This window comes from Natrix helvetica (genome assembly GCF_964273705.1).
Source record: "Natrix helvetica genome assembly, chromosome: 4".
Classification (NCBI taxonomy): domain Eukaryota; kingdom Metazoa; phylum Chordata; class Lepidosauria; order Squamata; family Natricidae; genus Natrix; species Natrix helvetica.
In genome coordinates this window covers 24,429,901-24,501,989 of record NC_138550.1, presented here as the reverse complement: position 1 = coordinate 24,501,989, position 72,089 = coordinate 24,429,901, and the positions used below count along the sequence as shown (strand labels likewise).

Sequence of the window (72,089 nt, the reverse complement as noted above, 5' to 3'; positions counted from 1 at the left end):
TTCAGAACTCCCTAAGCTAGGTATATCAGCACCCAGTGGCGTCTCAGATGTTGGCAATGCTGTTGGAGCCTCAGATGTGCACTTCTGCCTTGTGCCTTCTCTTTTCTTGGCTTCTGAGCCCAGTGCAATATGACTACTATATCAGGATTGGGGGGGGGGGGAAAGATGGCCATGAGATAATAGCTAAGTATATATTCTTTTTGGTTGCCATAAACTGCACTTCCCTGTAATTTGCTTGGTTGTGCACATAACTGCTTGATAAGTCAACTTTTTTTTCTGCATGTTGGATAGCTTGTATAGCAACCATGGCACATTGAGTGGATTTGAGAAGATCTCCTGACTTTCTTTACTATTTGCATGTTATATATCATGTCTGCCCGACAGGTGGCAGAACATTTCACGTCCGTACAGTCCTTACCAGCCACCTGTGGACACATCGTGGACACCCACAACCTGTAAGATGTCAAAGTCCTCTTTGAACACAATGGATGAACATTATCATTTTATATGAATCAGCCAACCATGCCGTATGCAAGAAATCATGGCCAAACAAACCATGGTTTAGAATGTATCAATCCATACATCTAGAAGCACGGTTTGGAGAAGCTTGGGGATTTCTACTAAGCAGTGCAGTTTTTTTTCACATGGTGCCTAAGAATAGATTGAGGCCATGGTCATAACAAAGTTAAGTGCCCACATGACACAGTAGGAGTAATAACACAAGGGCAGACAACTCACTACAATTTTTCCAGGATGGTCTTATTTGTTTAGGAAGGCCAGCAGATTCTCGCTAGGATTTCCGTGGAAGAAAAAAAGAATTGTATGGAAAATATGAATTAGTAGGGCTTATTCTCAAACAACAGCACAAGTATGTGCCAAGTGTATATGTTCACTCAGAGTTAATCATGGGAAGAATGTAGGGCTTAGGGATCAGCAACAAAAAATGTGTTTGCATAATATACTAGTCTAAAATACGGTTGGTTAATTTTGTAGGTCAGTATGTCAAGCATTCACATTTAGCATATGATTCACTGTGCTGTGGAAGCCCAAATCATTCAGTTAATTTGACAATCCATGGCTGTGTATTATGTAAGATCATAATAAAAGAGAAAGTTTCCAGAACTGGAGTGGATACATGCCAGTGGTGGATTTCAAATTTTTTTACAACCTCTTCTGTAGTGTGGCCTGTTTCGTGGAAGTGGCTTGCCAGCCATGTGACTGAGTGGGAGTGGCTTGGCATCATGTGACTGGGTGGGCATGGCCATCTTGTAAAATGTGGTGAAACTCACTTAACAATGCTCTTGCTTAGCAACCAAAATATTGGCTCAAAAACTCTGGCATTTGAAGCACGCAAGTCTTAAAGCTGTCAAGTTACAAGACCCTTGTACCCCTAATCCTTTAGGGAAAAAAACCCAGGGGTGTTCAAACTTGACAGGTTTAAGACTTGTGGACTTCAACTCCCAGAATTCCTCCGCCAGTCATGTTGGCTCAGGAACTCTGGAATTGAAGTGTGCAAGTCTTAAAGCTGTCAAGTTATAAGACCCTTGCACCCCTAACCCTTTAGAAAAAAAACCCCAGGGATGTTCAAACCTGACAGCTTTAAGACTTGTGGACTTCAACTCCCAGAATTCCTCCTCCAGTCATGTTGGCTCAGGAACTCTGGCATTGAAGTGTGCAAGTCTTAAAGCTGTCAAGTTATAAGACCCTTGCACGCCTAACCCTTTAGAAAAAAAACCCCAGGGCTGTTCAAACCTGACAGCTTTAAGACTTTAAGGTTTAGATAGGACTCTCAGAGGTGGGCAGGGCGATTGGTGAGCCAGCCAATCAGTGAGCGGCGGGTAGGGCAAGTATGGTGCAAATGGGCGGACGGAGGGAGCTGGAACCGGTTCTAAATGGCATGGTAGATTTGTGGAACCTCTTCTATAGAAGAGGTTAGAATTGGCAGGAACCCACCCCTGATACATGCACTTTTTTGAATGCTAAGTAGAGGTTCACCCAGGAGTCTCTCTCAACAACCAGCTAAGTAATAGAAGGAAGCTGTCTTTACAGTATTAGGAAACACTGTAGATCTGGCCGAGCACCTTTATGAGTTGATTTAACCCTGTATATAAAACAGCCTGCTTCAACCCAATTCCTTCCAAATATGCCTTATAACAACGTCTGTCATCTCCAGCTAATATGGTGAACATCATTGGTGGGTTGCTCCCGGTTCATCCCGGTTTCGCCGAACCGGTAGTAGTGGCGGCAGGAGGCCCCACCCACCTGCCCGGACACTTCTGCGCATGTAAGAAGCATTGCATGGGAGTGAGAACACACATGGGAGCAGGAGCACATGCGGAAGCACGCCCGAACCAGTAGTAAAAATATTTGCAACCCACCACCTGTCAACATCATGATGCACTGCGATCTTCTTGTGGCAGAAATAGAGATGTTGGGACGTCAGGTCAACATATGTATTATAGACTTGGGTGGAGCACCCAACACATTTTCTCCCGAGAGAGTTTTCTTTCTTATTTGTCCTGATTTTATAGCGAAGATAAATTATTGTTCATTATTTTTTGTAACTAAGCCTGAACTTGCTTTCCTTAATTCTTTTAATTACATATGCTGAATTAACATGCACTGTGTCAAGGCCTTATCCATTTGACCTTCTGCCCTCGAACCTGGTTTGTGTGCCTGACTAAGAGAAGAAATTGACAGATTAATCTGTTTTCTTTCAACTGATAGGATTTGGATGATGCCACTTGTTGCTACTGGTTCTGCTAAATTTTGGTATTGCTCACAGAACATGCGCATCCTGTTTCAGGACTACTCTACTTGCTCCTGAGCCATTGATCCGATTGGAATGACAACTAGATGTTGAAATGTTGACCACTGGAAGACTTACTACCGATACTAACCTCCTGGAGACATTTCCGTAATGAACAATATGTAGGAGATTATGTATAGGTGAGGACCTGAATATTCTAGTCCCATGGCATCTATTCCAGACTTGCAAACAGTTGAAGCAACACTCCTAAAAACTGAACACACATCTATTCCACCCAACATAAATTGCTTATTTTAGCACTAGTTTATTTTGTTGGTCCTGTGATATTTCATTTTTACCTGCACAGCTTACATTTTTATATCCCTCTGAGTTGCTAGTATAGTGTGCATAATTCAGAAACGATAATCTGTTCATATCAATTACTTTTTTTTATAGTGCACGAGTATTATTTGAAATATTATATTTGAATACATATGAAGTCTGATCACAGAAGACTTTGTTCATGAAACTTTATTTTATTTATTTATGACATGTTTTGGTTCTACCTTTATTATTATTTTTAAATAAGTCAAGGAAGTGAACATACATACTTCCTCCTACTTTCACCACAACAAGCCAGTGAAGTGGGTTGCATTGAGAGAATCATTGGCACACAGTCACCAGCTGGTTTTCATGCCTAAAATGGGATTAAGGTGGGATTTTATTGGGCACTATCCAATAAAATGAAATTCAATGGTGAAAAGAGTAAGGTTCTACATTTAGGCAAGAAAAACAAAATGCACAGGTACAGTATAGGTGATGCCTTGCTCAATAGTAGTAACTGTGAAAGGGATCTTGGAGTCCTAGTGAACAACCATTTAAATATGAGCCAACAGTGTGCGACAGCTGTCAAAAAAGCCAGCACAGTTCTAGGCTGCATCAACAGAGGGATAGAATCAAGATCACATGAAGTGTTAATGCCACTTTATAATGTCTTGGTAAGGCCACACTTGGAATACTGCATTCAGTTTTGGTTGCCACGATGTAGAAAAGATGTGAAGACTCTAGAAAGAGTGCAGAGAAGAGCAACAGAGATGATTAGAGGACTGGAGGCTAAAACATATGAAGAACGGTTGCAGGAACTGGGTATGTCTAGTTTAATAGAAAGAAGGACTAGGGGAGACATGATAGCAGTGTTCCACTATTTCAGGGGTTGCCACAAAGAAGGGGGAGTCAAACTATTTTCCAAGGCACCTGAGGGTAGAACAAGAAGCAATGGGTGGAAACTAATCAAGGAGAGAAGCAACTTAGAACTGAGGAGAAATTTCCTGACAGTTCAAACAATTAATCAATGGAACAACTTGCCTCCAGAAGTTGTGAATGCCCCAACACTGGAAGTCTTTAAGAAGATGTTGGATAGCCATTTGTCTGGAACGTTATAGGGTTCCCTGCCTAGGAAGGAGGTTGGACTAGAAGACACTTCCAACACTGCTATTGTATTGTATTGTATTGTATAGAACTCAAGAGTCTCCTGATTTTAGGCCAGCATCTTAACGACTAACCCCAACTGGCTAATCTATGATTCTCCAGTTTACTGGCCAGAAAATTCTGGGAGTCTAAACTGAAAAAATGTCCAAGGTTAAGAAACATTGGCTTAGAGCAGTGATGGCAAATCTTTTCGGCACCAAGTGCCCAAATCAAAATGCAAGCACACGCCTCTGAGTTCCCAAATGGGAATGTGCACCTGCACCGGAGCATCAGAAACCCAAAGACCAGATGGACAGCATGCATGCGCATGCTGGAAACCAGAAGAACAGCTGGAGATGGTGCACATGCCAAGAGAGAGTGCTGTCCATGCCACATCTGGCATGCATACCATAGGTTCGCCAACATGGGCTTAGAGTATGCTATTAAGGAAGAAAAAAATAATGTAAAGGTAATTGTCAGAAACAATTTCAATGTTTATAAATAATTTGACGAATGACCACTTGGGTATGGTGGGAGAGAATTTTAGAATTTAATATTGCTTTCACTGATTGTTTTTAGTATTTTTTTTTCTTCTTTTCAAAAGATTATGTGCATTTAAGTATGACATGGTTATAAATATTACAGCTTAGAGTTTTGCAGTAGTACTGTTTTTCAAGATGACACAAGAGTTTTAATTTTATATATTAAATTAATTTATCAATGAAATAATAAATGCTAATTTTATAACAATTTAAAATTCTCTGCATATTTATTGATATTTTATTTTCTATCCACAGTATCCTTTCTCATTTCCCTTTTTTTCTTAGTCATTTATTTCATTCCTTAAACGTTTTAAATGCTTGGTGTTTTGGTAAAGCCAGGGTCAAGGTTATTACTGACGCACGAAAGAGCAATATTGAGAAAGGAAAACAAAATGAAGTTTAGCTGCACTGTGGGACAGCTATATCAGTTAGAAATAGGTATTTTGTACATCAGAGGCTGTATCTGCAGAAGTGAAGAAAAACAACATTTTACAAAATATTTGTCACTTCTTTTTAATGCAGATGTTTAGGCAGGTGCTATTGTAGTTGTTGTGGAGGCCCCAAACATACCAGACTCCAACCTCTTTATAATCTCTATCTGACATAGGTATAAACAACCATGAAAACAATGCTCAAATTGTAGCTGTTAAGATTGAAGTTACAATAGAAGAGAATATGCATAGCTCAGGGTTGAACTGTGGCGTCTTTGGGGCATCGAGGACTACAAAGTTTGAACTTAGTTTGAAGTTATTGTTTAATGAAGTGTGGAAGTTCTATACTGTTTGGGGGGGGGGAGACCCAAATTCAAATTTTCCAAGAGGTGACAGCCACCAATCTCTTATTTTTCTTTACTTCTCAAAGAAAAGTGACTGTAATAACCCAGTTCTAATTTTATTGGTTAGGAATTCTTTTTGATATGATGATATTAGTGTTCTACTTCATCTTTCTGCATAATTTTGATGTCTACCTGCCTGCTGGCTGCCCAGAGTTGTTGAGAGTTGGGCATCATACAAGTTTAATTATAGATGAGAAAGTAAATCTAACAAACAGAATGGAGACTGCACCCCTTCCTCTTCTCCTTCCATGTAGACCATGGTAAAATTTTTGACCTCAAGCTCAAATCTTCATATCTTTGCCTAATCCTATTAGACAACCTATTAGATTAGGTTTTTCGGGTGCGTTTCAAGGTGTTGGTTACTATCTTCAAAGCGCTCCATGGCATGGGACCTAGTTACCTGCGGGACCGCATCTCACCTCATACATCCCTACGACCTATCCGCTCTCACAGGGAGGGACTCCTCCAGGTGCCATCCGCCAAGCAGTGCCAGCGGGTGACGCCTAGGAGTAGAGCCTTCTCTGTGATGGGCCCAACCCTCTGGAATGACCTCCCTCCCGATATTAGAATTACCAATGACCTCCGCTCCTTCCGACAGAAGCTCAAGACTCACCTGTTCCGACTAGCTGGCTTAGCTGATTGACAGTTCCATCTTCCACCTCCTGGCAAACATTTTATTGGGGAATTTTTAAGGGTATTTTAATATTTGTATTTTAACTAAGAATTGTACAGTATATTTTTTACCTCCTCCGTCTACGTCCAAGTCTATGTCTATGTCTATGTTCATGTCTATGTATTTGTATATGGTTTTAACATGACTGTACACCGCCCCGAGTCCTGCCTAGGAAACGGTGCGGTCTAGAAATAAAAGTTATTATTATTATTATTAGACCCAAATTGACCCTCCTACTCCCTGTTAGACTGGGTAATGGATAGGCACACACAGGCTTAACGGTAACAACAGCTCTTTATTAAGTACAACAAGTGAGAACAATCCAGCGAAGGTTGAGTCTGACAGCAACCCTTTTATAGGGAGCTGTCAGACCCTTCAACCAATAGGATTGAACCTCTGTTCCCACTGAAACAGAGGACCTTGGTGGAAACCACTGTACTTAGAACAAGTATCTAACACTCCCCACCAAGAAAGCCCCTCTAAATCTGAAAGATTAAGAATAGACAAAGAATAGAAACCTCCTCACCAGTAAATAGTGAAATCCAAGGGCAGCTCTTACAAAAGAATGGGAACCTAGAAAACCCCCAACATTCAGCCTGATGACCTCACCATTTCATATCCTTTAATAAGAAACTTCCCCAATTTTGATATTCTCTGGAAAGGCCCATTTTGCCTAATAATAGGCATTCCTGTTATTTACACACCCACACACCATCTTAGATATACCACCAAGGACCTGCCTAGTTCCCCCCAAACTGGCCAGCCAATCAGATCCCTAAGAATGTAGGGTAGCCCCCAGCTTCTTGCCTTTCATATGATAACTTGCTTTATATAGTTTAACGTGTCAGGCGTACAGTTTCTAATACCAATCACAAGGCATATGCACTTTTTCTTTTTGTAAAAAGAAGGATTCCTACTCCATTGGTAGGACAGAGTTTATTAGAAATAAGGTTCTTTTCTGGAAGCACTCAGCCCTTTAACTGTGTTTAACTATGTTTCTACAAACACAAAAACATGAATCTACAATTAAATTCAATACACACACATCCACACACAACAAACTACTGATAGTTTTAGCATCTAAAACTATAAAACATGTAATTAAAAAATCCAAGGGAATTGAAATATGCAAACCACAGGAAGATGGCATCTTTTAAAATTTCAGAATAGAGTAATTATATTCGGAAAATTAAAATACTCTAATGTGGGTACCACATAGAATTATCTGAAAAGAATCTTCCATGGGGATCTGGATATCACTAAGCAAGCCATCTTTCCTTCTTGTCGCTACTGTCCAAGTTTCTGATGTGGAAAATGCAGATGTAGATGACCAAAAGTATTCGTAGTAGCTCATTGTCCAAGATTCTTCTGAAGGATAAATTATATTGTTGGAAGTACTGTCCTTCTGGGTTCAGTTGGAAACATGGAGGCTGCTTTGAAATATGTTTTAATGGTGGAGAGGGCCACATGGTTTGAGGTCCTGGGGGGAAAAGGTGATCACATGCTTTCAGATGTTAGGTGAATAAGAGACTGAGATGCTGAAAGTCCCTGGTTTTATTCCCTCTCTAGCCTTTGATCTTGATCTTGTATTCTGATTGGTTGTCAGACTCCCATGGGGCCATGCAGGGGAAACTTTGTAGGCTGTGTTTTGAGTCCAAGTTTGGTTGAGCATTGCTTCTTCCCAGGTGTCCTGTGGTGAGATGAGTAATAGTATCATGCCTTAATCCCATCACCCCGGAGCTGAAGGGGGATCTTTGTTATGTAGAATGGACTGCCTCAGGTCTTTTAATCAGTGACGTGCGGTGAGGTTTATGGCTGGTGAGGCTGGTGACGTCATCAGGAAGGCGGGGAATGGGACCACGTATGCTGGAGGCTGAGGCTGCCTCGGCCTCCAGCACACGTGATCCCATTCCCCGCCTTCCTGAGCGTGCTCCGCCAGCTCGCGCATATCGCAGTCGCGAGGAGCGCACGAAATCCAGCAGAGGCAGGAAGGTTCTCGTCATTCCCCAGTCGCTTTTGTGGCTTCGTCATCCGGGAGCGCCGAGAACATTTCTGCCTCCGCAGCTCCCGGGCGCGGCCGGACGGAGGTAGCCAGAATGGCGCCGAGGCAGTCTGGCGGGTGAGCGACCGAGGATCAGGCTGCCTCGCTTGCTCTTTCGTCCGCCCGGACCACCTCGGCGCCACTCTGGCTACCTCCGTCCGGCCGTGCCCGGGAGTTGCGGAGGCAGAGGTGGTCCGGGCGGACGAAAGAGCAAGCGAGGCAGCCTGATCCTCGGTCGCTCGCCCGCCGAACTGCCTCGGCGCCATTCTGGCTACCTCTGTCCGGCCGCGCCCGGGAGCTGCGGAGGCAGAAATGTTGTTGGCGCTCCCGGATGACAAAGCCACGAAAGCGACTGGGGAACGACCCAGTCGCTTTCGTGGCTTCGTCATCCGGAAGCGCCGACATTTCTGCCTCCGCAGCTCCCGGGCGCGGACGGACGGATGTATATAATATTATAATATTATATATATATATATATATATATATAGATAGATAGATAGATAGATAGATAGATAGATAGATAGATAGATAGATAGATAGTATATAATATTATATACTATTATTTCAAGAAGAGAGGTGAGGCTCTGCCTCCCCTGCCTCCCCTGCCCGCACGTCCCTGATTTTAATGGCCCATTGGCAAAGGTGGGGGCTATTAAGAGTGAGTCTGTTTCCTGCCTAAAAACATGTTTCTTCATTTCTTATCCAGGAAAATATAATATTCTGCATTTTCAATATTTCCCAGGATATTTCATTTTTCTAGGAGAAGGGTGGGTTTTAACTTCCTACAATATTAAGTGAATATTTAAATGATAAATGATGAAATTGGTATATAGGTGAGACTGAAGCTCTGTGAAGTTCTTTCTGAAAGCTCTTCTACCAAAGCTTCGGCTGAATAGCAAATTCATACAGAAACAGTTTTGTAAGAATAAAATACCCTCCTTGAATCATAAATAAAATGAATCTTTTTGTTTATTTACAATATTTATATAGCTGCTTGTCTCACCAAGAAATTGTTCCTCTCTGATTAGTTGTTAATAACTGGTGGCAAGATTTTCTACCAATAAATAAGAAACAACCCAAAATGGGACACATGCCATAAAATAGGTTTGATGTGGTTAAAAATAAATTCTGCCAGCAAAATCCAGAAAATTTTGGTCTGTCCGTAGGCATGCCACTGTTGGACACTGGAGACATGGAAGCTGCTTGGAAAGATGGTTTTAATGGTGGACAGGACCACATGGCTTGAGTCCTGAACAGAAAAGGTGATCACATGCTTCAATGTTGGTGGAGAAAAAGAGAAGGGAGGCTGAGATGCTGAGTCCCTGATTTTATGCCCTCTCTGGCCTTTGATCTTGAGCTTGTCTTCTGATTGGTTGTCAGAGTCCCATGGGGCCATGCTGGGGCAACTCTCTAGGCTGCGTTTTGAATCCAGGTTTGGTTGAGTTCTCAGATGCCATGTGGTGAGTTGGGTAAAGGGTCAATATTATCATTCCTTAATCCCATCCCTCCTGGAGCTGAAGGGGAGAACTCTTTATTATGTAAAGGGACTGGCTTGGGTTTCTTAATGGCCCATTGACAAAGTGGGTGGAAGCAGGAAGCTACAGGGAGCTACTCTCAATTTATAAACTGCTTCTTCCTTTTCACATCCAGGGAAATATAATATTCTGCCTTTTCAATATTTCCTAGGATATTTCATTTTTCTGGGAGAGAGCTGGGTGATAACTTTCCACACCACAACCTTATCCATAACCTTATCCATTTTGCATTATTTTACCATTTGTGTTTATTTTCCCAAAATAAGTGGAATGGAAGGCTGCCTTTGCTAAAACGTTCTGCTGAATATGAATTCCTTAATATTTTAGCACAAAAATCTTCCAAACATCCTGATACTTACTTCAATTGATGTTTTAAAAAAAATCTTCCCCATCTCCCCCCCCCCCCCAAAAAAAAACCCTCCATTGGGGTTGGGTGGCTAATAAACTTATGATAATTGTAATTATAGTATGTGGGTGATAATTCCAAGTGAAATAATATTCCATGTAGATAGTGATACATATGGTATTCTTATAGGATTATTCTGCACAGGCAGTTGTAATGCATGCCATATACATTAACAGAGTTGGTGCTAAATAGCCATACTTAGCTGTGAAAGCCTTCACTGTGTTGAAAGAAATGTCCTTCTGGGTTCGGCTCCAAGTGGGGAAAAAGACACTGGAGACATGGAGACTGCTTGGAAAGATGGTTTTAATGGTGGATAGGACCAACATGACCTGAGTCCTGAACAGAAAAGGTGATCACATGTTTCAATGTTCGGGAGAAGAAGAGAAGGGAAGAGGGGCTTGATAGGCTTTTTATAACCTGTTCAGTCCCACCTCTCTGTTTCCTGTTCCTGTGTAAGAAATGTATTCTGATTGGTTGTCAGACTCACATGGGCCCATGCAGGGGCAACTCTCTAGGCTGAGTCCAGGTTTGGTTGAATTCTCAGAGTTCTCAGATGCCATGTGGTCAGTTGGGTGAAGGGTCAATATTATCATGCCTTAATCCCATCCCCCTGGAGCTGAAGGGGAGAACTCTTTATTATGTAAAGGGACTGGTTTGGCCTTCTTAATGGCCCATTGACAAAGTGGGTGGAGGCAGGAAGCTACAGGGAGCTATTCTCAATTTAAAACATGTTTCTTCCTTTTCACAACCAGGGAAATATAATATTCTGCCTTTTCAATATTTCCTATAGGATATTTCATTTTTCTGGGAGAGGGCTGGGTGATAACTTCCTACAACTGCATTCAGGAAACACTGCTTAGTAAGTGATGCAATCCAGACAGGATTGCCATGCCTGACTGCATTCAAGCAATATGAAAGTTTTTTTTAAAAAAACACCTAAATGAAGCTAAAAGAAGCTAAAAATAAATTTTCGAGGTCTGTAAGTGAAATCTGAGTACATCATCCATACAATTTAACCATGTTTACATTCTGAGTGTACAGCGGTTCTCGTTTGAAATACCGTAGTTCTTTGGACTGAAGCTTTGTCTCTGTGTACACTAACTACCAGGAAAAACGCATCAGCAGCATACAGAGAAAAACACAAAAACATGCAGCACCCAAAACATTTGTTACATCTTTCAAGTGCCACCTGAACCTTTGTTATATCAGATCCAGACATTGATAGAAATGTTTTGTGCTCTACAGAGCACCTGCCAAACGTTGAAATTCAACTTTTACATTAAAAGGAGTTTTGCACCTGTTTTAACATGTTATTGTTCCTTTAAAAAAAAAAGAATTTTATTGTTTTTTGAACATTTATAGGGAAAGGTAAAAAGGGTACAAAGAAAATTTTGGCAGTTCCCGTGCTAGTGGTAGAAATCCCCCCAAATCTCACAGTTTTTACAATGTTAAAAATAACGTATAAAAGATGAGCATAAGCAGAATCTTGTTTTACATTATATCATCCATATGTTCAATCATCTCTTTCTTTGTCACTTTCTAGTATATCAACAATTATCATAGTATTTCAAATACATTTATTTTTGTGACCTGAGCATTTTCGACATTGCTCCCTCTTCCCTGTCCCCAGGTGGAGCCACAGCCCCCCTCCTTCATATCTTGCATATTACTACCTTTTTCACCACCTCCCCTATTTTCGTCCTCTAGGAGGGAACTATGTTTTTTAATGAAGGCTTCAGCCTCCTCCACTGTATTAAGTCTAACATGTTATTGTTCCTGCTTTACCTGTGCATCTGGAAATATGTCCCATTGAACTTATTAAAGGGGATTTCCTCCGAACAGTGATTATTATAGATTATGGTATTAACTTGTTGCCCTTTATTAATTTGCCATTTTCCCCAGATTTTTACTTTTATTATGACTGCATACCCTTTGTCTGGATTTGTTTCCGTGATTCCAGATAACTACCTAAGTAATTTAGTAAACCCTAATTCAGTTAGACATAGGCCAGTGAAATGCACACTCACACTTACAGAAGAGCCGTGAAAAAGATTTTTTTTATTAATAAATTAGGAGGGCCCTCCAGTTTGGGTACATTAAATGCAGCACATCGGAATATATTTTAAAGAATTTTCCCTTGCCCCAACGAATGGACAAAACATTGAAGGTTTTAGGGGGGTCATAAGAAGTGGAGATGCACGGAATCCTGCCTTTGCCTCGGCGGGGATCATGGGAGTTGAAGTCCGAAACAATTGGAGAACTCCGGGCTAGGAGAAAACTTACGCCGTTTTTTCCCCCCACCCCTTCCAGCTGTTCTTTCTCACCACGGAGAAAGCCGGCCTCATCGGAGGCTCTCCAAATCACGCCGCCCGAGAATTCTGAGGGGAAAAGGCGCTCGGCTTTTGAAGTGGCTTCCGCCGCGCCTTCGGAGAGACAATTGCCAGCGCGTGCGAGGGAGGGAGGCCCAACGACATCCGGCCTTGCCCACAGCCACACCTTTAGGCGGGAATGGGTGGCGGCTGTCGCGCGTGTCGGAGCCCCACCCGGGATTTGTAGCCGCGTGGGCGCGCTCAGGGCCGACACACGGCCGTTGCGTGTGTGTGTGTGTGTGTGGGGGGTTTCCCCCGGCACGCGCGGCTCCTTCAGTTTTTTCCACGACCGCTCGACGCTTTTGTCTTTCCCCGCGACGGGGGGAAAAAAAAAGCCGGAGGTGGAGAAAGAGGGAGGACGGAACTGAGGGGTTGTTACGAGCAACCATCCCCTCTGCGCCCCCCCTTTTTTTTTAAATCTCTCGCCCTCTCTCCGCCCTCCTCAACCCCTAGGCAGCTTCTTTGTGTGTGTGCGTGTGTGCGCCTGTGTTATTATAGTTTCCCTTCCCTTCTTTCATTCACGACAGTCGACAGAGGGAGGAGTCACTATAAGTAGCAGCGGGAGCGGTTGTAAGCGTGTCCTCTCGTGAGCCTTTTTTTCCCCCCTTTCCACCCGGCGCTGCCAACCCGGCAGGTCCCGCTTCGCTTCCCAACTCCGGCTCCTCTCCAGCGTCCCTTTTCTTTTCCCCCTTCTCTTCTCTCCTTAAACCGGCTGTAGTAGAAACATCCCCGGCAGACGAGCTTAGGTGAGTAGCCGATGGCGCCCTGGCAAGGTCTCCCCCCACCCCGGCCCCCGCCTTGCTCTGCCCTTCCTTTCTCCTCTGCCATCTCCCTTGTAGGGATGGCTTTCAAGCCTGGCTGTGAGATGCCCTGAATGAGAGATCGCGGGTCGGGGAGCGGGAGGAGAGGAAGAGGGGGAAAGAAGAAGCCAGACCACGCTAAAGAGAAAGCCGCGACCACGCTGCGGGGCCCCCGCTCCGCTTTCTCCCGTGAGCCTTGGGGGTGGGCCGTAAATACAGATACTCTTCCAAGCCGTGGCTCCGAACAGTTTTTCCCCGAGCGGTTGGGACCGATCGACGTGTACTTCGGCGCCCAGCCACACGCCAGCTAGAGAGTCCATTTTGCGGGGAAGCGTGTTGCATGATGCAATGTTTATAGCTATGGGCGATGTGGAGGAGGGCGGAAGCATGCGCCCTGCCTTAGGTACATCGTGGCTGGCGAGCGGGGCTGGCAGATCGTCTTCCCGTTTTTCTCTCTCTTCCCGACCTTCCCAGGGCGCTTTCCAGGCGATCTCTTTCCAGGCTCAGATCCCAGGCGCTGAAGCGGCTAAGCTTACTGGGTTTAAGGGATGACAGAAGTCCTTCCTTAAATGGTCCTTTTTTGGGATCATGCATGGGGGGGGGGGGACGGTTCTTTATAGTGACTCATCACTTAAAATCCAACAACTGGACCCTTTCAGGCTTAATTTGACTCGGGTTGGTTTCGGGTTCGGGATATTCCCCCTGATGCAGCTGTAACCTACGAATTAAATAAAATGTTCTGCGTTTATTTCTGGTTAAAGAAGCTCGTGTTTGCCTTACTATTCTATGGAAAGAGTATAGGGAGGTTGCTCAGTGTATCTCGTTCATGGTTGTTTTATGAATCGGGGTTTTATTTTTTCTGCCTCCTTCCTCTTGTGATCTATGAATGGGACATGAGACAATTACTCTAAATCAGTATATATTTCCTAGGCAAATTACACACAAAGTTTCAAAACTGGTTTCCATATTGTGTCTCTTGTGTCCTGCCTCCTGCAGTAAAAATTTTGACTTTGAAAGGAATGATGACTCCTTTGCTTAAGTTTGCCCAGGAAGTTATATTGTTACTTCATATATCAAGGGATCTCTCCTGCTTCCCATCATAGCTGCTGTCAACATAAACAGCTGTAGTAACTACCATATAAAAGATACTAACTATCCTGTCTCTTTCTTAATATGAGGGTGAATTGCCTATGCCATCTTTTCTGCTCCCTGACCATACTGCTGAGTTGACTTTAATTTTTTATTAAAGGATTTTGTACAGTAATAAAACCATACAGATTTAAAGAAAAAGAATAAGTAAAAATACAGAACAAATGAATAAACAGAAAAAGTAAATAAAAGAAGAAAGGAAAAGAGAAAATATATAAAGAATCTGTTTCTGATCTTTACAACAGTTACAAATATATTTGTCCTCTATCCTCCCTCTTTTAAGGTTACATCATAATTCCCTTCCAATATTTGACTCATCAAATCTATAAGTCACCAGTTCATTTTTTCCATTTTCAGCAAAAAGTCCATAAAGGATTTCCAATCACTAATAAATGTACTTGTTTATCTTCTCAATCAAGAAGTTCATTTTGCATTTTGGCAAGTACTATTATCTATTAACTATTCCTTCATGGTGGATATTTCAGAATATTTCCATCTTTGTGCATATAGCAGTCTTGCTACAGCTGCCATATACAAAATCAATCGTCCATTAGACTGTCATGCTGCTGTGTTTTAATATGCTGCTATTTTGTGGCATGCAATAGATTGAAACCCTCAGGTAAGTCCTAAAGTAAGCTTCACCCAGCTTTTAAAAAATACAGAAGGCCATTGTCCCTGGACAGGAGATACCAAGACTGATGTTAGGTGTCTGCGACCACGAATTTCAACAGCAATCATTGTCCTGGTGACCCTCCACTGCTTCTGGCTACATGAGCCACATTTGGACATGAAAACATGTTTGCACACTTGTGAGACTGATCTTTCACGAACCACTTTAGAGTACTTAGGTTTCAAATGACTCAGATGGCTGTAGACTGTCCAGTCTTTCTAGATTTAGTCATGGCTGGCTGGCTAATAATTCCATTTTTTTTGGAACGGGGAGAGAAAATTAAAATTCTATGAAGGTTGGAGCTATTAAAGTTATAGGAGAAGAAAGGTTTTGTTTCACTCACTTTCTATTCCTCTTGAGTCGGGTATGTGGTGGAAGATAAAAAAAGGGAGAAGAGAGGGTATGCCAGAGGAGTCCCATGTTGAAACTACTCGACTCTTGTATCTTTGAAGATTGGCAGAGAGTATTAATTTCTAAGTAATGCTCTTCCTTGGGTGTGGGTGACACAAGGGTTATGGTTATGGTGAGGGAATTGTATGCCACTCATTACAGTTGGAGCAGTCTGTAAGATATGTTGAACCATATCTGTAATATGATTTATCATATATATCATATGTCTGTAAGAGATGTAAAATCAGATCAACTAGGTTACTCAACAGCAAACTGATTGCAAGCTTTTCTGGCTAGCCATGAACCATTTATTTTGCACAAATCAAAACATTGCACAAAATGCTAGTTCAAAGTAGTTTGGTTTTCTGTTTTGGATCCTTAAGAAGTCATCGTTTTTCAGATTTGCACACAACAGCCTGCAATCCATTGTTAGGACTTTAAAATATGTTTTAATGTGTGATAGGAAGATAGAAATGTGCAACCCAAACAGGTAACAACAGGTTATGCATACTATTATGTCTGAACCTTGCCAGTGAAATGAACTGACCTTAAAGTTTTGTCATTCCTTGATAGACTTTATTTAATTTTGAAACTGAAGGGAAGAAAAAGATAAGTAAGGTTAAATAAATAAAGAGTGAAACTAACACATGTGTGAACTGGTATAAATGAATCCAGACTTTGATGCTTTTATTACTACTGCAATTATGATTTTGTAATTATAGTGTAATTATCTGAAAACAACTCCCAGCTTTGTTTATGCTTGCCTTTTGAAGTATTTTGTCTATTGTTAGGACTAATTCAATGCTTTTTGTCATTTATGGAATTAATGTACAGTAGTACATTGTAGTTTTGATTGCAGTTTCATTGATCTCCAAGGTTCATATAGAGCATAGACTATGATGCAAAATTGCTGCAATTGTCACCTACTGAGTTATATTGATCATACCTAAAGGTGAGCTTCCTGTTACTATTGAGAAATATGTGCACTCTACAGAGGAATAATCAAACTTTCATTTATTTGGTGTTAGTATGGATCTGTTCCCAGGTAGAAAGTGTCGGAGAACAAAAGTAAAATAAAACAGAAAATTGAATGATGCTTTGGCAGCATGCACACACAAGCATGCAGCTACATTAGAATTTTTGGAATGATTTGGTAGGAGAAACAGCATTGCTGCTTCCTAAGCTTTGATGCCTTAGGCCAGGGCCTATTCATCCTTTGTCTAAAGTTTTTTTCTGAACAGCTGTTATGACATACAGTGACACTTTCAATATTCCAGCATAAAATTTTCATCTTCTGTTTGGACAGAATGAACTGTGACAAGATAAACTGAAATTGTACTTTTCATTTTCTTTGTAATTAGCTTCTTAGCATTTTTGGGGAAGTGATTTTTTGAATACATAATTAGCTACCCGCAATGGTTCTTGCTGTATAAAACTGAACGAATGTATCCTATTGCAATTTGCTATCCTATTCTACTTATCTATTTTTCATTATGCCTTTATTCCCTTAAAAAATATGCTTTCTTCCTTTCTTTATGGAAATCACTTGTATGCCTTCTTAATAAGTACAAAATTAAAATAGAAAAGATATATCTTCTTATCACTTGCTATAATTTGTAGCATTAATGCAGTGTTTTTCAACCTTGGCAACTTGAAGATGTCTGGACTTCAACTCCCAGAATTCCCTAGCCAGCATTCGCTGGCTGGGGAATTCTGGGAGTTGAAGTCCAGACATCTTCAAGTTGCCAAGGTTGAAAAACACTGCATTAATGTTCCTCTATCTAGTGAACTTGTTAATTTGTATCCTTATGCTCAAGTGTGGAAATGATCCCAGCTGCATGATTTCCTGATTATATACTGGTAGTGACTTTGTGCCCTTTATTAGCTTTAGCACAGATATCAGTTGTGACATTCTTTGGTTTAGACCAGTGGTGGGCAACCTTTTTTTTCAACTGAGCCAAATCTCGCCAAAACCACGATTGAAATTTATTTTGAGAGCCACACTTTTAAAACCAAAAATACATAGGATGGTACACTGTTTTTAGTTTCAATAAACTCTGGCATTTGAAGCACGCAAGTCTTAAAGCTGTCAAGTTACAAGATCCTTGCATCCCTAACCCTTTAGGAAAAAAACCCCAAGGGGTCTTCAAACCTGACAGCTTGAAGACTTGTGGACTTCAACTCCCAGAATTCCTCCTCCAGTCATGTTGGCTCAGAAACTCTGGCATTGAAGCATGCAAGTCTTAAAGCTGTCAAGTTGCAAGACCCTTGCACCCCTAACCCTTTAGAGAAAAAAAAACCCAGGGTCTTCAAACCTGACAGCTTGAAGACTTGTGGACTTCAACTCCCAGAATTCTGAGAATTGAAGTCCACCAAGGGCATCAATCATATTAGCCCAGGGATCTGCAAAATTGGCTCTTAAGACTGGTGGACTTCAACTCCCAGAATTCTGAGAATTGAAGTTCACCAGTCTTAAAACAGCCACCTTTGCAGACCTCTGTGTTAGCCCAAAGCCTGGCGCTGGGTGGGTCTTGCTCCCCCATTGGTGGAGCCCCAGGAAGCGAGGAGGGAGAAAAAGAGACGGAGGCAAGGAGCTTCTCCCCCCCCCCGCAAAAATCTTATCAGGGAGCCGGCGGGCAGTAGCAAATTAGCTGATCACGCGGCATGATCGGCTAATTTGCTACTGCCCGCCCGGCTCCCCGGTTAGATTTTTGCTGGGAGGAGGCGGGGGGGAAGCTCCTTAGCCTCCGTTTCTTTTTCTGCCTCCTCGCTTCTCGTCCCCGCCCGACTTCAGGATCCTCCACGCGGCGTGTTCGGCTAATTTGCTACTGCCCGCCCGGCTCCCCGGTTAGATTTTTGCTGGGAGGAGGCGGGGGGGGGGAAGCTCCTTAGCCTCCGTTTCTTTTTCTGCCTCCTCGCTTCTCGTCCCCGCCCGACTTCAGGATCCTCCACGCGGCGTGATCGGCTAATTTGCTACTGCCCGCCCGGCTCCCCGGTTAGATTTTTGCTATGAGGAGGCGGGGGGGAAGCTCCTTAGCCTCCGTTTCTTTTTCTGCCTCCTCGCTTCTCAGCCCCGCCCGACTTCAGGATCCTCCCTAATCATTGTGGGTCGAAAAGAAAAAAGGGAAAGAGGCGCTTGTTTTGAAGTGCCCGAGAGGAGGGAGGGGAGTGGGCGCCCGGCACACAAGAGCCACATTAAAGTGTGTAAAGAGCCGCATGTGGTTCGCGAGCCGCGGCTTGCCGACCACTGGTTTAGACTATTACATTACAAGACATATGGTCCAAAATAGGTTATTTAGGTTACTAACTTGAACTGAGCAGTTTCTACTATAACAAGTCTATACTTCATCAACTGTAGTAGCTTCCAGTCCATTTCCACACCCATTTTAAATGCTAGTTTTAACTTGTAATGGTATGCAAAGTACAGCATATTGAAAGAGAGTGCCAAGCTGGTGTTTGGCCTCTGTTTGTGAGTGGCTTTAAGATTCACCCATATCTTTTATATATGCCAATTTGAAGAAATCAACTGTTCCACAGAAATAATGTTTAATTTAACTGACACCAGTTTCACTGGAATAAAATCATAATTCCCTTTTATTAAATTCTGCAGGTTTTTTTAATTATAGACCAGATTTGGAAGTTTTTAACAACTTATCCTGGGCATTCTTACATAATGACTAGCAAGGATAATGTACTCAAGCACAAAATAGTAAAGCAGCTCTTACACCTTCTTGCTTCCTTAACTGAAGCTGTCTTACCAGTTCGGTTTGCTTTTGTCTTTTTATTAGACAGATGGGCGTACTTTCAAACAAAGCTGTGGGCCTCAGCCATTGGCCTTAAGAAAATGATTTCCCAATAGGAATATAAAAACTCCCAATAGCATCTAAAACATGCTACCTTTCCATTAAAATATATACTGGTATATAGAAAAAGTACCAGGTCAGGCATGAAGCCTGGTGAGCATCAAAAGAGGTGTCGTATCGGAACCATACTAGTAAGTGAATAGACCACCTAAAGTTTGTGCGGGATCGACCAAGAAAAATAGTTTAGACATTTTAGCCTAGTCTAATTTGACCCCAATCAAGCTTGTACTCTGGTGCTGTATTCCGGGACAATAAACTTTGCTTTGAACTTTCTGTGTTTGTAGCTTCAGAGAGAAAAAGTAGTCAGCAGTCTTCTCTAATCTCATGTCTTCCAGACATGCTTGGAGTTTCCAGAACGCCTGAGAATTCTGCAGTGTATTTCAGGAAGCAATAATAGTGGAGATGATAACACATTGATGCTTTAAAAACTACAGAGGGTTGGTATCTTAAGATTTATACACATACTAATTAGTTTCTCAAAGCATCAGAGGAAAATTATTCAAGTATGATGGTTATTGGCTTTACTTAGAATAGACATCAAGACTAAGGATATGGAAGATGTTTGGACCCATGAATTGTAGTAACTCTGATAGTATTCTGTTTCAGGGGAGGTACGTGGCCCCATGGCTTTTCAGCATTGGCAAGTGATGTGTCAACATCAACAGTTGTGTTCAGGCTGTAGAGTTTTCAGGATAAGTGAGTAGGCTGTTTTTGTTCAGTTGTGCCAAAGAACAGTTTTATCTCAGGAAGAGTGGAGTAAAAGAAATAATGACTACTGGGTAAGTTCCAAGAATATAATAATGACAAGTAATTGAGCCTTTCAGAGTTTATATACAGGTTGCAGTTCTGTGTGGCGACAAGAAGATTGAGGGAAGATATGATATCAGTGCTCAGATGCATAAAAAGATGCTCAGGGACTAATGCCATCAAGTCTAGGACCAGAAAAAAGTACAAATTGCAGCTGCCTGAATCGTGTCAAATGTAAGGAAAAACTACATTATCATAAGATCTGTATAGCTGTTGAACTATCTATAGTTTGCTCATTACAATTGTTTTCCATCTCTGAAGGCTTTTATGAAAATGTTAGGCGACTACATCTCAAGGAGAGTTTAATTGGTTTCCCTTTTCATTATAGATGGTGGTACTATAATTATTAAATTTGTTCTTTGATTCCACATTTCATTCTAGTTTTCATTGGCACGCAAAAGGTTTCAAATTTAATCCTAGTCATTTTCTGGAATGATTAAAAACACAGAGAGCCGCTATCAATTGGGGCAAACTCTGTTGAGCTGAATGAATGACTGCATAGCTTCCTGTGTTCTCGTAAGCCAGCCTCCTCTAATTTGGATGCCTGCTTGATATTTGGACATTCCAAAAGTTCTCTAGTTTTTTGTTAATTCTGAGAATTGGTCTGCATATTTGGACACCACAATTGGGAAGGCTGTCATCAGTAATAAAAACCCTTAACCCTTTAGGTTTATACTGCACACCTTTTCCCTTGTTTCATTCAAATTTCAGCAGTGGCTTTGCTTGTCACTGTGTAATCAATAAATTAACTAACCATGGCTTTAAAATAGAACTTTTCTTTGTCTTTGGTCTAATACAGTCCATTGATTTAAAGCTATTATTGTTCAGCTAATGGCAGCTGGCATAACTAATTAAAGTTATAAAAAAAGGAGTTTTTCTTAGAATAAAGAAATAGTTTTTCTTGTTATATTGGTATATAGTCTTTGTAGAGCATATGTTCATGCTGGCACATTGTGTATAAATTTGTCGTGTATGTTTCTGGCTTTATAACCTTCAGTTCTAGCTTGCTACTAATCTCAGTGTCTCTCAGTAGAGAATTTGGGTGTGTTGGCAATGCTTCCTTCCTGAACCTTGTAAAGATACAGCATGTTTTTAGTTGTAGCATGATTCCATATGTTGTGGGGTAGACAGAAACTCTGAAAAGTTCCAGGATTGGTGTTTTCCCCCCTGAAAATGAATTAACGTATGATCTTCAAGGCTGGCAGATAAGAGTCCCTCACAGTTACTATTTTTGGATGTTTGCTGCATTAAAAAAAAAAAAGCTTGTCAACTGCTAGAACAGTTTTTGCCAACATTTAAGTACCTCAGCCCTTTAGTGTAAAGAAAGTAAAATATCCATTGCAAAACAAAACAAAACGGAAAATGAAATCATCCTCAGAAGATGTACTCCTTTGCTTATTATCTGTGAACATACATACATACATACATACATACATACATACATACATACATACATACGTTACACCATATGATGATTTGCAAACTTTCTAACCTTTTTAAGTGATTGCATACTTTTCCAAAAAATTTCAAGTCCATTTGGGATGCGTAATACACACTTAGATAATGCAATGAATTTATGACTTGCAGCATCTGGTTAATGTTACCAGTGTCCCCTGTCACAGAGAAAGTTTTTTACAACTCTTCATTCACAGACTATGCCTTCAGAGTTCAGATTTTGAAAGAATTTTAAGTGTCTCAGTCCTTGTGCCATTGGACGTTATTCAATATATTTTCTACTGGCCTCTATAAAGAGATTGGGGCAAATTATTAATAATAAATATATTCAAGTGTTTGGACTTAAATGATTGAATTATCTTCTTGCAGATGTGTTTTCAATTGTTAGCAGTCAGGGTTTTTTTTCTTTGTTGTCATTTAAACTTTGAAATATGTATTTAAGTTCTTAGTTGTAACCCTGGCTTTATTGTGTTTGGACCTCTTTACATCTTACCTTCATTTTACTAGTTTATTTTATTGTTTCTTGTTTTATTGTATTTTAAGCTGTGCTACATTTTTCTAACCTGTGGTTACATCTCATCAGTTTATTTTAAGAACACATATGATATCTGATTCATTGAAGGCAAATGCAGAAGAAAAGATGGGGGGTGGTGATTTGTGTCCATTAATGAGTCCCAGGCACGTGCTGTGTTTGTGTTATTGCAGTACCCCTTCCAATCAAATCTAAAGCATTGCATCACTGTAGAAGACATGCTTAGTTTTAATGCTGCTTCTGTACTAACTAGTTGAATGTCTTCTCTCTCTTCTTCTAACATGAGATTATATTGGCAGATGATTCTTAATTCCAGGATAATTTATGCATAGATGTGATACTTTAATTTTTTTAAAAATGGAGCAATATGTGCAATGAACAAACAGACTTCCTACTCTTATAATCACAATTTCCAATTTTAGTTCCTAGACTAATTCTGTGCATAGTGCACATTAAATCTCAGTAAACATGCAAAGTGGTGCAGAGTAGTGTTTGATTTTGATAAGGGACTTCTCTGCAGCATCTGTATTTGAGATGTGTATGTGTGTCCTCGATTTATGACCACAATTCAGCCCAGAATTTCTCTTGCTAAGTGAAGATAGTTGTTAAGTGAGCTTTGCCCCATTTTACAACCTTTCTTGCCAGAGTTGTTAAGTCAGTAACGTGGTTAAAAAGTGAATCTGGCTTTCCCCTTTGCCAAAAGGTTACGAAAGGTGCTCACCTGACCCTGGGACACTGCAGCCATCCTAAATATGAGCCAGTTGCCAAGGGTCCAGATTTTGATCACATGACTGTGAAGATGCTGCAATCATCCTAAGTGGGAAAAACAGTCATAAGTCACTTTTTCAGTGCCATTGTAACTTCAAATGGTCACTAAATGGTTGTAAATCAAGGACTACCTGTATATGCATGTAAAGAACCCTCTCTCAAATTACAGTCTATTAAAATACAAAGAAAACAATATGTGTTGGCTGGATTTTGTTACTGAGAATTTGGTGTTAGAGTTCCAAAGACTGGATCAGGATATCTCTATAGTTATGTGACTGTCGGTGAGGTCTGGGCATTCATTAGTGGCTGGAACCTAATTCTTTCTTATGTCATTGGTGGGTACTCCTCTGTATCATTTGTCCAACAATATGGACAAAAAAAGACCTTGTAAAAGTAGTCCTCAATTAAGTGAAACCACTTCATCCCTAAGTAATATGTTTAAAGTGCAGCGTCATATAGCTTTGGCCAATTTTACAACCTTTTTTCCTTGCAGTCATTAAGTGATTTACACAGTTGATAAGCAAATCCTGCTTCCCCCATTGACTTTGCTTGTCATTAATCGGCTGGGAAGGGTGCAGATAGTGATCACATGACTCTGGGACACTGCAGCCATCAGAAATGTATGCCAGTTGTCAAGACCCTAATCATGGCCATGTGATTAGGGGAACTGTGACAGTTGTGTGAAGACTGGTCATAAGACACTTCTTTTTCAACAATGTCGCAATTTCAAACGGTTGCTTAGTGAATGATTATAAGTTGAGGACTACTTGTACTTTGAAGCATTATAAGGCTGAAGAAAGATTATAATGAACAAATTGATGAACAAGGATGACACTGTAATATACTTACTTTAGAGTATTTACCCAACAATATAACTTGGAACCCAGGAAGTTGAGTCCATCCACTAGCTTTTCATGCCCGAGCGATTGGTAATTAAGAGATTTCAGCTGGTGGAAAAGCATCTTGCCAAATGTCTGACAACTTTTCTGTTCACTCTGCTCCATTCCCTCTGATCTGGGTACAAACCTTAATTGAGACATCTGTTTCTTCTCTTAAGTATATATCATTTAAAACATTTTCCCACACAGTTCAGCGTCACTGTTAGTAATAAATAGAATTTTACTTTAATTTTAGATTATTCAAATAATGTGGATGTTTAGTAAGCAATGTAGGTAAATTAAATTGGATTGTCTTGAGGATTTGCTTAAGATTCTTCAGGCTGTAAAGATTTTGTAAGCTTTAGCTAGAGGGTACAAGAAATAAGTGAAGAGATATCATTGATTTGAATATGCAAAACTTACCAGATGCAATAATTGTCCTACGGATATCTCTTTTTGCAGAGTGGTTGTTAACGACTTTCATAAGATGTTTTAAACATAGATGCCATCATGTTTATCATCTGGTCCTTTCCTATAAGGGTATGTATCTTTTGTTGCAAATATGAGCATGAGGGAAATTCTCTGTTCACCTCTACAGATATAACTTTGAAATTGTGAGGGTAGCCCAAAAGTTTAGAGTTGAGGGAGGGGAGCACAGGAATAAAGTTTGTTTGCCTCTAAGTACATTTTTTCCTCAATGTCCCTCAAGGCATCGTGTGTTGAAATTACAGCATTTCTGTCTCATCCCACTCTGAAGCAGATTCTCTTGTTCTGTGCCCTGCATTTCTTCACAAGTAGGAAGTTAAAAAGCAGAGGCAAACTTGCATTCTCTACTTCCTTAGAACTCAGTCCAGTGGCAGCCCCAAGCTCAGAGAATCCTCTGATTAATGGGTCAAATTAATTTTTGAGAAAAATCCATTACCATCTAAAAAGGAAAATTGAGGATTCTTTTCAAGCTATGGATCCACACCTCCAATTCTCAGTCATACTCTAAAGAATCAGAAATGACATTTTGAATTTGATAAGTCTCAAGTTGCTTCATTTTGGAGCTGCTGGGAAGGCTATTACATATATTTTCTGATAACATCTGTGCAGATGATAGATAGAATAGAAACAGTTCCCCACTGTTCTGCCCCCATGTTCTTACTTTAGAGCTGGTCAGAGAGCTGGGAATTTCCCTGTGTATTGAAAATCAGCTGCAGATTTAAGTGCTAGGGCTGCACTTTTGTTTTTTCTTCTTCCTAAGAGTGAAAGAGGAATGGGGTCCGAGCAGCTATTTTCTCTATTTTGTTTTGACCAACCAAAAATAGTTGCCTTGTGTTGAGTAATTTCCTTTAACTGAAAGAATTGAAGGATTTTACTCTGCAGCAAATATTTCTATTCCACTTTCCAAGTTAGGTAAAGGTTCCCCTCACATATATGTGTTAGTCATTCCCGATTCTAGGGGGCGGTGCTCATCTCCGTTTCAAAGCCGAAGAGCCAGCGCTGTCCGAAGACGTCTCCGCGGTCATGTGGCCGGCATGACTAAATGCTAAAGGCACACGGAACACTGTTACCTTCTCACCAAAGGTGTTTCCTATTTCTACTTGCATTTTTACATGCTTTTGAACTGATAGATTGACAGAAGCTGGGACAAGTAACAGGCGCTCACTCTGTTATAAGTTACCTTTTAGTAATTGATGTTGCATAGGAACTGCAATAGGATGTCCTCAACTTACAAGCAGAAAAGGGATTAGAAAAATTGTTCAGCAATGAAATGTTAAGTAAGGCATCATGTGACCAAGCCCAATTTCACAATCCTTTTTTTTGTTGAATGTATCACCTGCAGTCATTAAGGGAGACATCACATGTGTTTGAACCCTGATTTCTGCCAGCTTCCCCATTGACTTTGTTCCTTGAAAGCCCCTGGGAAAGTGCTAAATGGCATGGGACTGCAAGATGCTGCAACTGTTGTAAGTGCAAGCCAGTTGCCAAACACTCTGAGTCATAAACCACTTTTTCCAGCATCTTTGTAATTTTAATAGTTGCTAAATAAGTAGTTGTTAAGGGAGGACTACCTGTGTTTACATATGATTCACGCTATAACTTTCTTTCCTGCATTTGTTGTTTTTGTATTGTTGAACTTACAGTATGAAGCTTCTTATGGACTTTCTTGGCACAAGTGTCTTTTACAAAGAACGATTATGAAAATTGTTAGGTATAGGAGACTCCATGGGGTCCTCTAGCATGTTAGTATACTCAGAAAGATATATACTTACTATACCAAGATTGTAGAGGAAGCTTTTGTGCTAAAAAGAAATCTAAAAAGTTCCATTTTAGTCTTTCTACTATTTCAGAGTTTTTAAATCCAACTCTACAAATTATGCCTTACTCTCCTTCCACACATTCCACACAGAAAGTGAAACCACCTCTGCTATAGAAACAACAACCTTATTCAGCCTCCCAATTTTGGCTTATTTACTTTATACATGCTGCTCTGGACACTGAATGTGGTAGGGGTGTTATTAAAAGTACACTTTGTTCAGAAGGTGTCAGCTGAAAGACCAGGGACTGTGAAAGGATCACACATAAGTTATTAATTCTGTTTACTCTCAGAGCTCTGGGTTCTTGTTTGGGATTTCTACCATAATTTTTTCACTTCTTTTAAATCAATGAGAGTTTTAATGGTTTTAGACTATTATTCCTCTTTCTCTGCCTCATAAAATAGAGTAGGAAAAAAAAACCAAAATGTATTTTAAAGTGTAGAATTATGTAAGCTAAAGACAGTAGTCCCATTAATACAAGGAACAGGATACTGAAAATTGAAAGACCTACCTGGGTTAGTGGAATAACTCATCCAAAATAGATTGAAATGAATAAAGAACTAAGAATGTTCACCCCAAAGTAAATTTACCTTCCAGCCTATATTGCCATGTCCAGGAAATGAAATTTATGAAATGAGATAGAATTGTGTCTGGTCAGTGTTGGTGATGCTAGCCAAATTTATCTTCTGGGAAGCATGTATTCCTCTGTTCTTTATGAATTCCTACTCATAACTGCTATTATTATTGGCACATAGATTCTGTGCTTGATTGTTTTGGTCAGCATGCTGGGTAGGATACCTCATTCATCTGAAGTATCTCCTACAGTTCTTGAGCAATAGAGCAGCATAGGCAAAGATGAGCATATATTAATTCTGCACTAATGGGAGCTTTCAATAAACATTTTATCTATTTACTTGTATGCAAATTAATTTTGCTTTTTATTTTTGTTTGGGTTTTTGGCTAAAATACTGTAGTGATCTTTCAGGGATCAGCTTTTAAAAATCTGTGAGTTTCACTGGAAAAGCATTAGTATTTATTTAAAGGGTATAGATGTTAATGTACGTTTCAATCTTTTCAAAGTTATACTGTTTTATCTAAATTTGTAAATATTACAGTATGCATACCACTTTTACAGAATGTAAATGTTCTTCTTAATGTACATGTAGGTATTAACATTTTGTGAAAAAAACTATTGCCCCTTGTTTTATTTTTTTAATTAAAGTTATGATCAGATGCAAGTTACTTTTCATTTTTCTTCATCCTGAAGCATACAGTTGAACTATTGTTAAAGTGGGTGGAACCAGAAGTATAGTTTAACAACTACAAAAGAAATTCCTTTCTTGCAGTTATTAAATAACTGCAGATTAAAGGTAAATCTGTATATAGGTGATGTTACCATAGTAAATGTGTTTGATCAACAAACTTAAAATCTTATATTGTTGCTTGCAGTAGTTGTATTGAAATACAGGGTACTAAATTGTTTCTGATAGTATTGCAGAAGGAAGCCACTGTGTTCAAGCAATGATGCAATATGAGTGGTTTGTTGCATGTTCTTCATTAATAAAAGAGCTTTGGAAGAAAGTACATTATCTCAAAACTGAAAGCTTGTTAAAACTAACAACTAAAACTGTTGCAAGGTAGGTGAAGGGAGAAACCTGGTTAGAGAAAGGAAAACAAAAGTTGCCAGGTGTCTTGATAGTGTTTTGTTTTTGGAAAGGCTTTTCGATGGTTTTAGATGTACTTCAGAAGATCTGAAAATGCGAACAGTGGAAGAATGATTTCTGTGTATGGTCTATAGAGAATTCATATTCAGGTGGCTTTAACCAAACAACATATGGGAGAGAGACCTAATTTTGTGTTACAGCATTCATGCATTTTGCAGATAACAAATAGTTGAAATCATCTATGTAAAAACAGCAATAACATCAGGAAAGATTAAAAAATAACCTTAAACTATAAAATAATGTATCACTTTGATAATACTTTTCTTGTAAATTTTACTGATACAATTCTATTCAAATTTGCCTGCAGTAATTTCCTTGCTAGAGAATAATTCTGGCTATCCCCTAATCATTTTGATTGCTCTTTTCTAGTTTCTGTACTAATACATATACAAATAATTCCATGCATATTTACATTGCAATTTTACTTCTGTCAATTTTTGCTTTCTATTTTCTTCCAAATAATTCCCAGCATAGAATTTCCCTTTTTTATAGCCACTGCACACCAGACTGACATTTTCACTGATATGCTTTCATTAGGTCTCTTCAAGATAGCTTTCCTGACCAGTGATTCCTGCTCTGCTAAAGAATACATGAGCTTGCACTTCAAGCCAAAGCTTACCCTGGATTGCCTTTGCTATTTTAAGGCCCATTCACCCCTTTCATTATGGATCTCTCCACAGTCCCTTTTTTGATCTGATCAACTGGAGCAATTTGAAATCATCAGCAAACTTGCCACCTCGTTGCTCATCTCTTATTCCCAGGGTGTTCATAAATGAGCTTAAACGACTGATCCATGTGATACCCCTTTTATACAACCCTCCTTTGTGAAAACTGTATTCCTAATCTCTGTTTCCTGTTCTTTGATGATCACAAATCCGTGAGATGACTTGTCCTCTTATGACATTGCTTCTATATTTGCCCTGAAAACTCGAATAAGGAGCTTTGTTGGAGACATTCAGCTACTAGCACATATCGAATCATTCTTGTTTTCATGCTTGTTTACATACATGCTGTACATACAGTTTTCTATTTTTCTTCCCTCCATTTTACTCAGGTTGGATGTGAAATCAATTGGTTTATAATTTCCTGAATCTACCCTCTCTGTTTAAAATTTAGAATTATATGCTGATTACATAATAAGATATTTGGCTAAGGGTCATAACTTGAATAATTATTTTCTGCCTCCAATGCTATAAGAGCCATGGTAAATGATAACCATGATTTATTGAGTGGAACAGTTGTTTTACTCAGCTTTAATTATCCCCACCTAGTCTGGCTGTAAGATTAATGCTGTTTCCCAGGTCTAATGGTATCCTTTCCAGCAGATCTAGGACTTCCAAGGATATATGGGAAAAAACCATGCTACATGCTAAGACTAGGGCTGAGTCTTAGTATTGGGAGGAAGTGAAGGAGCCTACAGGAAGTGCTTTGGACTTTAATAAATTGGCATGCGATATATGCTTTGAATAATGAAAAAAACCTGCTCTACTATTTCCTATGTTTTCTAACATAGGAACAGCTTATTTAAATAAGAAGCTTTTCAAAAGAACCCATTTCTTAGAGAAACTTCAAAGGATTTTGCTTTTCCTCACCTACTTCCTTCTTGAAATGCTGAGAATTTGGGAAACTCAGAAGAAGAAGCGAAGTAGTTTTCTTTTTCTTTTCTTTTATGAGTTGGGGAATTCTTATCACACAAACATTGGCCTTTGCAGAAGGACAAACTTCCCCCTTCTCCTTTGTCTTCTGTTGCTAAAATAAAAGCTGAAAAGTTGCTGTTTATTTTTATTGTTCCAGATGTAGCAATATTGAGCTCATAATCCACAAATTGAAAGTCTATTCTTATCTTCCCTATATTACTATTTATGCCCATTTTAAAGGTTATTGGAACAAGTACTTCCATATTAAGCATCTTTTTGTTCAGCTTGCTTGAGGATCAAAAGGCTAGGCAGATAATTGAATCACCATATTAATAGTGCCATTGCTCTTTGAAAGCAAGGAAACATTAGAATGCGAAAATTATGGATTATGCAGTAAAATATGTACATGACAGGTAATATTCCCATTTGTTTTTTCCACTCAGTCTTTCAAAATTCTTTTGATTGATTTACCCGTATTTTTTGAAATATAAGATGCACTCCCCCCCAAAATGGGTGCAAATTTTGGTCTTATACAGTGAATGTTTGTGGGGGGGAGGGGTTGGTGCAACGTCGATCAGCTGTTCTAGAATGGGCCATGGCAGTGGTGGCGAATGGGCCATGCAAAATGGGCCGCGGCGACAGTGAATGGGCAGCAGTGAATGGATTGCACCAAATCGGCCATGCCGGTGGCAAATGGACTGTGCCAAATGGGCTGCAGCGGTGGCGAATGGGAAATGGCAGCAAACAGGCCACGCTGAACGGGTAGCAGCAGCGGCAAATGGGCTGTGCTGAACGGGCTGCTCAGAAAAATACAGTATATGTTTGCAGTTTTAAAAGTGGAAGATCAGGTGTTGTTTACCCCATACTAGGGACTATCTACTTGAAGACAAGAGACTAAAAATTGAGAATGGAGTGCATTGCATTGGTGGTGAAATACTCTAAAGGAAAGTAAAATATTACTGCTCATAGTGGTATTCATGAAAATAAATATATAACAAATTGTTTCATATTTATAATGAAGTGAAATATTTCAGTCTCTCATTTCAGTTTTTTACTTTGTAAAATAGTACTTCCACCACAAACTCTTACTTAGCTAAAGTCAAGTGAAATGAACTCTGAGTAGAAACTTATAGGTTTGTACTCCTAAATTCAGAAACTGGCAGGAAGTAATTTATTATTTTCTTATCCCTTAAAATAAAGATGGTCCATAATCCCAACAGGTTTGGAGGGTGTTACGTTAGGGGAGTTCCTACCATGTAACAGAACTGTTTGCAGAGGTAGCTCATCTGTCCAATGATACTGATTCAGATATATTTTCTTATTATACAGGTTCAGTCGAGAAGATGCCTTGCCAGAAAGTTATCCATTTTGGGCAGCAGTTGTTTCGTCGGAAAGTGGTAGACTGTTCAAGCAACGACAGCCGGCTTTCGCGGTGCCTCAACACATTTGACTTGGTTGCTCTTGGAGTAGGCAGCACCCTTGGGGCAGGGGTTTATGTTCTGGCTGGAGCAGTGGCACAAGAAAATGCAGGACCTGCCATTGTCATTTCCTTTCTGATTGCAGCTCTGGCTTCTGTGCTGGCTGGACTTTGCTACGGAGAATTTGGTGCTAGAGTTCCAAAGACTGGATCAGCATATCTCTATAGTTATGTGACTGTCGGTGAGCTGTTGGCATTCATTACTGGCTGGAACCTAATTCTTTCTTATGTCATTGGTGGGTATTCTTTGTATCATTGGTCCATTCAATTAAGAATAGATTTAGATCTGTGAAATATTGCGTTGTACTCTGACATAATAATAGCTTCCTTTAAAACTTTAGAATAGCTTAATATGATCACCCCAAAAGCATATTATTTGAGTAGAGAATACTGGCTAATAAGAGCAGTACTTTGAAAGGAATGGTTCTTTTAATGTTTTAGCCTCTGAAGGTGAGAACAGAGTGGTGTAACTAAAAGAAATGGAAGCAAAATACATGGGCCTTCTCAAGGAGTGAGTTGTGGAGATTAAACAAATATGTTCATTATTATTACAATATGATCTTATTTTGGGCATTGTTTTAGAAGTACCTAAAATGCGTTGATTTGCCATATTTAAATGGAGCAATTTTAGGAAGAGACCCATGCAACAGGGTGAGCTCCCATTACTTGCTTCAGCTCCTGCCCATCTAGCAGTTCAAAAGCGTGCAAGTGCGAATAGATTAATAAGTACCACTTTGGTGGGAAGATAACAGCGTTCCGTATGCCTTTGGGTATAGCGATGTTGGCCACATGACTACGGAAATGGTCTTTGGAAAGTGCTGGCTCCCTGAGCCAAAAAATGGAGAGGACCTAAGTCGGACATGTCTGACAGGGAAACCAAAGCCTTTTTTTCTAATACTCACAAAAATGTGGCTGAAAATAATTGATTCCTGGGATAGTTCACAAGAGGAACTGTTAATCAAAAGAAAAAATGCATGTCAAGGCTATTTCTTATACTGAAACAGTGGAGAGATTCAGGTCTTGTCTTTTCAAAAGACACAAACTTCACTTCTGGATCAAAAAAGAGGAAGCAAAGAAACAGATATTTGCTATCTTGGAGTGTCCATATATAATTATCTAATTTGAAAGTGGAATTCTTGCTGAATTTTTTGTGTAATGACCTTCCACTTTCCTTTTAGTAAATACTAGCAATCAGCACTTAGGGACTTCTTCCTTTGAATAAGTGTTTTGATTGTATGCTAAACATGAAAAATCTGTCCCGATGCGTATGATAGAGTGCCATGCATTAGGATTTAATCTGATTGCATAAGTCTGGCATGCTGATGAATGTTAAGAATCCCTTTTGGCCACAAACAAATATTTGAAGGGAAAATTACAATTAGACTGGCAGTCCCCACGTTTTGTGGCTTGGCGGCCTGGCTGTGGGGTGAGGGAAGAGGGAAATTGGCTGTGTGAGCGGTGGGCCAGTGCAAACGTATGCAGCTTGACTTGTGTGAAAGCAAAACTGAGCCTTCTTATAAGACTGATCATAGGAGAACATTGCAAATTTATTTTGTGTTTTCCTCTTTTTTGTCAATTGCAGAAGGGTATCAAAAAAGAAAAAAAACACAATTTAGATATAGATTCAGAAATCAGACCATGTGCTATGTGTAGTTCAATACTCTTCTCTTTTTAACACACAATTAAATGAAGAATCTCAGATTACATGTAATAACTTGCCATGTTAGCAAGAGATACTGTATCTACTAGGTTGAGAACAACACTTACGTTTAATAAATAAAAACAAACAACTAAAGCATTGTGTGGCTTCTAGTAGTAACTCCAGTTTCTGATAACTGGTTTCTTTATGTGTATGAAATGGCAAACTCCAATTAATTAAATTACAGATGGAAATATAATGCCAATCTGGTCCCCAAAGGCCTTTAGTTTCTAATTACTGAAATTCCATGAGACTATTGGTAGTCTTATGTGAACTCTTATAAGATCTATAAACTTTTTTCAGATCTGTGCCTGAGCCTCTGATTAAAATTTGGGACAAAATATAGGTTTCGTGGGCTCTGAATTGGAAGATGATTTAATCATGACTTGAGCAAAAGTGATATAGTACATATTCAAGCAAAAGGCACATACAATTCTTGAATAATGAGACAGGAGGTTATTGTTTCAGCCAGATGATAAAGTTACTTCATAATATTTTAAGTGTAAGAATTGGTGAAGGGATAATAAAATTAATTAAAATGTAGAATTAATTAAATTGATAGGGGATTAAGAGCTCTTGCATGTAAGAAGCATTAAAGATAATAATATTCAGAAACATTTTGTTGGAAGTTGGCAAATGGTTTTTTTAAAAATAAAAAATAGTGTCCATCACGTTTCTCTGTTTGACTGGTTTCATTAACCCTTCGGAACCTGACAGTAGTGCCCTTAAGGTTTATAGTTTATAACTTTAAAAAATCCACACACATTAATAATACATAATTCATTTTAGCAACTAACTGCCGATGAAAACTACTTAACACAATTTTTATTGGCTGTCAGTGAAATAATAGCTGGACAATATTTATCTTTGGTGGAATTCACATTTTGTAGAATAATTTTTCAACAGGCAGTTCCTGTAGCAAGTATTTAATAATTTTTTTTGTAGAAGGGTAAAGAAATAGTGGTTCATGTTTTTTCTGTGATAGAAAATACTTGGGGGAAGCACAGCATGAATTTGTTTAAAGATGGAATTTGTTCCAAAATAAGTAGGAGTGGTTGAATAGGAAGGGTTTGGAAGGGAATGTAGGTTGAACTTCAAAAGCTCTGTATTTATTTACAACTACTTGGTGTTCGCATAAAGAATTTCCTTGCTTTGTATGCATTTATAGAATTCCCCTGATCTTGTTGATCAGAACATGGCCCCCGTGAATCTTTTTATATTGCTTCCCAGAAAAAAAATCACTGTTAGGCTGAGTGATATAATACAAAATCATTTATTGAGAATTCCTCTTGAGGTCTAATGCTTTCAAAGGGTATCAGCTTAGAGAACATGACTTTTGCACTGTATAAGTCAGGGGTGTCCAAACTTGGCAAGTTTAAGACTTGTGGACTTCAACTCCCAGAATTCCCCAGCCAGCTCTGGCTGGGGAATTCTGGGAGTTGAAGTCCACAAGTCTTAAACTTGCCAAGTTTGGACACCCCTGGTATAAGTACACAAAGACTCCCTCCCCAGTCTTGTACCCTTCAGATGTAGAGTAAATCTTCGCTCCAATTGTTACCAGTTACCATTGTCCCTTTAGACTTGGCTTGTAAATTACCACTCTTGCTTTTTATTCAAAGTGCAATTGAACTTGCTGGACCACATTGTTTTCTTCCTTAAATCAGGAAATAACTTATTTTCATTTTGACTAAAATTCTTAGTTTTACCCACCACACAATAAATGATGGGATTTGAATGATTTTGTGAGGATTTGACCAAAGTTTGAGATTGAGTTCAGTTACCTCAGGCTGAGATGGGAGCCAAAACATTTTTTAAATAATAATAAGTAACAGTAATATATCAAAGATCAAGGTCGTTCAATCTGTTATACATACATGGTGAAAACTAGAGGTAGTCGATGCATTTGTATTGGCAGATATTCAGTAAAAATGGAGAAACTAAAAAAAAAAAAAAAATAGATACCCAAATATTTGTAAAAAAAAGAAATGGGTAGTATAGGGTAATACAGAACTGATCACCTTGTTTTGGAAAGAGCATTATGACTTGCCAAGTTTTGTACTCTGAGGTAGATAAATGGATTTTGGTGATAGCTCTGTGATTTAAATGTTCAGTTGCAAACATCTGCAGAACCACTGGCCTCTAAAATGCCCAACAGGGGACAACCCCCTCGTAGTCACTTCTGAATTCTTGGATACAACAGTTCTGTGAATTTGAGTGAATAACTCCTATTCGTACGACACAAGCCAGGAGCCTGGGGAGTAGTAGGAAACAAGCAACACACATTTTAGAGGAAGATAGTCGAATTGTCTTCCATTCTTGTTCAATCTGATTTTGAAACCTCTAGAAGATTGAGTGAACTTGTTAACAAAACTCTTCAACAGCAGTTGCGCAATTCTGCTTGGTGCTATTAAGGGCATGTCAGAAGCCAAATCATGGCTTGTTGGTTTGGTTGTACAACAAAACACAGCACCTTCAGAATTAAAAAAAATTTAAAAATGAAATGTGGCAAAAATTGTATTCGTCTGTTTGGGATATCTACCCCTTTATGATGAGATTCCAATTTCAAACTGGTCCCCTCTTCTATATGTATTTTCACATGTTTTATAAATTCCTTGGCATTTTTTTTTGCTTTGCATAACCTTGTTCACTCCAGATGAACTAGTGCCATGTGTATGTTAATGGATAAAATGTTATAAAGAGGTAGCTTTTATTTTTATTGTCACGCAGGAACCTCAAGTGTAGCCAGAGCTTGGAGTGCAACGTTTGATAAGCTTATAGGAGAGCATATTGAGAAATTCTTTTCCCGCTACATGTCTATGAATGCTCCTGGTGTGCTAGCAAAATACCCAGATGTCTTTTCTGTTGTCATTATCATAATCTTAACAGGTGAGAGAAGTAAATAAATATTATTTGGGATGAGCATTTTGTGGCGCTTTTGAAATCTTATTTTGCAGAGAAAATGAAGAGACTTACTGTATTTTTCCGACTATAAGACACACCTTTTTATCTCCCGAAAGGGTATGAAAACGTCTGTGCGTCTTATCGACTGAATATTGACGAAGCCCCGCCCACCCGCTGGCCATTTTTTTGGCCTCTGCACGCCTCATTTTTGGGCCTTTTTTCCAGCCTTTTCCAAGCCTTTTTGGTCCATTTTCAGACCCTTTTTTGGCTCATTTTGGGGGCTTTTTTGGATTGTTTTTGGGTTGTTTTTGAGGCTTTTTGGCCCTTTTTTTGGAAAAAATGACCTGTAAAAAGCCTCTAAAACAGCCCGAAAAAGCCTCAAAAACAGCCCGAAAAAGCCTCAAAAATGGACCGAAAAGCCTCAAAAATGGCCCCAAAACCCTCAAAAACGGGATGAGAAATGCCTCAAAAACAGGCCGAAACCCCCCTCAAAAACGGGCCAAAAAACCCTCAAATACGGGCTGAAAAAAGCCTCAAAAATGGACCAAAAAAACCTAAAAAATGGGTAGAAAAAATGCTGGAAAAGGGTGGATAAAAGGCCCCCAAAAGGCCTGAAATGCGGCATGCAGAACATGGGTGAGTTCCTGCTGGCATTACTACCGGTTTGGCACCTGAAAAAATTTGTTGAAACATTCTAGCTGTGCTTTTTTTCTTGTAATAAAAACTGTGATTAAAGATTACCTTTAATGGGCTTTGAAACTTCCCCCTTTTTTCACTTGTGACCTAAGAAGCAAACGTATATGTTATTCACAACGTTCAAGGGAATTAGATTTAAAATCCAGATTTACTTTTGATGTTTACCTCAAAGGCTCCTACATAAATGCTCAGTACACATTTTCTGATTATGTGCTCGTCAGATGTCAGGCAAGATACGCTCCAGTTGCTTGGCAACTCTGGCCATGTAGCATAAGGCTCTGTTTCCTGAAAACCAATGAGAAAGTTGTGCTGTTTTATTTCTGCAGTTGCCAAATCTTTCAGATCTGAAAGGTTTTTTTCCTAGTTCGTTCTCCCCATATCTGTTACATTCCTTTGTAAAAACAACCTGAAAGCTTGTTGAGTCTCATTCCTGTTTGAGACATCACTCAACAAAAGCTAGCAATGGAGATTTCCATGACTGACCAGAACATGTCTAGGTACCTTCTTAAAAAATATGTTTGCTTCCTAAAAAATATCCCTGAATACAATTTCATAGACTGATAGTTTGGACCAGGACCATGTATTGGTATTCTGATCATGTAAAAGGTGCACTTTATAAATATTAAATCAAGTGACTGAAATAATTGGCACTGGAAATTCATTACAAAGTTCGTCCGTGGCTAGATTCACAACACAGCCAAACAGTAGCTTTGTTGTTATGAAAATATTTTGGATATGCATAATCTAAAACATAAAATTCGCAAGAAAGGGGCCATATCTGTGGCACTTACTGTGTAATCTGAATGAAAGTTTTGAATAATTTCCTTTCCTTGCCTCTGTTTCAAAAAAAAAATATAAGAAACTAGCAGCTGAGAAATATGTTGGCAAAAGCCTTTCCAAGAATAAATTGGGAAATGTTGAAGCATTGCTTTCCAATAATATATTTTTTCTTCTTCTTGGTGCTTATTAAACAGCTATAATACAGTTATTTACTGTAATTTCTTTTTAGGACTTCTGACTTTTGGCGTGAAAGAATCTGCCATGGTTAACAAAGTGTTCACTTGTATCAACGTCCTAGTCTTGGGCTTTGTGATGGTGTCAGGTTTCGTGAAAGGCTCGATAAAAAACTGGCAGATCCCAGAAAATCTTTCACTTCCAGAGAAGTATGTTGGTTCTTATTTTTTATATACTGTAGAAATATCTGAAATAATATGTGCATTCGTGGCTTTTGTTTAGCACACACTGACTCTATCGGGTATGAAAATAAGAGAAGTGGGCAGTTTGTAACACGTCAGGTGGTTGATGGAGACTGAAACTCAATAATATACAGATTGTTCAATTAACAAAAATCAGTCTCATGGCTGGCACCAGGCTGCTGATAGTTTGTTCATATGGGGCTCTTTGAATCATGAGTGGTTCAAAGCTCAGATAATTGCAATAAGCTTTCACTATATTCTGTTGCTATAGATAGAAAAGTGGGACATGGTAGCTCAGTGGCTAAGACGCTGAGCTTGTCTATCAGAAAGTTTGACAGTTCGGCAGTTCGAATCTCTAGTGCCGCATAACAGAGTGAGCTCCTGCTGCTTGTCCCAGTTTCTGCCAACCTAGCAGTTCGAAAGCAGGTAAAAATGCAAGTAGAAAAATAGGAACCACATTTGGTGGGAAGGTAACAGCATTCCCTGCACCTTCGGCATTTAGTCATGCCAACCACATGACCATGGAGACATCTTTGAAGAGCGCTGGCTCTTCGGCTTTGAAATGGAGATGAGCACTGCCCCCTAGAGTCAGGAATGACTAACTCATATGTGCAAAGGGAACTTTTAAAATTATATTCTGTTGCTATAGATAGAACGTAATTGTATACCTGAAGGCATCCTTTTATTTACAGGAGTAGTGCTTCTGTTGCAAATCAGATAAGAAATAGCAGCTGCTCCTGAGTGGACAGCCGTACCCAACTTTCACCATTCCATCTAAAATTAATACTGCTGTAGAATGAATTAGTAAAATTGTGGTTATTCACAGACTTCATGTGTATGTTCAAATTACACATAAAATCAAAGACTACAGTGTGGGGATGCCCATTTTTTCACTTCGTGTTATGTAGATCTTGCAGAGTTTGTGACCAGCAGACGGAAAGTCATGCTCTGTTCATCTTGCAAAAACCTCCGCCATAGAAAGAAGCTTCTGTACTAAGAAGAATGAAATATTTGAAATGTCACTGCTGCTTTGCAACATTGAGTTCCTCCCCTATTACCTCCTAAGCAACACAGTGAGAGTTTTTCACCAAACAGAGGGCCTTTTGTTAGTCCTGGTTTAATATACTGAAATTTTGACAGCCAGGAAGGCTGCCTCCTTTTGTGGTTGATCTAAGAGAAAAGCTATAATTATCTGTGCCATGAGGAATTGCCTCTTTCCCTGGACTTTTTAGATACTCAGTCCTTAGGCTGTTGCCAATATTTAGCAAGTAAATTATAATTGGCAGATTTAAGACCTGTTAAGGAAAAAAGGCAATGGGAGGAATCAAGTTAGGAGAAAAAAGTACACGTAACTTGAGAAATGCATTCTAGTTATGCCTACTTTCTTCTTTGGCCATGCCCATTTTCATCTTTGCCTTATCCTCTTGTTCCTAAGAATTGGAATATGTTGATTGACTCCCAAAAGGAGATAATGTCTAGAAGGTAGCAAGTATTTTTGCCCCTTTAATCAACCTAATCTTGAAAGTGCTTCAAGACCTTGTTATTTTTGCAGGAGAGAACAATTTGCATGGACCTAAGACCCTTTATATAATGCTAGACTTCTTATATAATAAAACCTTGATTCTACTTGGAAACAGTAAAAAGAAATTTAAAAAGAGAAATAATAAAACCTTGGAACCAAATGGACCAGCAAGTTTGTACTGTTCTTTGGGCACAGCCGTAGAAGAATTGCCTGGCTAAACTTCTTAGTATATTTTATACAGATTAAAAGCACAAGCTAAGACAGTTAAGATTTTAGTGAACCTCGGTATGAATTTTAAATTGAACTAAATAACTCTGCATCTAAACAGAGGCCTGTATCTCTGAAAATGCAGTTAGCAATTACAAGATTAGAATATTCTTTCATTTACAAAGATGAACCTCCCCTCCCCAGAAGCTAATGACACATACACAGGTATTCTTATTGTTATTTAATTAAAATGATTGATTTTTTAAAAAAATGATCATTCAACTTGTTCCAAAACCTGAAAATAGCTTTGAAACCGAACTTTAAAAGTGAAGAAAAAAATGACTCATCCTGTGCATACAGTGCAGAAAAATAGGTCCTGTTGAATTTGATGAGTGTTTTTATATATTCTTGGATTATTACAGATTGATATTAATATGCTCAAAGCTAGAGGTCCATTTATTCATGCAGTTGTTTAATGGCCCTGCGAATGAGTCCAGGGAGGCTGTCCCACGTAAATTAACAATGTTGTAGCCATTTAGTATTGATGAGTCAGCTGTATTCTATATCTTGGTAAAGTGAATTTGCCCTGTTGGATTTTCATAGTTGCAAGATGCTCTTGGAATTGGGTAATCAGAATCCTTTGTGATTTCTTGCTGCTTCTTCTAGTTCCACACAGAATCTACCGCATGGCGTTGGTGGGTTTATGCCATATGGATTTTCTGGAGTTCTTTCAGGGGCAGCTACGTGCTTTTATGCATTTGTGGGATTCGACTGTATTGCCACCACAGGTAAGGTAACAAAAAATAAATAAACAAACTACTTTTTAAAAATCATAATTTCTATTCTTAGCTGGACCTTCATTGTGTACCCCTCACTAGGAGACTCTGAGCCATCTTTTCCATTCTGCTGCAGATTCATCTCTTAAAATAGTTCCTGCAGCTCTGCACGAATGGGGCTTCTTCTTTTCAGCATGAAATATATTATATTTACATACAGATTAGAATCTAATTAGATTCTTGGAGAAGGGATTCTGTGTTTTAAGACATAAACAGTAGAAGGTGTTTCCGGAACGTGAACTTGCATCAGAATATTACTTTCAGCTGTATTTGATTGAATGTTTAATTATACCATGCAGTGTGACACTGCACACTTCTACTCCGAAATAAATCAACACTGTAAAATGTAAACAGTAGATCACTTCTTTATGCCAGTTTTGGATGTGGTTTTGGATATCATTACTTCTTACTCTTAGTTTCATTACCTTATAATTAAGCTAGGAAATGAAATTATAATAATATATTCTTAGTATTTAGACAACAGCAATAGAAGGAATCCTGAAGTTTTATATTGCATTGCATAATTTTAAACTACAAATTAAGATGTTGAATCAAACCGTATAGCTTGATTCTCAAACTTGTAAGTTATTTACCTGGGCAAATACTTTACCTCTTAGCATGATGTACAAATGTAATGAAATGTTATATGTTTCATAAATAGTTGTAGGTTTTCCTTATTGAAAACATTTAGGCAATTCAGAGAAATAATTCCTAATAACTTAAAGAGAATTCATAAAATGCATGCTCTTACAGTACATTTAATATGCCACTGATAACTTTTAATTTGGTGAGAGAGTTCATTTTTTGCTTTCACTGGGGGAAAACATGTCAAATGCAGTTTCTTCAATGAAAGAAAATAATTAAATCTGCCTTTTGTAATCTTTGGGTTATATCTCCTTTTTTAGGTGAAGAAGTAAAAAATCCCCAGAAAGCTATTCCAATAGGCATAGTGGCCTCACTTTTGATCTGCTTTGTTGCATATTTTGGGGTATCGGCTGCTCTTACTCTCATGATGCCTTACTATCTGCTCGATAAAAATAGCCCGCTGCCAGTTGCTTTTCAGTATGTGGGATGGGACGGAGCAAACTATGCAGTTGCTGTTGGGTCCCTATGTGCTCTTTCTACAAGGTAAGGGCTACAACTTTTTCCTTTGCATACGTGCGGTAAGAGTGTACTCCCTGACGAGTGTATTCATCTTAAAATAAAACTGTTCATGGCGGATTTAGGAGTTGGCTTTTTTTAACTTGACAGATTTTTGGGGAGCTGTGGTGGCGGAGTGATTAGCATGCAGTACTGCAGGCTAACTCACTGCTCACACTAGGAGTTTGATTCTGAGCGGTTCAAGATTGACTCATCCTTCCATCCTTCCGAGGTCAGCAAAATGAGGAGCCAGATTGTTGGGGGCAATATGCTGACTTTATAAACCTTAGAAAGGGCTGTGAAAGCACTGTGAAACGGTATATAAGTCAAAGCGCTATTGCTATGCTCCACAGTTCAGGTTTGGTATATTTGGAAAGATGGGTCATTTAGACCAGGGGTCTCCAACCTTGGCAACTTTAAGATTTGTGGACTTCAAGTCCCAGAGTTCCTCAGCCAGCAAAGCTGGCTGAGGAACTCTGGGAATTGAAGTCCACAAGTCTTAAAGTTGCCAAGGTTGGAGACCCCTGATTTAGACAGTAACAGTTTACAATTTTTTCCCCCGGATTAGTTAAAGGTCACTGATAAAGCTTGTAGGAGAGGTCATTGATTCTACCTCTAGTAAGTCTAAAACTCTGGGAGAAGCGGGAGAGGGTTCACTACCAGTCACTGGAGACAAACTCTTTCAATGTGGTGCTGATACATAGAACTTAAGGTTTCCAGAGTTCCTAGTCAGTGTCTCCAGAAACCATGCTGATTAGAAATTCTGGAAATTTTTAATCACACGTATGAGTTGGGGGCAGGGGTGAAATGCTCTGACGTCTGCAACTGGTTTGCTTCATGCGCATGTGCACCGCAGGCCAGTGGTGGGTTCCTGCCGGATCGCACCGGATCGCGCACTCCCTTTCGGCGCTAAACCCGGAAGTACGGTCTTGCCCCGCCCCTGGCGATGCGACGACGCTTGCCTGCGCTCCACCAGCTCGGCTGGGAACGGAGACGTTTCTCTGCTCAGCAGTGTCTTCAGTGGAGTGGTGGCAGCCTGGCAGGCTGAGCCTGCGTCCCTTTCAGGCGCTCCGCTCCGCTGAGGAAACGTCTCCGTTCCCAGCCGAGCTGGTGGAGCGCAGGCAAGCGTCGTTGCGTCGCCAGGGGTGGGGCAAGACCGTACTTCCGGGTTTAGCGCCGAAAGGGAGCGCGTGATCCGGTGCGATCCGGCAGGAACCCACCACTGCCGCAGGCCCTAAGAAGCCTTTTCTGAGTCTGCAAAGGTAAGTAGAACAGCGAGGAGGGGGGAACAGCTGTGCCGCACGCTTTAGATTCACTAGAAAGCAGGATTTCCTGCTTTCTAGCGGGGATAAATTGCGCGGCACAGCTGATTGTCATAAGAGCTGATTGTCAGAACTTTTCTTTTACTTTTTAAAAGCATTTTTAAACTACCGGTTCGGGAGAACCGGCAGTAAAAAAAAATATGCTAAGAAAAGTTTTTTTAAACTTCCGACGATCAGCTGTGCGACAATCAGCTGTGCCTTTAAAAAAAACTTTTTTAAAGTATTTTTTTTATTTTTTTACTACCGGTTCAGGTAAACTGGTACCATTTCACCCCTGAACCGGGGTGGTGACTGATAGGGTTACTTGGTCCATGATCACAATGTAATTGGGCTTGGTAGAAACTAGTTGTGTCTCTTCTCAGGTGAAATCCTTTGGCTACCTGCTCCCAGGAAATTTTAGTTACGGCCTTCAGAGCCCTCCAATCAGTTATCACTAATTTGTCATTTTTAATGTAAAAAAAAGAAGAAATAAATATAATCATTTATTTAAAGGAAATGGAATCAGATTTAGTTTTTATCCAGCCTCGCTTATCCCTTTATCCTGTCCTACCTACTTTTAGGAATTCAAATCCTAGCTCTCACTCATAGGCCAGAAAAGGTTCTAAACCAGGGGTGTCCAAACTTGGGAACTTTAAGACTTGTGGACTTCAACTCCCAGAATTCCCTGGCTGGGGAATTCTGGGAGTTGAAGTCCACAAGTCTTAAAGTTCCCAAGTTTGGACACCCCTGTTCTAAACAAACAAAACAAAACAAAACCCCATGCATATGTCCTTAAGATGTTGCCTGCAATGCTACTTGTTCAAGATTTATCGTTAAAACTAGTACATAATTTTTTTTTAAAGCCCACTTTTATGTATAGGGGGTTCTCAACTGGTGACCATATGTTAGTGATTATTCAAAGTTACAACTGCGCTGACAAAAGTGACCCACAACTAGTCCTCACACTTATAACTGTTGCAGCGTCCCCATGGTCACATGATCAAAATTGGGGCACTTGGCAGCTGGCATGTATTTATAATGATTGCATTATCCCTGCATCATGTGATCATCATTTGCAACTTTCCCAGCTGGCTTACAACAAGCAAAGTTAATGGGAGGGGGAAGCTAGATTCACTTAACAATAGTTATTCACTTACTGACCATGCTGATCCGCTTAACAACTTCAGTAAAATTAAGCATGACTCACTTAACAACTGCTTAGTATGGAAGAGAACCAAGGAAAAGAGTGCAGTGAGAAAATACAAAAAGAAACAGAAGTTTTCAGTTTCTTCTGCAGCAAATATAAGTATCTGACTGATTTTTTAAATCCCATTTTCATTATGGTGAAGGTCTAGGATTCACTACTGCAAAAGAGCAAAACTTTCCCATTATCTGTTATAATTACTTTCCCAATTTGGGGGAAAGACACTTATTCCTTTAAAAAATGAATTATTTGCATTAGTGACCGTGTTGTTGGCATATGTTAAACAATTTTTATTTTTGTACACAAGAAATAAGTCAACATTTAATGTCTCTTGTCTTTTTCTAGCCTGCTTGGATCCATGTTTCCAATGCCTCGGGTTATTTATGCGATGGCAGAAGATGGATTACTATTCAGATTTCTGTCACGTATCAATGAGAGGACAAAAACCCCAATGTTAGCTACAATAACCTCAGGAGCTGTTGCAGGTATGAAAGATTTCTTAAGAATGACTCAAATAATTACTAGGTCCCCCACCACTCCATGTATATGGGTGTGCATATTATAAACACACCTAAGGGACTTAGTGGCTCAGTGGCTAAGACACTAAGCATGTTGATTAGAAAGGTCAGCAGTTCGAATCCCTAGCGCCGCGTAACGGAGTGAGGTCCTGTTACTTGTCCCATCTTCTGCCAACCTAGCAATTCGAAAGCACGTAAAAAATGCAAATAGAAAAATAGGAACCACTTTGGTGGGAAGGTAACAGCGTTCCGTGCGCCTTCAGCATTTAGTCATGCCAGCCACATGACCACAGATACGTCTTCGGATAGCGCTGGCTGTTTGGCTGGAACAGAGATGAGCACCGCCCCCTAGAGTGGGGAATGACTAGCACATATGTGCAAGGGGAACCTTTACCTTTATTGTAAACACATGCATTTCATAACTCCGTAAGGAGAACACCTTGCATCTATAAAGCAGAACAAAATTAATGTTACATATTCTAATGCACTTTAAGATGCAAATATTTTTAAGGTTGCAAGACTTGCTCATTCAGAAATAATATTACTACTCTTACGGTATTGTATCAGTCACACACAACTTGACATACAGTTTGCCTTTTTTTGAACTCTGGTTTTCTTGCTTCTTTCTCACGAATTTTACATCCTCTCCTGGGAAACAGAAGAGCGTGTTGGCTCAGAAGTATGGATAAGGATTAAATTGTCATGATTCATCAGGCTTGTAAATGAAATAAAAACATATCCTGCCACTTAATTCATGTCTTCTCTCTCTCTGCCTCTCCCTCTCCCTCCCCCCCTTTCCGCCATTAGCTGTCATGGCCTTTCTCTTAGACCTCAAGGATCTTGTAGACCTGATGTCTATTGGGACACTTCTAGCTTACTCCTTGGTGGCTGCCTGCGTCTTGGTACTAAGGTAAGAAATGATAGCATTGCTGACAAAGTGGCCTCAAGCATAGCCCAAATTTGCTTTCTCGAAAGGTATTTAATTTTAGTTTTTATTACCTACTGAACTCTTGCGTAACAGCAGCAGATCCTAGGAAATATTGGGAAGAATCTGATATGCTAGTCAGGGAAAATGATTCTCTACAATGAAAATCAGTTTCGGGAGCATCGTTCGACTGCACTCCCAAGATCCCGTCTGCTTCATTATTGGTGCAGAGAGATTTGTGTCCCATCTGCTCTGCTGCCCTTGGAACAGGTCGTCTTACCCTTTCCATGTAAATGCAGAATGGATGTTTGGACTTTTATCTTTGTTTATTTTGGCAAACTGCTTCAGATAAGACTTAGCCATACTGTTTTTCCCCTTCAGCTTTCATTTTCAAGAGTTAAGACTTTATTGCCGCTTCATTTATTAAGTTAGAGAAGCAGTTGTATAGTATGAGAAAGGACATCATGTTTATATGAAGATGAAAAGCCCAATATTAAGCGTAGAAAGCTTGCTCTACCACTACATAAAAATAACTGCAGAATTAAGCAGACAAGCAGCAATTGATGGTGTTCACCTGTTTAAAACTGCAATTGATCCAGGAGATGTGGTTGTACAATCAGAGGTGGGTTTTTGCCGGTTCGCCCTGGATCGGGCGAACCGGTAGTGACAGTGATGGGAGGCTCTGCCCACTCCCCCTGACACTTCTGAGCATGCTCAGAAGCATTGTGCATGTGTGTGAGTGAACTGGTAGTAAAGTACCGTATTTTTTGGAGTATAAGACGGACCTTTTTCCCTCAAAAAAAGAGGATAAAAATCTGGATGTGTCTTATACACTGAATACAGCATTTTTGGCCTACTGAAACCCCGCCCCATTTGCAAAAATGGACATGCAGAGGGTTTGGGAGGCTTGCAAAGTGTTCCTGAGGGCTGGGGACGGCAGAAAAAGCAAAAAAGGGCCGTTTCTGCCCCCCAGCCCTCAGGAGCACTCTACAAGCCTCCCAAAGCCTCTGCATGCCCTTTTTTGTGTGTGTGCAAAAAAAGAGGTGTGCAGAGGGTTTGGGAGGCCTGCAGAGTGCAAAAACCTTTTTTAAAAAAATGTACCTCTTCAAAATCATGGTGTGTTTTATACTCTGGTGCGTCTTATAGTCCTAAAAATACGGTAAATTGAAAATGACCACTGGGTACAATGGCTTAAGGACGCTGGATCTGCCAACCCAAAATGGTCAGCACTCTGCAGGTTCGAGCTCTGTATCACTGCGGGACAGAGTGAGCTTCCGTCACTCGCCTCTAACTCCTGCCTTGCCCACCTAGCAATTCGAAAGCACTATTGCAAGTAGATACATAAATGGGTACCATTCTGGTGGGAAAGACTAGCTGCAAAAGGAGAAAGGGAAACAACACTGGACCTGCCCGGAGACGAGGCAAGATCGATTGAGGAGCCCAAAATTTGTCACCAACCCAAATGCTACTAGTCAAGATAAGGTGCAAGCTAGTTTGCCCCCTGGGATTGCACCGTGAATAAGTGTGCAAACGCAAAATGAACAAACTAGCAGTTAGGCTGTCAGAACTAGTCTATAAAGTGTAGATCTCCCTGACATGTATGTCAGATAAAATAAATAAACAAACAGTTGATCCCCAATTTTTTTTTACAAAATGAGCCTCTATTTTTTTCTCTGCAATTTTCGCTGTTCCCTTGATAGTTGAACTTTTAAGTGCAAACTGCAGATTGCAATAAAACGTAACACATTTTTTTCAAGAGCGTTTTCTCCTCGAGGACAAATATAGTAGTGTATAATACCTGAGTAGCACCTTGATCAAGATACCAAAATCAGATTTGCTAAAGAAGACGGCAGATTTAGCCTTATTCCTGGAAATACAGTTTTGAGATTTGGTGGGGCATTTACCAGAGCAATAAAGCTCTTAAGAAGAACGTAACACATTTAATATTAACATTCTGTCTACAGGTAGCCTTGGCAGTTCTATAATTTGCATTTCATTTTATGTGATTCATGGAAACACATGAAATAAAATCTAATACTTGTCGTTTCAGTTGACAATGATACATTCTCCCTATTTTATTCCACTTTTCTCTCTCTTGATATGTTCTTGTAATACTCAAATAAAACAATCCAGTGGCATGTTTATGATTCCCAGTACTATACTGCTATGTGTATGCTATGTTTGTTTGTTTTTCCTATAGATACCAACCTGAGCAACCTAACTTGGCCTATCAGATGGCTAGTACTACAGAGGAGACATACACAAATGAGTCTGTGAGCACAAGTGAATCTCAAACTGCGTTTCTGCCGGAAGAGGGAGAGAAATTATCCTTAAAAGTTATCCTCCTCCCCCAAAATACAGTTCCTTCCAAACTTTCTGGGTTCATAGTGAATGTCTCTACTTGTGTCATAGGTAAGCGGCTGGTTCCAAAAACTGGTATTATTCTCCATCATTGTAGCTCTGACTGTTGAGTTGCCTCTCTGAAAAATTGGTTAGTGAGTTTGCTGACAAACTGAGAATGTCCTCTTGGCAGTTTGTGTTTTGATTTAGCTGAATTTAGAATAAAACCATTGTGGACATTGAGAGATGCTGGTGAGAAAACCCCTGTAAAAAACAGGCAGAGAATTGGCAAGTGAAAAGTCGAAAGGAGCCCGTTAAAGAAGCATACAATACACAACAATCCTCCTTCAGGTAGTCCCCACTTAACAATCCTAATTGGGACTGGAATTTCCGTTGCTAAGTAAAATGGCTGTTAGGTGAAACATATGACTTCTACTACTTAGTGATGGCAATTCCAGTAGTAGTCCCGGTGGTGGCTGTTAAGCCAGGGCCACGCTATCCCTGAGTAAGAATCTCATGCTTCTCCTGCCCTGCTGTATCTGCCTCCAACTCCCCCTACCTGCCTTGTCAGCAGTGGGAGAAAGAAGGCAAAGGCTAGGGAGGAGGTGGCAGGGGTAGGTGGCAGAGGGTTGGTCAGCCAAAGGGGCAGACGTTGGGAGGGGGGGGGAGATAGGTGGGCGAGAGGAGTTGAAACCCAGCCTGTGATTGTAAATGAGAGAGGGCTGCCAAGCATCCAGATTTTGATCATGTGACTGTGGGGGTGTTGCAAAAGCTGTAATTTTGAGAAGCAGCCATAACTACCGTTTGTTCGGTGCCCTCATAACTTCAAAGGGCTGCTGAACAAATGGTTGTCAAGCAAGAATTACCTGTTGCTGCAGGACCTTTTTATACTGCAGGAGCCCCCAAGTGAACAGAATTCAACTAGTGAGCCTCTGGCCGGTGCAAGTGTGCACGCCTGTGTGCACAGATCAGTGATGGCGAACCTATTCGGCACCCGAGTGCCAAAAGGGGAGCACTTTGTGAGTGCGTGTGCTTTGTGCACGCACACACGCTTGTCTAGGCTGCCACAAGGAAGAGGAGCTGGCCAGGAGGCATGCACGTGCCGGAAAAGGAACTTGGTTTCTGGCACATCCACGCGTGCCGAGCAGCAAGTCTTCCGGTTACTGCCGCGCATGTGCACGGCCGATCAGCTGGCCATCGCTCATGCCGGAAAATGGAAGACCAGCCCTTCTGGTTTTCGGCACTGCTGCATGCACAAAGGCCAGCTGATCGTTGTGTGTGCATGCACGCCAGAAACCCGGAACAGCAACGGATGACGCCACGCTCACCAGGCAACATGCCTCCCTGTGCCACTTCAGGCACGTGTGCCATAGGTTCGTCATCATGGGGATAGATCAACTTGCACAAGCCGTGGGGCAACGCGCATGCATCCCAACTCACACGAGTGGCGGGCTGGCACATGCACACATACACATGAGCTGGCCCACCACTTGCATGGGCCAGTTCTCTCCCTCCGGCCCCTGGGTGCTAAGTCATAAAGGTTGGGGACTGCTCTTCTACAGGATTCAATGAGCAAAACAGTGGCTCAGAGAAATGAATGTTGGAAGCTATGGATCCTGGGCTGTCTATCTCAGTGGCTCTCAACCTTCCCAATGCTGCGACCCTTTAATACAGTTCCTCATGTTGTGGTGACCCCAAACCATAAAATTGGTGTCTCGGTTCCTAAGACCATCGAGAATATGTGTTTTCCAGTGGTCTTAGGCGACCCCTGTGAAAAGGTTGTTCGACCCCCAGAGGGTTCCGACCCACAGGTTGAGAACCACTGGTCTATCTGCATATGTCACAGATCGTATTATTCTTCATTTAGCTAACTACAGCTGTTTTTTTTAATATTCCTACCCACCATGTTTTAACAATGCATCCAACATCTTAATGTTTCTTGTTCTCAGGTTTTCTTATTGTCAGCTTCTGTGGCTTGGCTGTCCTTGCCAAGAAGGTTCTGATCAGTGGATCAATATGGGCCATTAGCATGCTTGTTTTCCTCTTCCTCATCTGCTTTGTTTTCACGATCATCATTTGGAGGCAACCTGAAAGCAAAACCAAACTCTCATTTAAGGCAAGTGATGTGTAAAGCATGCATGCATAAAAGAAGAACTGGAGCCCTTGCTGGCTTTCTGATTGGAAAGAGAGATTAGTAGAGATCAGCCTGCTTTCGCCAGAAAAGCAGCAATGAGGGGAGATAGCAAAAGACACTTTCCCACGCAGATTGAACGTGCGACCTTCAGACATGGCCTTCAGCTTTCTGGATGCTATTTTTGTGGGAAGGAGACTTCTCCTCTTGTCTGTTCTATTTGAATGTACTGGGAGATAATCGGTGGCATGCAAGGATACTGTTTTTGTTTTGGTGTTCCTAACAAAATCTTCCCAATAAACCAACTGATTACATTATAGGGTGGCCTCTAGAAATGAAGTCTTAATTCTTTTCACAGAACAGTGAATGAGTATAAGTGAATGAGTAAATATATACCGTATTTTTCGGAGTATAAGACGCACCTTTTTCCCTCAAAAAAGAGGCTGAAAATCTGGGTGCGTCTTATACACTAATACAGCATTTTTTTGCCTCCTGAAACCTCGCCCCTCCACCAAAATGACCGTGCATAGCTTGTAGGAGGTTTTCAGAGAGTTTCTGGGGGCTGGGGAGGGCAGAAATGAGCAAAAAATGGGTCATTTTTTGCTCAATTTTGCTCCCCCCCCAGCTCCCAGGAGCACTCTATAAGCTTCCTAATGTCCTTTTTTTGACACAAAATGGGCCCATTTTCGTGAAAAACGGGTCGTTTTTTCCTCATTTTTGCCCTCCCTCCCAGGAACACTCTACAAGCCTCCTAAGGGCTATTCATGCCCTTTTTTTGAAAAAAAAAATCAGGCCCGTTTTTGGGAGGTTTGCAGAGTGCAAAAACTTTTTTTAAAAAATTTGGCTCTTCAAAACCTTGGTGCGTCTTATACATCGGTGCGTCTTATAGTCCGAAAAATACAGTACATACATAACACAGAAGAAGGAAAGCAGGCCAACTGTTAAAGTTGGGTAAGCAGTTGATGACTTTTCAGATGTTGCAACTTTCAGCATTCAGTATGAAAATCTGAGAACTTGGTTTGCTGGGTTGTAGTTATGCAATAACTCGTGAGTGCACATTCCCCACCTCGCATAGCAGAAATTGTGTGTATCCCCAAATGTCTACATTGTATGCACAAACTCATGATAAAAATGGGGGTTTGTATTCAGCATGCCTACATGATATGCAAACCTTAATTATGTATTATAACATTTGTTGGAGTATAGGCATTATATAGTTCTGTTTCTGTGTGTCAACTCATTCTAATAAATTGAGAGTTGCAAATATAAGTTAAGGTAGCCCTCGTTTAGTGACCACAATTGGGACTGACAGTTGTCATTAAGGGAACTGATTGCTAAGGGAGAAATCATATGAGCATGACTGTGCTTTCATTTCTCCCACTCCCCCTACCCTTTCAAATGCTTATTCCAACCCTGGGATAATTAGCAAGAAAGGAAGTAGTGTTTGTATTTATATTCATTGGAGATCAAGGGATTACAAGAGTATAAGTAGGCACACAGTGGTGAATACAGTAGACATTGAAAGGAATGTGGTAGGACCAGCTTCTGTTTCTCCAAAAATAAAACAGGGTCTTATTTCTTTTGACCCCAAAATAAGTGCTTGGCCTTATTTTTGGGGAAGTCTTATTATTTTTGAGGTGTGGGAGGTGGCAAGCATGGTCACCTCATGGCTGCTGCTGTGTTGCAATATTTTCAGGGAGGACTTATTTTAGCGCATGCACTCAAAAGCCCAATTGGGCTTATTATCTGGGGAGGTCTTATTTTCAGGGAAACAGGGTATTACTACACATAAATATCAGAAAATGTACATGAAACAGGATAACATTCACTAACAATTTTAAAGTCAACCTTCTCACAGAAACTCTTTGTCATATTACCATAACAGATTTTCAATCCTAACAAAATATGCTTTCATACTAAATCTACCGAGGAAGATCCTTACTCACGTCATTGTATGATAATAAAGGAAAGTTTCTGTTGTTTCCATACAATTTGTCTAGGTACCTCCTTGTTTTGCCACATTGAACCACTATCAAGAATATCCCTAAAGCACCATCTCTGAAATGTGATCATACTGTGTAGAATAGAAAGGATTTAATTTTTTAAAAAAATATGTGTCTAAAACTTGTGTGTATGGACAAATCTACATTTGGATAATTGCATCTCCAATGTTTATCTGACTATAATTTAAAACACCTAGATCAGGGTGGTCAAACTTGCGGCCTGCAGGCTGGCCATACCCACGCCTGGTTTAGCGAAGGGGGGAAAAGTCACGATACATCATGCGATGACACCGTGACGATGCAACTTTGACATCCCTAACCTAGATGAAAGCCAGTAAGCATGACATATTTTAAAACGTATTGTCAATAGTTTCTTGCTCCAGAGAATTCTTGCAGCATCTTATTGACTTATCCAATTAGAGCTCTGCTTAGAGTAACCTGCAGGAATTTGCTGCCTTGTGTACATTCACAATATTATATGCTTGCTAATACTTACGTGAGAAAACAATTCCTTACAAATAGAATCAAATTATTGATCTCAGGAGAAGATAGATATGTGAACTGGCATATCCCATATTCCTAAATGTAACCCACAATTTTGCCTTTGTTTTGTAGGTCCCTTTTCTCCCTGTCCTTCCAATTCTGAGCATCTTTGTGAATGTTTATCTCATGATGCAGCTGGATTGGGGCACCTGGATACGATTTGCCATCTGGATGGTCATAGGTAAATTTCAACCGTGTGATATGATGGCATTCTCATTCCTATAGGCAGATTAGTGAATACAAGACCGTTTTGAAGGTTGAAGTGGAATTCAGATTCTTTACTCTTGTGGTCAGAAGCCTTAAAGCTACAACTGAGTTATCTTTAATATGGTATGAGAGTCTCAGGCATTAAAAAAAGATTAAAATCAAACATTTTAATAAGCATGTCAACCCAAGCAGCTGGTATGAAACCATTGACTATGTTGTAGGTTTTGTCTAAAACAAAACAAACACAGATTCACACGCATTAGGACTTGGGAGTAGGCTTTAATTACTTTGATTAAATCTTTTAAATCATCTCCAGGAATAGGCCCATGCAAGGTATGTTATGGCAATTAAGCTTGTAAGTATTGAAAGCAAGTGAGAAACATGGCAAGATCTGATCTATGCAGAATCAAAATACAGTTCCCTATTTTTTGGTAGAAAGCCCTCTGCAAAATATCTCTGACTTGTTTCTCAATTCAGAGATAGACTAGTCACTAGAAAAACTCACCAGCCCCCCTCGACCATACTGCCCTGTACTTTAGAAGTATATACTCAAGTCCTTGGATGTTCCACAAGACCAGGGGTGTCAAACTGGATTTCTTTGAGGACCGGATCAGCATTGTAGTTGTCCTGTGTGGGCCAGCGGGGGTGGAGAGATGGGACGGATGGCAGACAGGACGGAGGCCTTCTGCAGCACCCTGCCGGCAAAACGGGGTGCACGGGGACTGTGCCCAGCCCCCCTGCCCCCTGCTTTGGCCAGCAGGGTGCTGCAGGAGACTGTCCAGGCCGAGAACAGGGCGCAGAGGGCCTTTTGTGGGCCCCCCACACCATATTTTTGCTAGGAGAGGCACCGCAGGCTGGTCCTTTGCTATTTCCAGATCTAAGCACCCTGAGTTTGGTATTCCTGCACAAGAGCATCATCTCATTTTGTATTCTATTCCTTATAGCTAGAGATTCCTAAACTGATACATCTTGTGTGCTGCCTCACATGTTACCTAATGCTACTCCACTTTCCTCTTTTCTTCAGGCCTGGCGATATATTTTGGTTATGGCATATGGCACAGTGTAGAGGCATCTTATTCAGCACCAACGGATCAAGAAAGAAGTACGGATAACAATATGGATACTTGTAAATGACGGCCTTCTTGCTCGGGTGGTTATTGAGATCACTATTACTGCACAGCAGGATACTTTTCTCTCCCAAATTCTGAAAGACCTTTTTTTTTTTTGGTAGAATATCAGGCGGGCTCTCATGTCCCCTTTAAAATGGGGATGCAGCTGGGAGGGATCACAAGGAAGACAAATACCTAGACTCTAATGCTCTCTCAACAACACTGTTACTTCGTGCTGACAGCTATTTCTCTTCTTTACCCTTTGAATAGAAATTGCCTTTCAGGGTCCCAATTTACTTCCAACGTTACTGTGGGAATAAGATTGCGAATTAACTCCTGGCTACTGGATTGGAGCACACTTTATAACATTTCTCCAAAATCACCAGAACTAAACGTAAGCAAACCCAAACCAAACCATACATAAACACTCTTACATGTTTATAAACTCTACCCACTTCCCAAGACTGGAATGGAAAAAAAAAAGGAGTGGTGCTATTTAAACATTGTGTTAAACTTTATATATTTAAAGAGGGGTGATGCCTGAGTTTGAGCATCCAATGTTACAGCAAAAGGTGGACAAACCAGGCTTCCTGCAGCCCTCGGAGGCTTCTGTACAACCTGCTAGCTGAATTCCTCTCCTCTGCTTCACGCAGCTGTGTAGCCATGAAGCAGAGTCTGTTGCTTATGATAGAACTGCTGTGTAGAAAGTATGACTTTCAAGTATGCAGCTCTGCCAAATCAAGGACAATTGCTCGCTTGGGATGTTATTCACATTTCAGCTCAGACAGTCCCGGTCAAAGGCAGCCTTCGCCATGCTTGTATTTTAACATAATATTGTGCGGTTAAATCACTGATACGCCCTGTGGCTGAGAAAAGACAACAGTTTCCTGTCATAAAGATGGAATTAATAAAGGAGAATATTTGTAGCTCAGGGTTGACACGAGGGGTCCTTGGTGCTCTCTGAGCTTGCTTGTTTTCTTTTCTTTCCTTACCCAAACTAGGTAACATCACCAATGCTGGTCTAGTCTATGTTACTTAGTTTGTGTAATGAAACTCCCGCAAGGGAACAAGCAAGCTCAGAGAGCACCAAGGACCCCTCAAAGATGAAATTGAACACAGGGTTCATGGGTCAAACTCCAGCATTGTCTTTACTGTTATGTTTGAAATAATATATTTAAAATTAATATTTTATTGAAGGGGAGGTGTGACAAACGCAGCTTTTCTGATACAGACTAGGAGCCAACATTAGGTTTTCCCTGGGGGATATTTGGGACTGTAGAATATAAGGTTCTCACCTTATCCTGTTAGGGCTGATATTTTCAAATAGGCCATCAAGATTTAAAATCCAAACTGTGTTCTTTCCTCTGTTCGCCCCGGATGGGACAGGGGAAATCATAAAAGCATCTATGCAGAGGGAGAATCACCTCCTTCTAATAATGTGGTTTTTCCAAAGGGAGGGTTAAAAGTCTGTACACCGGTCAAATAATATTGATGCTTGCTGTTTTGATATTCTAGTAAATAGTGTAGATGATACTTGTACTTTTTTCTTTTACACTGTTAAACCTCAGAGGCTTGAATTTATTATTACTTGTTCGTGGTGTTTATGTCTAGCCCCTTGATGTGTTGTATTTGGCCAAGCTATGTGGAAAAGAATAGCACTTAGAAGAAAGGGAACTAATTTTGTAGAGAGACTATGCTTATTTTGTGTGAGGAAATTTAGAAGGGGGGGTATTTATTTATGGCGCTCCCTATGTTTTGTCCAGGTTGCACCCTAGTGTTTGAGTCGAGGTTTTGACTTGAGCTTTTCCCACCACCATGGTGATTGCTGAGCGTTTTAGTGGTTACATCTACCTGTCCGGAAGGTTAGAAAGGAGCTTCTGCGGACAGTGTTGACCCAACTGGACCAATAATAAGGCAGTTTATTGTATTTGATACTTCAGCAACTTCCTTTTGCCATCACAAAAGTCTGTGAAGGCTACAATTACAATGATGAGGGTGTTCTTTTTAAAGGGCTTCAGCGTTGAACAATTGAGAAATGCACAATTTAGTTTGAACCGGCCAGGCCTTCCTCAAGTAAATTGGCCAGGCTGCTCAAGGTGATTTGGGAAGCCCTCAAGGCTGGCTAGAAAATGTTCCTTTCAGATGAAAATTTATATGTGACTTGAAAATACCTAGAACTTTGTTTTTGGGTTCTTCTGGATGGAATCCCCATCAGGTCATATGAATCCTTGTTTTAGAGTCTGTGAGGAGTGAGATGGAGCTTGTTTCAAACTCTTCATTCTTAGCTGAATCAACCTATGTGGATTGTTTCATACATGACAAAAGTCCTTTTGTCTTCTGCATGGTCACATTTCATATCATCCATGCTGATTCCAAGCTTTTACTTATTATTAAATGACACCCTATTACATGGACATCCAACCTTTTGACTTGCCAGGGCCGTAATGAGTGAAGATGATTTGCCTTGGGCTGCATATCAAATATATTATATAGTTAGTATATACAAATATTAAAAGTTTATGATCTTGTGATCTTGTCGCATTCCTAGCTGTCCAGGGCAACATGCAGGCTGCAGGCCACAGGTTGAACATGCCTGCCTTAATGCATCACTGTCTTTGAAAATGGCCTAGAAAGATGCTATCAAATTTTCTATAAAAGTCAAATTATTTAGTCATTAAAATTTAATTTGAGAAGGGTCCCTAAGTAATTTTTGGAAGTGACTTATTTTTCCCCCCTTTTGTTCTTCTTAAGTAGATAAATCCATACTGTGTGTGGGCAGTTGATAAAACTGAAAGCAGCCTGAAGAATGTGATTCTCAATTTGGCAATTGCATTTCCAAAGGACAGTAAATCTGTACAATATAATTTAGTGTGGTTGAATTGCAGTGTTTAGTCCAATTCTTTTTTAAACTTATTGGTAGACCTTGAGTTAATGACCACAATTGGGACTAGAATTTCAGCCACCAACAGATGCGATCATTTAAAAAGTCAGCATGTGACTGGATCAAGATTTCATGACCATTTTTACCTGGTTGTTAAATGAATTATGCAGTCATAAGAAAATCCATCTGCCCCTATTGACTTCACTTGTCGGAAGCTGGTTGGGAAGGTTGGAAATTGTGACCATGTGACCACAGAACGCTGCAACTGTCTTCAAACGCTCAAATCATCAGAACATGACTGGGCAACAGTTGTAAACTCGAGGACAAGTCATAAATTACTTTTCTTCAGTGCCCTGAATTTGAACAGTCATTAAATGAATGGTTGCAAGTTAAGGCTACCTGTACTAGGGAAAATAGTATTAGAAAAAGCCTTAAAACACTGGATATCATGTTTCGTGTATGATAGATACATGTATGATAGATACATGCATCCAGTAAAAAGCTTTTCCTTTTCTGATGTGGCATTTAAGGAAATGATTTTGGAAGGAAATTCTGTCACACGTGAAGGAATCTTTAAAAAGGTTTTTCACACATACATCACTAGTGGAAAAAAAATCACGGATTAACGAGAGCAGTCTCCTGGGATAACGGCGCTCAAGTCTCACCTTCAACTGTCATAATTCCCATAGTGTAGGGAATTTGGGGAGCTGAAGTCAGCTACATCCAAATGACACCAGGATGCGAGACATCGTTCTGAGTAAGGTTGATACATATTCAAGACTTGAATGAGTTTTGCTTTTCTTCTCACTTGAGATTCAACAACAGGAGATGTTAGGCCTGGGGAAAAAAGTTTTCTGGGAGAAAGACTTGCCAAGAACTTCTTGTGGGATATTCTCATTATGTCTAGCTGCTTTTGTCTCTATGGAGATGTTTATAGTTCATGGTGGTATTCAGAGACTAAGACAGGGAGCAAGGAACAACCCTGGACCAGTAAATATAAAGTGCCCCAAACAGGGAGCCCCCTTGCTCCTGGTTCTGAAATCTCAATGGAGAAATATGCAAAAGCTTGAGGTCTAATGGAGAAAACCTAAATGCTGCTGCTGTAAGTTTGCTAGAGTGAAGAATAAGACTGCCATTTATTTGAGCTCATCTTTGTAAATATATGAGTAACTTATTATTTTAATATTAGGATTATTTTGTATAGCTGCTCGATGCTTTGTATAAAATCCTGTTCCATAGTGTTTCTCAAAACATACAGCTCCCTCAAAGAAAATGTACAGTTTCTCTTAAGGGAAAACTTCTTAAAGGAAGGGCTTATCAATAATTGTGGTTTTGAATCTATGGAAGTCACTACTACTTTCAGGAATTTCCTGTTTTAAAATCTTCATAGGCTTTTATTAGCCTAAAGCCAAATTTGCAAACTGTGTGCAGAAGTAAAAAAAAAAAAAGTGATTTTCAATAACCAGATACCCTTCAAATGTACTTGAACTACGTGTTTCAAAACTGGCATAGTAGTCTGAAGTTTTTAATTCTCCATACCTGGAGGAGATCTAATTGGGAATAAGTGTTGCTTCCTTAATGCATGGGGTGGGGTGGGGGGAAGAAACACATACAACATAAAACAACATTGACGATTTCTACCTGATCAAACCATTATCATAAAAATCAGTTTTACTGAGTCAGATTTATGCACATTAATCTCCAAATTAATTCCAGTTACAACTCCAGCTTTTCAAGAGCAACAAATTGCTCATCAGTTCCTTCCAAAACCAATGGCAGTTATCAGTAATCTGGTAGCACCTTTTTCAATTAACCAATTTTATGAAAAGGTAGAAGCTTTCAAATGTGTTAGAAAAAGTGCTGCCAGACTTTCCCCCCCTGCTGCTATAGACTCGCATGGCTATTCTCTTACAATGCTGTTTGTATAAATATACTATTTCCGTGGATTTGCAAGTTATTGTGAACAAAAATGCAATCTATTTTGTTAATATTTTTAATTGTTAAATGTTACAATTGTCTTCAAAATATTTTATTTAAATTTGTATATTTTGTACATTATTTCTGCCTTTCATGTTTTATTGTCACCTTTTCATCTCCATATCTACTTTTACTCAGTGCGTTGATAAATAAGAGATGTCTCACCAGTGTTCAGCAAGTAGTAAAACTTTAAACCGAGTCAGTAAAAACTTGCAACAACAATTTTCAGGTTTCTATTTTTATGTTCATCAATTCTATTAATCCTCGTGTACTTAATGGAATTGTGTACAAACACTGGATTGTAGAATAGTCTGATAAGGTGAGGATATTTAATTCCTTTTATTAAGCCATTTTTTTAAAAAAAGAAATACTTTATTAAATATGTTTTTACCAGTTTGTGAATGGATAATTATCAACAGGAGGAAGCAGACTATAAGTGGCTTTCCTTAAATGTAGAATCAATATGCTTTCAAGGGTGCTTAAGCAGAAGCCAAGTTCAGATATAAGCATTAACAGAATTTGTATTATCACTCACTTTGGTAGGACCAGTTTCCATATTACCTTCATTGTTTTAACAGTACTGCAGGCTGGTTAAACATCCTTTATATGCCACAGCTTGAATGTGTATGTGAAACTTTGTAAGCCCATTATTTTATTGGGAGTAGAGGAGAGAAAAGATTATGTATGTGACTGACTTTCCTGTTAAACAGCTCATCCTCACCTTTTGTCACTTTCTGATACATTCACACATATCTGCACACACACACATACAGAGCCTGCACAACATGAGCAATTGGTTGTGGAAGGAACTGTTTGTTCTCTATCACCCACATGTGCTAGATTTCCAATAAGGGATGTGTGTACTGAAGCCTGCTTTCCTGGATGAATGCCATATTTGGCAAGGTCAAAGTGCTTTATATATATGATGCTGTCTCAAATAATTGCTGATTGCAATCTGTTGCCTTTCAGTATGTATCTCTTATTTTACTACGTGGTGTATTTACAGGGTAACAAAATGAAACAATCTTACTTAAGTTGTACAAAGCGAGTTTTCAACCTATGTGAAGGACCTCTTCTGCATTTACCAAAATTCAGACATGTGTTGTACAGATACTATGTTGGGGGTTCTAAATTTGAATTCTAAGTTTGAATTCCAAATTCATGCATGCAGCTTGGACTGTTGTAGGGTTAAATATGCATGTTATAGAGGGTTTATTTTTCCCCCAGAGAGGAAGGGAATACGGTAAAGTTCCATTGATGTTTATCTTCACTGTAATTAGAACATTTTACTTGGTTGAGACTTACGGTCCTAAAAACGCCCTCTTAAGAAAGAATGTTCAATGCACTATTGAAAAGAGTAAACTTTGCTTCTGAGAAATTGTACATAGGATAGTGCTACACATTTAAATTTTATACACTACTGAAATTATATCATTGGTGCCTTCTTGTGATATTGAAGGAAGTGTGAGAGCTTTAGAAAAACTTAACATGGAAATATAATGAGTAGGTTTCCCCCCCCCCTCCCTGCCAACTTCTTATTGCAGTGTTCCACGGTCTGCTGCCCTTTATATGGATTGGACTAAAACAATACGGCCAGTGGGCACCAGCTTGGGAAAGCATGTTTTAACTCTCTGATAATAAGTTCATAGTAGATCGTTCCTCATTGCGAAACTGGTTAATATTGGGTAATACGTTTGTGCAAGGCATTTGAGGGAGGTGATTTGCAGGCAACCTTTCTTTTAAAGTATTAACACAGCCATAGCCTTCGTAAGGCTTGTGTGAGTGTTTTGAAAGATGTCTCTGCTCATCTGCATTTGTGTAGAGATGACACAGAAGGACCATCTGAAAGCTGTGAATGTATATCCATGTACAGATAACCAGCTGGTAGCCTTGAAGAGCTCCTCTCCTCTCCTCCCTCCCTCCCTCCCTCCCTCCCTCCCTCCCTCCCTCCAGGTGGGTTGCTGCCAGTTCGGGCGAACTGTAGCAGAATTCAGGCCTAGGTTGCAGAACCAGCAGCATTTCTCCGGTGTCTTCTGCTGTTGCCGGCATGATTCTGTGCATGCGCAGAGCAGTTTTTAGTCGCATGCGCAAGCAATGCGTGGCCAGTGTGTGTGCAGCGAACCAGTACTAACTGGTTCAGGAACCCACCCCTGCCTCCCTCCCCCCTCCCTCTCTCTGCAATAGTAATGTAAATCACCTCTTCCAAATGTTTCACACAATTCTGATTGTTACAGAGACTCATGATAAGGCATAATTACATCCTGTAATGCTCCTTATTTCTGAAGCAGAGGCCAAACCTTATGAAAACTGTGTCTGGTTTTTTGTGTTAAAATCAACAACAACATTCAAACCTAGAATTCCTCAGGGTATATTTTCTCATTCTTCTTGGCATCTATCCTAAGAAAAATCCTACCAAGTTTATTAAGTTTTCTAGATGGTGAGGGATCTTAACCAGATCACACTCATGCTTTGTTTTGCAAACGCTGGAAGGGTGGTGAGTGATGAAATGACTGGGTTCCTCTCATTTCTGTTGTGCCTTTCAATGTACTTCTGCTCCCGGCGAGTACAAAGAATCAGTGTGGCACTCTTTGGAGTTGTATGTTACAATCTGTTGGGAGAATATGATGGTTTCTTTGGGAATACCCACCTTTTGATAATCAAGAAGCCATGAAATAATTTGTTCATATTTTTACTGAGTAAAATGTATATAGGTTTTTCTTCTATTTTTCTAATGATTTTCTCAGAAAATATAATGGGTTCAAGATACAGTTCCTTAAACCTTGGTCCTGTCGGATGCTTCTGCCTCTTCACTGGAGCTTCTGGGTTTGTTTGGATTTTGGCTTCTCCCTTCCTTCCTTCAAATACAAAGCTTTGTTTTTTACTTTATATGTGAAACTTCAATTAGAGCAAGGCCTCTGCTTCAATAACAAACCTCTGTTGAGGAATGCTGTAAATGTCTCCCTTTGGAGAGTGAGGTTTTTTTTTTTTACTTGAGAGATCAATTTGTAAATACGTAAAACAGCATTAGTTTGTTCCTTGAAATTTAAATAATGTTAATTTTGTCTTGCCTGTTCTAATAAATGTTTCTGTTTAAACAAATAAATTGTGTGTAATTGCTGTTCCAACTTCTGAATTTTGCCCTTTTGTTTTCAATTTCTAAATAGCTCTCCTGCTGAAGACAGCTGTGGCCTTAATATCATTTTTTCAACCATTTAATTAACATACATTTCGCAGCATGGGATGTGCCCTCGATCTCATTTTTCTATTCCTACCCCACCCTCCAGGGGTGGGCTGCGGGCATTACTGCCGGTTCGCTTGGGTGCGCTGTTCAATGTCAATTGTTCTTCGCGTATGCGCAGACCAATTGACAGTGAACTGTGCACATGCAGTCACTAAAACCCAAAATGGCGGCAGCCAAGCAGCAGCGAGGGAACCGGTTCATGGGGATTGGCAGACCTGGATTGCTGCCGGTTCTACGACCCAGGCCTGAATTCCACTACCGGTTTAGCCGAACCGGCAGCAACCCACATCTGCCACCCTCCCCCCAGTGTCTTTTGTGGAGAAAGACAGATTATCGTTGTCTTGATTTCAAATGCTATCTCCAACAGATTTATCTGGAGAAAGTAAGCAGTCCTCCTGCAGCAACTCAAGAAAAGATTGGAAGACGGGGAGAGAATGGGTGGCAGAGTCTAGCCCTTCTTACCATTTGCTTTTGCCTCAACTAAAGAAGAAAGTATACACCTCCCCTGGGAAAATAGCACAGTAGGAAAGAGGGACTTCCTCTATTGAGCTCAATGCAATGTCATGTCCTTTGGAACACAATGTCAAAATCCCAAAATAGCAGCCGTCAATGGTAAGCGCACCGCAAAATATAGAGCACCGTTGAGGCAATGCAGCAAACATAAAATGTGTTATAGGAAAGAAGAAAGGAAATGCATACACATCACCCTTGTTGGCAACTGCTGCATAGCATATTTCAAAATGATTTTCAGTTGTATTTGCAATCTGCCACTGGTAATCTGCATTATAGTCAACTAGAAAGCAAATACGTAGCATTTCTGATCAGTGAGGAATTATTGGAACGAGAGGAGTACTGGGATGGCACTGCAGACTAAATACTTCTCTTTAGGCCAGCTCATGATATATCTTGATTTATACATAGGGCTCTCGTGCTAATCATGTTTTCAAAAAGACAGCAAGCATGTGAGTTTTCAACCCAGTTAGCTTTCATAAAAAAATAAAATAAAAGTTGCAGTGTTGCAATCGCTTTAGGGTTTTCTTTATTCACCAGCATTAGATGATTGATTTTTATAAAGTCATTGCAGACTTTTGGTAGATGTTGTGAAGCTATAGAAAGAAATGCAGAAGGAACACCATAGTGTAATGCTGGAGCATGTTATTTATTACCATGAATATATTACACACACCTTTACACAGTAACGGAAATAATACAAACGTTTTCTTCTAATTCAAACAGCCATGTATATTATGTGACCACAAAACCCCTATGACAATGGTGGGGTGGTGGATGGGCAGGAGAACCTTTACATGAAGGTCTACCATATGTCCATGGGACATAAATGCAATTAGCGCAGGCCCTAAAATACCTGATTTGGGTTCTTTAATCCAAAATATATCTTTGGGTTCATTTCTGGCTGATTTATTGATGATAAGTATGACTTTATAGCTATCTCTCCAAAGTTCTTTCTAAGGTCATCGCTTCACTCTACTTTTGTACCTGTTTATTTTCTTCATGAATTACTTTGAAGAACTTTTAGGCAATCGATGGAAGATTGCTTTTCCTGGGATTGTTTGGCGGCCAGAATGAAGTTTGATGATTTCCAGGAAAGACAAATAGTGGATACAGGGAAACACAACTCATAATTTTTTGTAACTGACACATCTTGTTTGAAGCTCAGAGATACGTACTGCAGTACCGCATTGCCACACTTGTCCCTAAAAGAAGGATTACAGTGGAAATGAGATTGCGTTCTTGGTTTCGAGGTAAGATAAAAGAGTTTGGTGGAAAGAATGGCAAGTGTGCTATGCTTCCAGCGTTGCGTTGTTCCCTAAACCATCTGCCAGCAAGTCATGTCAAAGGCCATCTGTTAACTTTTCAGGGCAACTGTTTTACTCTACTGATGTCAGGGGTGGGTTCCTACTGGTTTGGACCGGTTCAGACGAACCGTTAGTGGTTTGGGGACCTGGGTCACTGGAACCAGCAACAGCCCAGGCCTGCAATGCTATGCCCCCAAACCACTTCTCCGGGCGGCGTCATGGGCGCTGCTATCTTGTTTTTTGGTTCTGCGCATGCACAGAACAATTTTTATTGTACTGTGCATGCATCTGCAGCAAAGCGCGCACAAGCATCAAGCATGCGTGCGCATGCACAAAGTGTGTGCGAGCAAAACGGCAGAAGTGGCTGCCGGAACCCACCCCTAAGTGCTGTGACGGCGAACCTATGGCACGCAAAGCCCTCTTTGCAGGCACAAGAGCCGTCGCCCCAGCTCAGCTCCACTGCGCATGCGCACACCTCCCTCTGCCCAGCTGATTTTCGGGTCTCTGCCATGCATGCACGGGGGGCAGGGCACATGCAGGAGATGCATGGCTTGTTTTTGGTCCTAGGAGGCTGCAGGGAGGCCTACTAGGCCCAAAATAGTATGCGACAACAAAAAGGTTAGCCATCACTGCTCTATTGTCTTAAATGTAGTAGGAGGGTATGCACACACAGCTTGTTCCTCACCTATTTCCACCTGGATCTTCAAATAGTACAGTATATTTACCAAACCTACACGTTTCTAATTGTGAAACCATCTCCAATGTTTTTCATAAGCTTACGTTAAAACATTCTTAATCTAGGGCAAGGCTTCTAGTTTAAAAATAAATTATTTGGGGAGGGGAGATTTACCTAACATATCAGTACAATATAGTATAATATCCTGCAGCTATTCTTTGGAAGAGTTCTGTCAAGACTGTTTTCTTACTTCCCAATCTTTCCAGGAGCACCACTTATTCGTTGGGCAAAGTTCTCTCATTTTTCTTTCCAATACTGCAATTACTAGAATATAAGATTCAAAAGAATCGTTTGATCTTTGCAGCCTCCTTTGCCCTTGTACGTTTGGGAGGAATTTTGTCCAGCACTGAGTTTGAAATGATAGGAGCAGGAGTCAAAGTTAGGAATCACTTTTCCAAGCTAATTCTTGTACTTCCTTTCATACAAGATGATTGGTTTGAACCTAATTAGGAAAAGGGATACACACCTGGCATTGAGATTTAAATGCCCACAAGAACTACGAAGAACATAATTCACCCTGCTCCGTGCTATAAATGTTGTGAGATGGAAGCTGCACAAAACAAGTTTCTTTTAACTTTGTGCAGAACTCTAGTATTGTTGGGCTGTTGGATTATCCCCATTGCGTATCTTCATTAGTTTTATAAGTTGCAAGGAAGCTGGTCCCATAGGAAGTCATCAAGCATGTTACATTGGGTGAGCCAAAGCAATATGGCACTTCCATTGAGATGGTTGCCTTCGGTTACCATCCTTCGTGCCACCTGAAAAGTGAGTTTAACATGTTTCACAAGTGGTTTGCGACGGTGGCACAGTGGCAGTTGTGAATTGGGCCTTCTGTGTTTTGGTATTGCTTAGCAATGTAACATCATGCAAATGATAGTTTTCTGCCTGAGATTAAAAGCAATTATGACGCAGAAAGAAAAAAGTTGCCCGTGTTGTTAAGGATGCAGAAAATAATCAGTAGAGCATACATAGGTGATTACTATCTTCTAGTCTGCCATTTGCATAGAAATAATGGGCAGGGTTGAGCTTCTGTAGGTTGACTCTGACCACCATCAGCTGACATTCCCATCATAGCTCGAAGCATTATTGTGTGTTTTTTTTGGGGGGGGGGGGAGAAACAACTTTAACAGAGATGCCAATGGACAAATCACTCATCTGTCAATGACTTAGCTCCTTAGCCTGTAAGCAAAGAGTGATACATAACTTATAGGGCAATAGAAGAACAAAATAGATCATCATCATGATAACATGGATTAGATGAGCCAACACTGTTCACAATGATAACATAACAAGTGGACAAGCGTACTGTGGCATTCTCTGTCTTCAGGCATTGAAGTATAAAAAGTGGATAAAATTGCATTAGTAAGTCATTGTCTCTACTTTCCTGTTCTCAGTTCATTTTGCCCGTATGCAAAATCTAATTCTGCAGTTTGTGTTACCTACAAACATGACATGAGCTACTCTAAGAAGATGTTCTTAATATCATAGTAACATGCAAGGCAGCTACAAAAAATAAAGTCCTAAGGGGGATAAAAATCAATCTTGTTACTTTGTACACAATGGAATTAGGCCCCAAATCTGTGGTCATCGTCAGACAATGCTGGCTAGCTCTTGAGTTGAAATTTAGGCTTTACCAGCAATTCCCAAACATTAAGCAGACTTTCTGGACTAAGTGTTTATGCAAATTTCAGCAAAGTATTTGTCACGGCGTGTTTTTCACTATACTTATTCCTGCTTTCTCACGTAGTGTGGCCCTTTCAACAGTTCTTAAATTGATGGACCAATCCAGGGCTGCACAAAATATACACTAAGCCACAGTCACTACTTGAGAATCAAAGTGCCACATGGACATCAAATAACAAGATCTACATTTGCTTAAGTCAGCCTTGCTTGCCCAACGCAGCATTAGTAAGATTTCTGGGCTACAAATCCCTTAATTCCCCCAAAAGTAGGTTAAGAGCTATGTGATCTTGCTGTCCAATATATCTGGAGGCATTTAGGGAAGGCTGACTTAGACAATTTATGCTCCACAAGCATTCAAGTGCTAGGGTCAATGCTTTCACAGTCTAGTCTAACATATTTGACAACATGCTAGAACTCACCTTCTAACACATCAAAGACAATAAGGGGTATTGGCTGCATACTTTTCATACTTTCATTGAGATCAAGAACCATCTCAAAATATATTACTACCTGGTCTACACTTTAGGAAGCCAAGTCTACATTTGAGCAACCGGAATACCCCATTCAATGCTACTACTAAATACATATTTGGGTACCAGTGTCCAGATGGCAATTAAGAAAAGCAGAAATACTGAACCCAGTGAGTTGGCCATAAACTGAGACAAAATTCTGTGAGCATGGAGTAAGTGGAAGTGCACAATGTTAATGGTCAAGTTTAGGCCCCTGCTTTTAGAGCTGTACCTGGTATCCCTGACAAAGTTGCTCAATATGCCAATACTGCACACAACCACAACATAATTGACTAGTCATTGATCAAAGGCAGGTTGCAAATTGCTTCACTGGCATTAAATAATGTGCTACAAGCAGCTGCCTAGGATGACTATGCCTTTGGCCATCTCTGTGAATGAGAAGCAGTTTTTGTCAGTAGAGTTGGGGGGTTTTATATGCAAAAGAGAGCAAAATACAGTCAAAGAACATCCATACTACTTCATGTCTTCAATCGGACTTATTAGTATGTTGACTGTAAGTTAGGATTTTAGCCAAAGTTTGATGGCCACTGTACAAAGGAAGATTTTATGGTGTTCGGGGGTGGGAGGTGGTATTTATGTTCATGTTTTTATATATATTAACTTGCTAACAATTTAGAAACCTTAAAAAGACAGTCACTCTTATGAGCTAAATAAAGTAAGTAACTGACTGACTACAATTGCAAGATCTAATACTGAGAATGAGTGACCGTGGTTGGCATTGCGTAGAAAACCAATTATCATTTTTGAAGTCAGTAACTACTTAAGAATTCAAAAGTCGCTGGTGTTCTGCTTTAGAAAATGTACCACTCGGTGGTCATTTAGAAGATGCTTCTCCTTTTTTCTAACTTTTTTTCTAGTCTGGGTAGAAATGTTCCTGGGAAGCTTTGACCCCAACCACCCCTAACCCCCCCCCAAAAAAAGCAATTCCTTTCAGAATAATTTTTAGGCACATTTTAGAAAATTGCTGTCTTGAAAATATCAGCACTTTTTGCAGAATTAGTTCATGGAAAAAAATTGCAATTCAGAACAGCTTCGGTTACACATGCAGAGCTGTATACGTAGGCCTTCTGGGTGTTGAATACATTTTGTGCCTGGATTTCAGTACAATCCGTAGCTCACCAAAGCCGTAGATGTAAGCAGAGCTATTGGCAACTAACCTGAAATATTATTGTGGAAAAAGGAATCATTCAGAGTGAATGATAAGTAACAGTTTTCCAGTGCTTTTGCCTCTAATCCCAAAATATGTTTCCATGCCTCAGACTACATTGCTATTTTTTTGACCTCATATGCTAGTTTTGAGTTGCTGATGCTAAAATGACAAAAGCACATTGCCTAAACGTAAGGAACTAGAGCACATGTGGGAAAAGCAACAAATCTTTCACTGCCGTTCGTAACAACTCGCTTGGACTGCAATTTTCCATATTCTGGACCAAGTCCATTTAAGTCGCTGCCTTGGTCTGTCATCTTGGTACTGTGCTGACTTTAGCTGGAGTTGGGGGTCCCGATGAAGAGCGATAAATGCGAGTCGGAGAAGTGGGAGATAGTTTAACAGGACTCATGGGTTCTGAGGTCTGCAGTTTCCACATCAACTCTTCGTTTGTCCTGCTCAGCCTCTTTTTTTCCTTGCTTTCCTTCTCCACGTGTTCTTGGAGGTTAGCATTTTCTTCAGATAACTGCCTGGAGAAGGTGACAAGACAACATCAAACTTGACTTTCGTAATTATCAGATGCTCATCTTGCATATTTGTCTTCTGATCAGCCCATCCACTTTCTAACCCTGCCTTCCTGCCATTGCTTTCATCCAAGAAAAGTAACCCCAGACCATTTCAAATTGACAACAGCTCACAATACAGTGCTTTTATGATCTGCTATAAAGTAGATCAATCCCTCATCCTATACTTCACATTTGGTTGACTAGATTCTTGATTACTATCACATTGAGTGACTTCTGGGTATGGTACAAACAGGTCAGGAAGACACACTGTGATCATCCACCGGCATTTCAACAAATACAATATTTTTCCTAAAGAGCCTTCCTCCCCCCCTCCACTGATTAAAAAAAATCATCTTAATCATTTTCAAGGGTAGAGAAGTCCAGCAACAGGCCTACATATACATTAGACCTGAACAATTTTATACTACCGTGTTTCCCTGAAAATAAGACAGGATCTTACTTACTTTTGACCCCCGAAATAAGCACTTGGCCTTATTTTCAGGGAGGTCTTATTATTTTTGAGGTGCAGGAGGCGGCGAGCGTGGTCACCTCATGGCTGCTGCTGTGTTGCAATATTTTCAGGGAGGGCTTATTTTAGCGCATGTGCTCAAAAGCCCGATTGGGCTTATTATCCAGGGAGGTCTTATTTTCAGGGAAACAGGGTACGCATTTAGAAGCAACTATGGAGACATTTATAAGAGGCACACTATAGTCAGCAGGAAAGCATGTGGCTTTGAATGTAAAAAGTATCTGGATAAGGCCCCTAGTTATAAAAACCTTAGGTAGTAGATTAGTCTGAGACGGCCAGTGCCAACTGAATGTACATCGCTATGGTAGATGACTAAGTGATTTGACTCAGCAGAACATAGCATCGTAATTTCGTAATGCTTAACAGCCAAGAAAAGTTAATGCCACTAATAATATATACATCAACTTACAGGTGTTGACTTATGGTGGCTATTGCTAGGTCTATAAAGAAAATTGTACAGAATATACAGAAAATTGGGAAACAGCTTTTCAAGCAGCTGTGTGGCTGACATTTACAAATATGCAGCTACATTAAGCAAGTGAAGAGAAGAGCTTAGATGTACTAAGGTTTTGAAACACCTCTTTCAAATAGCACAGCTATAGTTGTCTAGCTGATAAATAAGGAAGTTTGTGACCCAATAAATGTATACATGATTCTTGAAACAGTTTGTTTCTTACAACAAACTGCTCATCTGCATTTTGTTTTGTAACTAGGATTAGTCATATATATTTTTTAAAAAAGCTCTTGCTTATTTTGCAACTTTTTTTGCTTTAAAGGAAAGAGTTGATGAAATTTTCTGCCAAAGACTCAAGGAAGGAACAACGTGGTTAGACGTGGTTAGTGCAACAATGGACAAAGATGTTTTACATCATATGGCTACATACAGATAAGCAAAGGTCAACAACCCCACTTCAGCAAGGCATTTCTGACTCATGTACTATCACTCACCATTGGGAAGTGGATTTATGAAAGGTCACCATGGTCAAATAAGCACTCAAAGAATTCATGGATGTTGTAATTTGAATCAAGCAATCTTGGATTTCACAGTTCGGTCTTGTAGAATACCATCCTGTAAAATGTTTACTTGGCATGCTGTAGACATTTATTTTGTCTCCATTTTTAAACATGGATGTTTTCCATTCGCATTCCTTGCACCCCTCCATGGATCAGAATACTGTCTACTTCAAGCAATACACCATGCATAGAAAATGTACGAAAAATGCAGATTTTACGGAAAGTATGCAAGCTAAGTGCCTATTTTCAGTACATTTACCAATGGGCAAAAAACTATCACCAAACACATACACGATCGATACCTTCATAACTATTTGTAAATAACTCCTGCTAAATGCATATACAATAGCAGCCCTAACCAGCATGGAATATGATTGTGATGGAGAATGTATGGCACGCACACCTAGGTGGCATGCGGAGCCTTAGCAGCGGTCACGCGAGCCGTTGCCCTAGCTCGGCTCCAGCGCGCATGTGCATGCTGGCCATCTGATTTTCAGCTGGCCCGCCCACGCTGCCCTTCCCTTCCCAGGAGTCTCCACGCGGGCTCACGTGGGAGGGCGTTTTCACATGGGAGGGCATTTTCAGCCTTTGGACAGCCTCCGGGAGGGCAGGGGAAGCCATTTTCTCCCTCCCCAGGCTCCAAAAAAGCCACCTGCACATACGCGGGGCAGTGGGGGAGGGTGTCACGCACGCACGTGCAGGGGGAACAGCGGGTGTGTGTGTGTATGTGTGATTAAATTATTGTTACCTGAGGCGAAAAAGGTTTGCCATCACTGGCATATGAACTTTCAGTGTATAGAACAATGTTCATATTCTTCCAGTACTTTGATTTCTTGAGCAATAGCAACGAAGTAAATATTGAAAAAGACATAATTAAATCCGCCGATAGTTGCCTTTATCCTCTTGCTCTGTAGAAAATATATTTAAACTGACCTTGTAACCACAGTGTTGTGATGAATCCTCACTCTGAAGTCTTCATTTTGTTGTTGCAGTACTTGGATTTTTTCTTCTAGAATTAAGTTCTTTTCTGCCTAAAGAGATAGGCAGGCTGTTAAATTTACCACAAACACGAGTGTCTATGAGGGCTGGGGCTGGGGGAATGATGATATCTTTTACAACATGATGCAACCCTGAATTCTTCTACAAAAATATTGTGACAAAGCATGCATGTCAATAAGGGGGAAATCCTGCATAGAGCTTTGTTATTCTGAGAAATTCTACAGATGCCTCTGAATCCGAGCAACTTGTACTGGAAACTTTCTTCAAAAGATTATGATATAGAGGTTATCCCACAGGTCATTTCTACCCAGATCTGAATTAAACCACACCTACATTCACCTCTGGACTCTAATAATTAGGAAATTAGGATTACTGCAACCACATGTAAAATGCCGTCAAGGCAGGCAAAAGTTTATAAGAACTTGTCCCTGGCAATTCTATTATTAGTTGCTGTTGTCATTGGAAACAATTTTTGCTAGGCAAAGAGAATGTGAGTGAAGTTATAAAAAAAATGCAAAATACGCTGATTGGAAATGGTGAGAGCCTCTGCGGGTATCCAATTGGGCAAGACTGTTTTGATAGAGAAGAAACGACATACTCATCTGTGCTTTTTAATCGCTCTTCAAGTTTTTCATAAACAATCAGAAATAGCAGCAAATGAGACCTCACCAGCCTTTCTAGCTCCATGATCCTCTTTTCTTGTTGATGAATGAGTAGGTTCTTCATCTCCAGAATCTGCTTTAGGCTCTTCATATCTTCTTCTAAATGCTGATATGGAGCTAGGGCAACCTAAAAGAATGAAGAATGGTATGAGAAAGTAGCACTGTGGTCTCACCCAGGACAGAGGCTCTTTTGCTCAGTAGTATAAAAACAATACAAACTAAACTAATACGAATTGGTCCTGATTTAATTACATTGGTAATTTGAATACAAATTGATTCAACAGCAAAATGATGTTTGATGCAGCTGAACCAACTGAATCTTCTCTGAAGTTTAATCAGGGGGAAAAAAATTCATTCAGAAGCTGTGAAGGGAGGGTCCAGAATGCTGGCACCTGCTTCATATTTTGACAAGATGGAATGAAAACAGCAGGGATGGTAGAATTATTTGTAGGCATTAATCCAGAAAGTTTCAGTCCTACAGCTTCAAAGATTTCAGCCTAATAATTTCCTGAAACATTTTCCCTATTAAGGTGGAATTGGGAATGAGGAAAGGACAGCGCAGCAATCTTCAATTTGTCTAGCAAAAACCATATAAAGAAGTTGGTTGAACCAGTACGAAAAAAAGAGAGTCCTATTTCAATTTCAAAGTATTGAAAAAATGTTTAAGAACGAAGACCTTATTTTTACATTTGCCTCTCAGGCGGTCTAGGTGTGGCATGACAATTAAGAATGCCCATGGATGTGTCTCTGAACCCTATT

At 40.1% G+C, this 72,089-nt stretch overlaps 2 protein-coding genes across 2 annotated transcripts in view; one reads left to right on the top strand and one right to left on the bottom strand.

Moving 5' to 3' along the window:
• Positions 1 to 12,865: 12,865 nt before the first annotated feature.
• On the top strand, positions 12,866 to 61,531 carry SLC7A1 (solute carrier family 7 member 1). Its single transcript, XM_081952701.1, has 12 exons — positions 12,866 to 13,363; positions 30,923 to 31,306; positions 35,497 to 35,655; positions 37,376 to 37,529; positions 39,958 to 40,079; positions 41,033 to 41,255; positions 44,118 to 44,257; positions 45,098 to 45,200; positions 47,416 to 47,627; positions 49,505 to 49,671; positions 52,305 to 52,413; positions 53,464 to 61,531. The coding sequence occupies exons 2-12, from the start codon at positions 30,937 to 30,939 to the stop codon at positions 53,571 to 53,573; spliced, it is 1,869 nt and encodes a 622-aa protein (XP_081808827.1). The 5' UTR covers positions 12,866 to 13,363; positions 30,923 to 30,936; the 3' UTR covers positions 53,574 to 61,531.
• Positions 61,532 to 67,365: 5,834 nt separating this feature from the next.
• MTUS2 (microtubule associated scaffold protein 2) overlaps positions 67,366 to 72,089 on the bottom strand; it is a 224,671-nt gene continuing 219,947 nt past the window's right edge. The window contains exons 12-14 of the mRNA XM_081952692.1: positions 71,338 to 71,457; positions 70,603 to 70,700; positions 67,366 to 68,090 (exon numbers count right to left, since the gene is read on the bottom strand). Coding sequence (XP_081808818.1) covers positions 67,874 to 68,090; positions 70,603 to 70,700; positions 71,338 to 71,457 — 435 coding nt within the window. The 3' untranslated portion in view covers positions 67,366 to 67,873. The remainder of the gene's footprint in view (positions 68,091 to 70,602; positions 70,701 to 71,337; positions 71,458 to 72,089) is intronic.

Bases quoted from the DNA above. Each gene is read 5' to 3' on its own strand.
- SLC7A1 (XM_081952701.1), top strand. From the start codon at position 30,937: ATGCCTTGCCAGAAAGTTATCCATTTTGGGCAGCAGTTGTTTCGTCGG. The intron at 31,307-35,496 runs GTGGGTATTCTT...ATTGTCACGCAG, and splicing joins AATTCTTTCTTATGTCATTG to GAACCTCAAGTGTAGCCAGA. The intron at 47,628-49,504 runs GTAAGCGGCTGG...TCTTGTTCTCAG, and splicing joins TGTCTCTACTTGTGTCATAG to GTTTTCTTATTGTCAGCTTC.